Here is a 61051-nt window from a genome sequence, read left to right as displayed (position 1 = left end):
GAGATCGCGTGCACCTAGTGCGCTCGGCTGGCTGCTCTGGCCACCGCCCCCGGTAGGTTTGTAGGCTCCGAATCGAGGGGTGCAGCTGCAACCCGCAGGCGGGACCGACAGCCGAGCCGCTTCCCGGCCCCACCCCCGGTCCCGCTCCGACACGCCCCACGGCGGCGCAGGGGCCGGGCTTGGGCGTCGGGGGGCGGCGGCCGCGGCCGTGACAGCTGCTCCCCGCCTCTTCGTGCCGCCACGTCCCTCACGTAGCGCCGGGCCGAGGCGACCTGGCGCCGGGGCTCCGGCTCCTCGGCGCGGGGCTCGCCATGGTGCGGCTGGTGCGGCTGGTGCGCGGGGCCGCCCGGGTCGGGTGCGGGGCCCGGCGCAGCCTCAGGTCGGTCTCCGGCTCCGGCTCCGGCTCCGGCCCCGCGCCCGGGAGCGGCGTTCCGGGCCAAGTGGACTTCTACGCTCGCTTCTCCCCGTCGCCGCTCTCCATGAAGCAGTTCCTAGACTTCGGTGAGTGAGTGCGCGAGGCGCGGGCCTCGGCTCCGGCCTTTGTGTGCGGCCCGGGGACCTGGACACGCGGCCCGCAGCCCCCCAGTCGCCCCCAGCCGCCTCCTGGTCTCCTAGCTCTGCGCCTAGGTGCCTCCTGCCTCCTTCTCGCGCCCAGATCTTCTTGCCCCCCACCCCCACCCCCGAGCTGGCGGGGTGTCAGGCCTTGCCCAGAATCCGGAACTTGAGCCGCCTTCGTGCTGCTGGTTGCAAAACAACCCGTGGAGGGCCAGGGGCGCGCACACCCCACTGGCAGGAACACGCTCCCGGCTGAGCACCTTCTGTCCTGCCTGGGGTATTATTGCAGGGCCTCCGTGGCGCATGTGTGTAAAATCATCCCAAGCACCGTATCCCCAAGCACAGCGAACTAGCTTGAATCAGGGTCGCAATAAGAAATAATCCAGACCCGGCAGAGGGTGAAACACGTGCAGTCTGGCAGTCTTCTACCTAGTATGGAGCTCAGCTGCCTGCCAGAACTACCGTTTTTCAATTGAGTACAGAGATCACCCCTGGGTGAGGCAGTAAACCCACCCCAGGTTTACAACTAAGACATTCTTTGTTTTGGGTGAAACCAAGTTGCAAACAAATTGATATAAAGAAACCAGGGATAAACTTGGTTTTAGGCCAAATAAGGTGTAACCCAATGCAGGTGGTGATTGCAGAAAATTGGCAGTGATCTGGGGAAGCGGGCTATAAAGGTGCTGATTGTTTTCTAGAAGGCATGGCCTTTCTTCCACCTATGCCCCTTAAGTTCCCTCCTAACCCCAGGACGTTTTCTTAAGCCGCTGGCTGCAGCGCCTCCCGAGAGGTGGCACATTTATTGCTTCTGCAGCGAATCCATTCTTGAGCACGTGTGAGTGAGTGTTCCTGGGCACAGCGTGTATGAGGCCACCACCGTTCTTTACCTTCAACTCCCCATAGAGGGTCAGTCGACTTTTCTTTGCTGCTCTGGGAAGAATGCAACAGATTGCAGAGAATTGTAATTGTGTGCATTTGATTTGACTAAAGGATATAGGAGATAAAGGATAAAGGAGAAGGGAGTGTTGGCAGAGGGGTGGCGGGGAGTGGAGGAAAAATTCTAATAATGTCGAACAAGATTTGAGTGTTAAAAGACATTATTATCATCTGTACTGAATGTTATACCATCACCAACGATTCATTTTGGGGCCTGAAAGATACTGCCTTGGCTCCTTTATCTTAAAATGTTGGTTCATAGTTTTCTTCCCCTTCCCCTTTCTCATCAGAATTCGCCCTTGGCTTTTGCTTTCACTTTAAAATTACTACCCTGCGATTAAGGGGTGAGTTTGGCTTTTTGAATATTTACAACAGGAAACTTTTAGCAAAATATTGGTTTTACCCTGATGGTTTATTTAATTCCTGCTGTCACAGTCTAGTTTTGCTAAAGCAGCAAGATTAAATGAATGAGTTAAAAGAATAGGATTTTCAGTTTCTGTTTGCCAAAGCTCACTATCACTATTCTCCCATCAGCCTGATACTTACACAGAGGGGGCGGCTTTCCAGAAATCAGACAAAAGGACTGACCAGGCAGTGGAGAAAGTTTGAAGTTGGATGCTGAAGGGGCATTTTTGGTGGCTTTCTTTGCTTTCTGCTGCTGCCTTTTTTAATTTTATGTTTCTTTTGGGTCACAACTGGCAGGGATTACTCCTGGAAACTTTGGGAGACTATATGAGATGCCAGGATGCAACCAGGTTGACGGGTGCTAGCCAAATGCTCTCTCTACCCACTGTACTATTCTCTAGCTCCTACTGCCTTATTTGTACTTAGGGTATGTAATGCTACCATATGGGATTTGTGAACCTTCCCATGAACTTGCCAGCATTGCTGCTTTCCAGACTTGTCTTTCCATTTGTATAAACTGAGTTAGGAAACAGATTTCCTAACTAATAGCAGCAACAGGTTATGTGGGCTTTTGCAGGTTCTACTGACTTGGGCAGCTTGCTCAGACTTGCCTGGGTTGCCTTATACACACCATGGGAGATCACATAAGGATGTAGGTATTGGAGAAAATAAGGAAAATAACTTCCGGGCTCTGTCAATAACTGCAGTGTTTGGATAGGTCCAGCGACCATGTTGGTTGCTTATCTCTTGCCTGCCTTGATGTTCCCTCCCATGATTTTATCAAAGAAGTCCCCGTTTATCCCCAATTCTTGGCTTCTGTGGCACTAACTGTTCTGTTCACCACCATGTTTGGTTTTAGGATCTATGAATGCTTGTGAGAAGACTTCATTTATGTTCTTGCGGCAAGAATTGCCTGTTAGATTGGCAAATATAATGAAAGAAATAAGTCTTCTTCCAGATAATCTTCTCAGGACTCCATCTGTTCAGCTGGTACAAAGCTGGTGAGATCCCCATTTTGCATTTGTAATTTCCATGGAGTTGTGGACTTTACTCAAGGTTAAAGCAAATGTTTTTTTGGAGGGAGTTTGGGTAGGTGTTCAACTACACACTACGATTCTGAGTTTTCTCCTGGCTATGCAATCAGGAATAACTTTTGGCAGGCTTAGGGGAACCATATGTGATGTGGGGATTGAAATTGAACTGGCTGTGTGCAGTGTATCCTACCTATTGAACTATGTCTCCAGCCCTAGCAAGTGCATTTTTTTTTCTTTTGGTCTATCGACTACACCTGGTTTTGTGCTCAGTAATCACTCCTTGTGGTCTTGGAAACATATAGGTTGGCTGTGTGCAAGGCATGCACCTTACCCACTATACTATCTCTCTGGTCCAACAAAAGCATCTTTACATTTTCATGGAATCTTTGCCCTCTTTTTTGTTGGGAGATAACTGTTTCTGGGCTTGTCTCCTAAACTACTTCTTGACTTTAAAAACAGGCAATCAGAACTACATAGCAATACAGACACTAAATTTAATCTGCTGGGATAGTATAATAAAAATGCCACCATTTGTTACTATCTAGTGATTTGTATGCATTGCCTTAACCCCTTAAGCAACCTCTCCTTTAGGCATCTTCATCTATGCTTTACAGGTGAGGAAGCTTAGGTAAGTCTACTAGCTAAGTCTTCACTTAAGGCAGCATCTTAAATAGAGCTTGGATTCCGGGCCGGGCGGTGGCGCTGGAGGTAAGGTGCCTGCCTTACCTGCGCTAGCCTAGGAGACGGACCGCGGTTCGATCCCCCGGCGTCCCATATGGTCCCCCAAGCCAGGAGCGACTTCTGAGCGCATAGCCAGGAGTAACCCCTGAGCGTTACCGGGTGTGGCCCAAAAACCAAAAAAAAAAAAAAAAAAAAAAAAATAGAGCTTGGATTCCAACCCAAATAGTTTTGTTTCTACTATAGCATACTGTAGTCAGAACAATTAAATATGTTAAGAAATCTGTTCATTGTTAATGGATTTCATTTATTTTATTGAAGTATATCTTTTTAAGTCCCAAAGTTCATGTTGTTACCATTTAAAAAGCAACTATTAATGAAATCATAAGGAAGCAATAATCCCTTAAAATTGGTAGTAAAGGGCTCAGGGAGATGGGCTTTACTCTGAGCCCTCCCTTGCGTTGCTACAAAGCCTCATATTATATATGGTCACCCTCCCATCCTAGCCTTTTCCTCCCACTGCCAGGAGTAATCCTAGAGCACAGCTGGGCGTGGCCTGAAACAAACAAGCAAAAAATGACAGTAGAAATGAGGTATACACATATGTGTGACCACCGTTGTATAGCTTGTTTGTTTGTTTTTTTCTTGGGGTGGGGTGGTTATACCCACAGGTGCTTAGGCCTTACTCCTGGCTTTGCTTTCAGGAAATTATTCCTGGAAACTCTTAGAGGACTGTATGTAGTTCTGGGGATCAAAACCAGGCCTGCTGCATGTAAGGCAAATGCCCTACTTGCTGTACTTCCCCCCCTGACACTTTAGAGCTATTTTTTGTTACTGTTATTTGGGGGCACACCTGCTAATGATCAGGAGGGCTCTGCTGTGCCAGGAATCAAACCTAAGACTTCCCATAGGCAAAGCATGTACTCCAATCTTTTAAACTAGCTCCCAGGCTCAGAGTTATTAATTTTAGTCTGTTATTTTCTTAAGCACTATACCTTTCAAACAAAAGAACTTGCCAAAGTCTTAAGTGGAAAGAATTTAGCTGCATGCACATTCAAAATTATTTATAGAAATTGTAGCTTTCCTTTTGTAGGCATAGCAGTGGAAGAAACTGATCCAATGTTAATTTTTGAAAGAAATTTCAAGTAAATGACTGCTGCATATATGATAATTAGATGCTGTCTAGCCCAAGTATAGAGCAGTTATGAATGTGGTTTAAATAAGAGGCATTTGTTTAGGAACTGTGGTAGAATAGAAGATAACATAGGCTTTTCTTTGGAAACTTATTTTTTGCCCCCACAATTCTTCATTAAAAATAATATCTGCCAGGGCCGGAGAGATAGCACAGCAGCGTTTGCCTTGCAAGCAGCCGACCCAGAACCTAAGGTGGTTGGTTCAAATTCCAGCATCCCATATGATCCCCCGTGCCTGCCAGGAGCTATTTCTGAGCAGATAGCCAGGAGTAACCCCTGAGCACTGCCTGGTGTGGCCCAAACCCCCCCCCCCAAAAAAAATATCTGCCAGAGACAGAGCAATAGTACAGCAGGTAAGGTGTTTGTCTTGCATAAGGCTGACACAGGTTCGACCTCCAGTATCCTTTAGAGCCCCCAAGCCCACCAGAAATTATTCCTGAGTACAGAACCAAGAGTAGCTCCTGAGCATTGCCAGGTATGGCTCAAAAACTTAAAAAAAAAAAAAAAGTGTCACATTTTGAAACCTTGTCTGTACCTGACACATTATAGGTGGGAAAAGACCTCTTCAATAAAGAGCATAGGGATTCTCTTGCCAATGAAGAGAAAACACAGGGTTAAAGCAGCATGATAGATGGTTTGACTTTGGAATGTACCAAGGTGAATTGCTGTCAGAAACAGCTTTCCAAATCAGTATAAAGGTTGACAGGTTTTTTCCCAGCACTTTTGTGGTCAGTAGGCAAGGTGTAAGCTCAGAGCTGGCAGAAGAGTCAGGCAGATCTGAGCCTTCAGAAGGCCAGCGGCGGGCTGAGGCATTCTTAACATTGTGGCATGCTTTGTGCCTGACCTTGAGAATGGCAGCTGGTTCGCCTCTCTTGCACTTTCTTTGACAGATGATTTGTTAACTTGAATTGTTTCACAAATTAAAATAAACCTACATTTAATGGGACCAGTCCGTTGGGGTGCTTACATGAGGCTGACTACTGTTCCATCCCTGGCACCTCATGTTGTTCCCTGAGTATGAGTACAAAGCCATGAGTGACTCCAGAGCAAAACCAGTTATGGTCAAAATCACACACACGCAAAAATTAAATACATTTTTAAAATATTGTGTAATTTTTTTCTTGTAATGTTTTGTACCCTTTGTAACGTTTGTGTTTTTGTTCCATGATGCTTAAAAAGAGTGAGGTGGCAGATTTTAGGTTTTGGCTATAGACATCTAAAATTAAGATTCTTTTCAAACCCCAGACCATTAAAGTACACTCATAGATCCGAACAGGTTGTTCTCTTCATTCCCCAAATCTAAGCTAAGTTCAGTTACTCATTATGTCCCATAGTCACTATTGTGAAATGAAATTCTCATAAAAAATGCTCATATTGCAGTATGCAGTGGTGAATCTGAGGAATTGTAAAGATATTTCTGGGTATAGAGCTTTTAGAAAAAGAAATCCTAATATTTTTATTTAAACTACATTATAGGAAAAAATAGGAATAATTATAAAATGTCTACTTTATCCTGTTCCCAGCATTAAAAAATTCTTTTTTGGGTCACACCCAGCACTGCTCAGGGGTTACTCCTGGCTCTACACTCAGAAATCGCTCCTGGCAGGCTCGGGGGACCATATGGGATGCCGGGATTCGAACCACCAACCTTCTGCCTGCAAGGCAAAAATGCCTTACTTCCATGCTATTTCTCCGGTCCCCATGCATTTAATTATTTTTAGAAATAACTATTGAAAATACCTTTTGAGAATTTTCTTGATAATGCAAAAACATTTATCTTATTATTTTGTTTGCATTTTAGGTATATTCAGAGTCTTCAGGAGCTTCTTGATTTTAAGGATAAAAGTGCTGAAGATGCTAAAATTATATATGAGTAAGTACATTTATTTGATCCTTTTCTAAACACAGCTTATGTGCCTTTCAGTCATCTGATTAATGTATTTAGCTTAAAACCACTATTGGACACTCTAGGGCAATTGGTTTCTGCTTCTCTGGAGAGTGAGAGTATGTGAGAGTTTCTTTCTAGAACAGCCTTTAGAGGCAAGGCAAGACGAGTCACATAAATCAGTAAAATGTGGAGACCTAAGAAATACTACCTGCTCCTCTAAATTTAGCTATAAGAAATCAAGTTCAAACATGACCATCAGTGGATGGAAATCTAGATGTGGTCCTATTGGCACTGAGGTACAGGGCTCATTGGGGAGCACTTGAACTTGGTTGAATACAGGCGTCTCAAACTTTTATCCGTTACAGCATTTTCATTTTCCGCTTTTATCTGTTATAGCAGTGCAGTGTCCAGACAGACTGTTTGGTCTGTGTGTCTTTCAAGAAAAGGTGTAAGTATAGATTTTTTTTCATGTAAAATCTTTCAATTTTTAAAGATTAGTAAATCATTTAAATAACACTGAAGGCTACAGAAATGTCATCTTGCATCTCTAGTTTGTGACAATAAAAACAGAAAGTAATATGACCAAGTTAATAACCAACATAGCAGAATTAATTAACTTTTTTTTCTTTTTTTATTTAAACAACTTTATTACATACAGGATTGTGTTTGGGTTTCAGTCATGTAAAGAACACATGTGCAACATTCCCATCCCCGCCTGTACTCTAGACAGGCTTTCTATTTCCCTCATACATTCTCATTATTAGAATAGTTCAAAATGTAGTTATTTCTCTAACTAAACTCATCCCTGTTTGTGGTGAGCTTCTTGAGGTGAGCTGTAACTTCCAGCTCTTTTCTCTTTCATGTCTGAAAGTTATTATTGCAAGAATGTCTTTCATTTTTCTTAAAACTCATAGATGAGTGAGACCATTCTGCATTTTTCTCTCTCTCTCTGACTTATTTCACTCAGCATAATAGATTCCATGTACATCCATGTATAGGAAAATTTCATGACTTCATCTCTCCTGACAGCTACATAATATTCCATTGTGTATATGTACCACAGTTTCTTTAGCCATTCATCTGTTGAAGGGTATCTTGGCTGTTTCCAAAGTCTTGCTATGGTAAATAGTGCTGCAATGAATATAGGTGTAAGGAAGGGATTTTTGTATTGTATTTTTGTGTTCCTAGGGTATATTCCTAGGAGTGGTATTGCTGGGTCATATGGGAGCTCGATTTCCAGTTTTTGGAGGAATCTCCATATTGCTTTCCATAAAGGTTGAACTAGACGGCATTCCCACCAGCAGTGGATAAGAGTTCCTTTCTCTCCACATCCCTGCCAACACTGCTTGTTCTCATTCTTTGTGATGTGTGCCAATCTCTGGGGTATGAGTTGTTTTGATTTGCATCTCCCTGATGATTAGTGATGTGGAGCATTTTTTCATGTGTCTTTTGGCCATTTGTATTTCTTCTTTGTCAAAGTGTCTGTCCATTTCTTCTCCCCATTTTTTTATGGGATTAGATGTTTTTTTCTTGTAAAGTTCTGTCAGTGCCTTGTATATTTTGGAGATTAGCCCCTTATCTGAATGGTATTGGGTGAATAGTTTCTCCCAATCAGTGGGGGGCTCCTGTATCCTGGGCGCTATTTCTTTTGAGGTGCAGAAGCTTCTCACCTTAATATATTCCCATCTGTTAATTTCTGCTTTCACTTGTTTGGAGAGTGCAGTTTCCTCCTTGAGAATGCCTTTAGTCTCAATGTCCTGGAGTGTTTTACCTAGTGTTGTTCTATATATCTTATGGTTTCGGGTCTGATATCAAGGTCTTTCATCCATTTGGATTTAACCTTTGTACATGATGTTAGCTGGGGGTCTAAGTTCAATTTTTTGCAAGTGGCTAGCCAGTTGTGCCAACACCACTTGTTGAAGAGGCTTTCTTTGCTCCATTTAGGGTTTCTTGCTTCTTTATCAAAAATTAGATGATTGTATGTCTGGGGAACATTCTCTGAGTATTCAAGCCTATTCCACTGATCGGAGGGCCTGTCCTGATTCCAATACCATGCTGTTTTGATAACTATTGCTTTGTAGTACAGTTTAAAGTTGGGGAAAGTAATTCCTCCCATATTCTTTTTACCAATGATTGCTTTAGCTATTCTAGGGTGTTTATTGTTCCAAATGAATTTCAAAAGTGCCTGATCCACTTCTTTGAAGAATGTCATGGGTATCTTTAGAGGGGTCGCATTAAATCTGTGCAATGCTTTGGGGAGTATTGCCATTTTGATGATGTTAATCCTGCCAATCCATGAGCAGGGTATGTGCTTCCATTTCCGCGTGTCGTCTCTTATTTCTTGGAGCAGAGTTTTATAGTTTTCTTTGTATAGGTCCTTCACATTTTTAGTCAAGTTGATTCCAAGATATTTGAGTTTGTGTGGCACTATTGTGAATGGGGTTGTTTTCTTAATGTTCATTTCTTCCTTATTACTATTGGTGTATAGAAAGGCCATTGATTTCTGTGTGTTAATTTTGTAGCCTGCCACCTTGCTATATGAGTCTAAATAACTCCATTAACAACTAGCATGACAATGTTAATGAATGAGAGAAGTAGAATGCCTGTCTAGATACAGATGGGTGTGGGAGCAGGGGGGCATTGGTGGTGGGAATGTTGCACTGGTGAAGGGGGAGGGTATTCTTTTTATGACTGAAACCCAACTATGAGCATGCTTGTAATCATGATACATAAATAAAGATCTATATAAATATTTTGAACTCATTTTGGAGCCAGAGATAAAAGTACAGAAGGTAAGGTGTTTGCCTTACTTGTGTCCTCGCCAACTCAAATCCCTGGCACCACATTTGGTTCCCTGATTATTGCCAAGAGTCATTGAGCCAAGAAAGGACCTTGAGCAACTCTAGGTGTAACACAGCCCTTCCCCCCCAAAAAAACAACCGAAAACTAAACAAACAAACAAAAAACCAGGGCCAGAACATAATACAGCAGGTAGAGCATTTCCCTTGCACACTGCTGATGTGGATTTGATCTCTGGCATCCCAGATGGTCTCCAGAGCACTTCTAGGAGTAATTCCTGCATGCAAAACAAAAACAAAACAAAACATAATTTAGTCTGAAAATAACATTAAGAATTTATATTTGTTGGGGCCAGAGAGAGAAAACAAAGGATCTTACTCTGCATGTGGCCAACTTGGGACCAGGTGTGGGTATGATGAACCACACAGCGCCCCCCCACCAAGAAAATTTATTACTGCATTTGTTTTGGGTCTTTTTGTTTTTTCTTTAGTTTTGTTTTTGGGTCATATCCAGCAGTGCTCAGGGCTTACTCCTGGCTCATGGATCACTCAGGGATTACTTTTGGCAGGCTCAGGGAACCATATGAGGTGCCAGGGATTGAAGTCAAATCCACATAAGTGTGCAAGTTAACCCTGTGTGAGGCAAGCATCTTCCCTGCTGTACTGTCTCTTGGCTCCATCAGGTCTTTGTGTTTTCTGAATAGTTTAAATGAATCATTGACATATGACAAAAATTGGAAACAATTTATTATACAAATAATGCCATTTAGTTTTTAATAAACAGCTTTACCAATGCTATTAGTGTATAAAGAGGTTAAGACCATAAAACCAGCAATTGGTGGTACCAGTTTTTGAATCCATTGTTTTCTTTTAAAGCAGTAAAGCCAGAGCACAGTCAGCAGGGCACTTGTCTTCAATTCCAACACCCCATAATGAGGCCCTGAATGTAGCCAGGAGTGATCCTGAGGACTGCAAAGTCCTCAGAACTATGAGGTGTGATCCCAAACCAAACCAAACCAAGCCAAACCAAACCAAACCAAACCAAATAAACAACAAAACACTTTTAAGAGGCCCTTCTTGCTGCATGCTGTTAGTCCTGTAAAAGAATAAAAAAATAGGGGCCAGAGCCATAGCACAGCAGTAGGGTGATTGCCTTGCATGTGGCCAACACAGGACCCTGTTCAATCCCCGGTATTCCATATGGTCCCCTGAGCCTGCCAGGAGTGATTTCTGAGCAAGAGCCAGGAGTAACCCCCTCAGTGCCTCTAGGTATGACCCAAAAAATCCAAAAAAAATAAAATAAAAATAGAAGCCGCATGTGAGGACTGGGAGATGGAGATGTTCAGTGATAAAGTGCCTCTGTCTTACGAGTGTGAGCCATGAGTTTAGTTCCTGGTGCTGCCACATGCAACCAGCATGATCCTGAAGCTCTATTGTCTGTGATCCCCAGCACATCAAGCACTGCAGCTAGAAGTGTGCAAGTGCCCCTGCTAAAAGGGTATGACTTAACAACTCAGGCAAGTATCTCAGCTGAAAAAAAGTTTGAGCCCGATGACTGGAAGTGTAACACCCAGCACGCACATTGGCTAAGCAGATAGCCATATGTGACCCTTGACAAGCACTGCAGTTAAATATCTGAACACCATAAACCAGCTGTGTGTGTTTGTGTATATTTTACATGTGCATGCCTGCAATGCACACATGTATATATAATGGTCACATTTTATGTTTCTCTCTTTCTTTGCAAAAAAATAATTGGATATGCAACTAATATGAGAAGTTTCTTTTCTTTTCTTCTCTTTTTTTGACTAGCACATCCAGGAGTACCTAAGGTCCACACCTCTTCTATGCTTAGGACCTACCATGGGCTATCCCTGGAAGTATCTGATTCTATTGTCCTGGTCCATACCTGGCAGTACTACATGGTACCAGGATTTGGACCACTGTCAAGCTTTTAGCTGCAAGCAAGCAAGACCTTGAACTCTACTCTCCAGCCTCATTACATGAAACTTTTTACAAAATTATGACCCCAACTTTTGGCAGAAAAAATAAAGTGTGATAGTTGTTTATTGGCAATGATCCTGGTACTATATAGCACCTTCTGAAAAGTCAGGTGAACCTAAAAAATAAGGTGAACTGTTGAGAATAATACTGGTTTGGGTATTTTAGAAAAAGAGACGTAAATTAAGGTATAAATAGAAACGATGAGTTGTTTAAAACAAACACCAAAAACTCAGACCTGGAAGTCCCCTGCCAAGCGTCATATTGCTGGCTCAGGTCATCCTTGGCATGCAGACCTGAATCATTCCCTCTTCCTCAGATCCTAGCTTTGAATCCCAGCTATCTTGACTGCCTATCATTGCTGGGTGTGGGCCCAGACTCCAAGGGAGGTCTGTAAAGGGGGATATTTCCATTGGTTAAATATTTGACTGCTTAACTAACAGGTTTGTTTAGCTTTACAGATACTGTGATACGCATCAGGAACAGACACAACGATGTTATTCCCACGATGGCCCAAGGGATTATCGAATATAAGGAAAGCTTTGGGGTGGATCCAGTTACCAGCCAGAACGTTCAGTACTTCTTGGATCGTTTCTACATGAGCCGCATTTCCATTCGAATGTTACTCAATCAACACTGTAGGTGTTTGGGAACCATGAGAAGCATCCAAAACAAATGTATTGTTGTGTTTTAAATTTGTTTAGAGAACTTCTGTTTAGTTGTAGATTTCTTTTTTCATATTAAAAACATTTTGACTATCACTACAGAGGAGATTTTTTAATTGAATGTTTATAAGTTAGAATTATGCAAAATGCGAGTACGTGTATGTTTTAAGGAAAGTAGTTTGGTAGCATTTAAAGAATAGTAGTAACACCTGGAAGAGAATACTGGGTATTTTAGTTATTTTGTTTATTTTTTTTTTTTATTGATAGCCTTACTGTTTGGTGGCAAAGGTAGCCCATCTATTCGCAAACACATTGGAAGCATAAATCCAAACTGCAATGTCGTGGAAGTTATAAAAGGTAAGTACTTACATATCTCCTTCAGAAGGGAGGCAAAAGTCAAAATTGTTGTGTGTGGGTTGGAGAGAGAATACAGCAGATCAGATACTTTGCATATAGCCAATCCCTGTTTGATCCCTGCTATCACATATGATCCTCTGAGCACAGAGCCAAGAGTAAGTCCTGAGCACTACTGGGTGTAGCCTAAAAATTTTATTTAAATGCATTTCAAATTATGATAGCACCAGAATGGTACTATACAATGAATAACACTAACTATACACTGAATGACACATACCTCTATTTTCCAAGTCACTGTTTGAATATGTGATGTGAAAATTTTCTTCAGCTTGCTATCTTATTTTTACTGTTTATAGTCCCTCATTTTCCATGAAGATTTTCTGTATTTCAGTCATCGCTGTCAATTTTAACATGCCACTTCATGTTTTGCCCAAACTAAAAGTGTATTTTCTTCTAGAGAGCTTCACTTCTTATTTTTTAATGTTGTTGTTATCTTAATGCATGAAACAGATATAAATTAGTTAATGCTTTATTTTTTTTAACATTTCGATTCTTGCTAGATGGCTATGAAAATGCTATGCGTCTGTGTGATTTGTATTATGTTAACTCTCCTGAACTAGAACTTGAAGAATTAAATGGTAAGCCTGATGTTCTCTTTTTTTCAATAATTAGTGATATATGATTATTTGAGAAGAGAGGATAAGAATTTTGGTTTATTTGATTGAAAATTTGTTTCTTCTACTTCTTTATTAGATATGAAAGTTGAGGAAAAACAACTGTGCTAAAATGAGTGTGTGTGTATGAGAATTTATGGATAGACTGAAAAACATACGGACTTTTTGTCTTCCCCATATTTTTTATCTGTAATTGTTAATGTTTATCCTTTGCATACTTAATTTTTTCTGTGTAATCAAGAAAATAAGTGATGCCAGAAATATTGCATTTGATGTTTATATATACTTAAGTATCTAAGACAGTGTTTTCAACCACCAGCTCATGGACCAGTGCTGGTCCACAGGTATAGGAAGGTTGGAAACTATGGGTCTTGCTTATAACATCTGATCTGTGGTCTAGTACTAGAACTATAAATGTGAAAAAAACCAAAAATGCTGGTGTAAATTTTACTTTTTCAATGTTCTCTTCCTGGCTTTTAAATGATTTGTATTGCTGAGGAAATGAAAAGACTGTGGTGTTGAAGAGAAAAGAGATTGCTTTTTTATTTGGAAATCTGTTTATCTATGATATCCTTCTTTTACCCAGATTAGTGTGTTTGGGGGGGGTGAGATGTATGAGCTAGATTGATTTATCTCTCTTGTTTTCCTAGAGGTAAAGAGTAATTTTCTAAATTCAGGTGACAAATGAAAAGGAGTCAAGTTTCTCTGGACTTTGGAGAGAAAGGGCTGTGGGAAAAGTTGCCAACAGAAAATAGAATCCCTAGTTTTTTTCCTCTAAAGTCACATTAACTCGTTTATTGCATAATATCACAGTGTATAATAGTTTGGGAACCTGGAGTACAGTGGGCCGTTTCCAGGTACCCCATTTCTTCTCCCAAGGGAGAAAAAGCCAGTACATTGGCTGAACTAGAGTCTTGAAGGCTGTTCAATCTTACTCCTATGCTTCCTGAAGATTCTGTTTATACCGTTTGTCCCCTGTCCCCAGTAGGCTCTTAGTAAATACAGACAGTTGAATTAGCATCCCTGATGAACTGATGGGAACCTAAAATTTAAATCAGATGTGTACCTGGTGAAAAGTTTTCCTTAAATAAAATAAAAAACATGTCACCAAAATTTAAGAGGCATTGAAAAAATTGGTCTTAAATATAGTGGGATTATGGGATTTGTTGGATTTAACACTTCTTGGAAATGAAAAATGTTGTCCTTAAGGTTAAGTGACATCAGAAAGATTCAGTGTGAGAAGTAAAGTTTGAGGTGGGCAGGCCGGTGTTATGTGTAGGGTGCATGTTGTCATGGTCCCTAGAGGTCTGTGTGAGCATGGACTGGAGTTACAAATTGAATACATGGAACATCTAGTGTGGCATTTCCCCAACAAATGAACTGTCTTCTACAGTAAATGTTTCTCTTCTTATTGCTGCACAATTTATTCTTTAAGATTCCATAAGCACATCTCTCTATACTTTATTTTTATCTTTTTTCTCTTCTGCTCTTTAGCAAAATCACCAGGACATCCCATACAAGTGGTTTATGTACCGTCCCATCTCTATCACATGGTGTTTGAGCTTTTCAAGGTTTGTAAAATAGTATTGCATAACCTTTATCAATTTTTTCCCAAGGTCAGGAGTCTGCTCTGGAACTTTTCTACTGAAGTTTCTGCAGGTTTCAAAACTATTCAAGGGTATCATTTTGTGTATGAAATTAGATGACATCACAGGTGACCAAGCTTTTTTATCACTCTGCTGAGGCCCCTGAGTGTAGTGGTAGGCTCAGATTTTAGTATCTGAAAACCAGACATTTGAGTAACATTCCTGCCACTTCATGTACTGTCTATGTTATTAAGAAGATTGGGAATAGAAAAGTGTCTGGTAACTGAAAGCACCTTAGAAGTGCTTGGAAAGTCATATATCTGTTTTTAAGAAACAAAGTAGGGGCTGGACGATATAACAGTGGTAGGGCATTTGCCTTACATGTGGCCAATCCAAGACAGACCTGAGTTCGATCCCTGACACCCCATATGGTCCCTCGAGCAGAGTTTGACAGGGATGATTTCTGATTTCTGAGCACAGAGCCAGGAGTAACCCCTGAGCACCACTGGTGTGACCAAAAAACAAAACCAACCATCACTACCAACAACAACAACAAAGTAATTGGAAGAATGAAAGTCTCTTCTCAAGGTGGAGTGACTTGCATGTTGCCGACCTGGGATAGATCTCTGGCACCCCAGATAGTCTTTTGAGTACATAGATAGCCCTGAGCACTTCTGGGTATGGCCCAAAAATTGAACACAAAAATAACCAACCCCCCCCAAAGGATTCCTCCCCTCTTAGAAGGCTTCCATTGTCAAATTTGCCTTTTACTGCAATTATTTAAAATTCAAAACAATTAAGCGCAACAATTTCCCATTCATTGATACACATAAAAGACAGAAAGGTGAGTGAGGAGAATTAGAGGTGGTCACTGAGACTGAAAATGACAGCTCATAACCAGATTCTAGATTCTAACTGGTTATGTCATCCTGCTGCAAACAAATGTAAAAGGAGAGGCATCCTAGAGTGAAAAAGAAAAAAATTACTAAAGCTGAACAGTAAAAGAGAACAGTAAGGAATAATAAAATATAATAAAAATAATTTTAAAAATGAACAATATTAGGAATATTCTTTTGTCTGGGACACCACAAGCATATTAATATCTTTCTAAGCAGAATCTTACTAGATAGCCAAATGAATAAATAGTCGCAATTATTTATTTATTTGTGTTTGGGGCTACTCTGGGAATTACTTGGAGTTTATGCTTGCTTCTTTGCTCATGGAATTTATTTGACGAGTCTCTTGTGGGAGCATATGTGGTGCCAGGAATCTAATCAGGATTGATTGTATTAATCAGTCAAAGTAAGCAAGCACCTTACAATCTCTCCAACCTGTAGTGTCATTCAAAGATTGAAATTAATTTTTTCCTTGAAATTTCAGTCACCCAAAGACCTTGTGCCTCATGATACTTAGTAAAAATAAATAGAAGAAGGAATATTACTATGTTCTAATAGATTTTACATGGTATCACTAATAGCCTCCATCTGGAACAAGGTTCTAAGTGGCCTTTGGTAAAGATGATAGAATTTCTTCCTTTGGGGACACTTAATACTACTGATTGGGTTTCAAGGCCACACACTCTTATTTCCGGATTCAACCCATCCTTTTGCACTCTTAACTCTAGTCATTTTATCCTGTTCCGTTTTGAGTACACCTGTCAGTACTCAGGCTTCACACCTGGCTCTGTGCTTAGGGATCACTCCTGAAGGGAGTAGGGGACTATATTGGATATCAAAGATCGAACTGGGGTCAGCTGCATGCAAGGCAAATGCCCTACTTGCTATACTATCTCTCTGGCTCCTCTATCTAGTTCTTTATCATTTTTTTCCTCTAATATCACTTGTCAAGTTAGGGCTTACTACTTAGAATATGTTTCCTTTGGAAATTGATCAAAAACAGTTTTTCAATGTTAAATATCTGTTTCAAGCTAATTTACTGTTAGATTCAGTTCTATCACAATTTGACCATTGTTGTTATTACTATTTAATATACATATATATATATATATGCTCTGTGCTATACACACATACATATATATGCATATATGTATATACACATATATACATGACTGTGCTCAGGAATCATTCCCTATGGTTCCAGTAATCAAACCAGGGGTCAGCTGCATGCAAGGCAATTACCCTGTCCCTGTACTATTTTTCTGGTCCCTAAATTTTTTAAACATACATTTATTTATTTATTTGGGTTTTTGAGCCACATCCGGCAGTGCTCAGAGATTACTCCTGGCTCTGTGCTCAGAAATTGCACCTGGCAGGCTGGATCATGTGGGATGCTGGGAATAGAACTGGGTCTATCCTGGGTCTGCAGTGTGCAAGGCAAACACCCTACCCCGTGCTATCTCTCCAGCCCCTAATTTTTTTCTTAAAGCAATTTATGATAATTAGTAGTTTTTGAAAATAGAAACAACTATTTTCATAGTTCCCTCACTTACTAAAATTACAAAAATATTTAAATAGAATTATTTGCTTTTCTATAAACTAATGGAAGTGTCAAGAAGCCTGATTTTGGAAAGCATTCAGAATTTAATTTAATATAGAAACTTTTTTTTTGTTTGTTTGTTTTTTTGTTTTTGTTTTTGGGCCACACCCTGTAATGCTCAGGGGTTACTTCTGGCTATGTGCTCAGAAGTTGCTCCTGGCTTCTTGGGGGACCATATGGGACACCGGGGGATCGAACCGAGGTCCGTCCTAGGCTAGCGCAGGCAAGGCAGGCACCTTACCTCCAGCGCCACCGCCCGGCCCCCCCTTTTTTTTTTTTTGTTTAATATAGAAACTTTTAAGATGTTTCTCTTTCATATCCACAGTTACTAATTTAGCAATTGCTTCCAAAAAGTAATTCCTTAAATATATTTATAGTTCTCCTAGGCATGGCCCCAAACCTATTAAATAAAGTATTGACATTGATTAAGAAATTTATTTAGGGGCCGGGCGGTGGCGCTCGAGGTAAGGTGCCTGCCTTACCTGCGCTAGCCTAGGAGACGGACCGCGGTTCGATCCCCCGGCGTCCCATATGGTCCCCCAAGCCAGGAGCGACTTCTGAGCGCATAGCCAGGAGTAACCCCTGAGCGTCACCGGGTGTGGCCCCAAAAAAAAAAAAAAAAAAGAAATTTATTTAGGTCCAGAGGAATGACTTAAAGTCTGGAACACATGTTTTTAATGTGGAAACCCCAAGTTTTCTCCGTAAACCTACTGGGTTCCCCATACACCTCCAGGTGTGCCCCTCAAAAAGAGATACTTTAAACGTTAAGCAGTGCATATGTCCTTGAAATTACACTTTATTTCATTTGTCTTCAAGCTGCAGCTTTCATGTGGTCCATGCCCTCATGTATTTCAGAATGCCATGAGAGCAACCATGGAGCACCATGCTGACAAAGGGGTTTACCCGCCCATCCACGTCCATGTCACCTTGGGGAACGAAGACCTGACAGTGAAGGTACATGCTGGCTTTTCTCCTCTGCTTTTCTTTTCTTTCTTTTTTTTTTTTTTTGTTTTTGGGCCACACCCAGCAGTGCTCAGAGCTTACTCCTGACTCTGTGCCCAGAAATCACTCCTGGCAGGCTCAGGGAACCATATGGGGTGTTGAGAATTGAACCCAGGTCCATCCCAGGTTGGCTGCTTGTAAAGCAAACGCCCTACCTCTGTACTATCCCTCCAGCCCTCTCCTCTGCTTTTAAATATTGATGTACAGGAACTCACTGGTTTCTGGAAGAGGTGATCTACTTTTAGGAGAAATAAAATCCATCTTGAGTAGTTAGTAAAGACCATGTATGTTTGCTTCATGTATCTAATAGATTATAGATTTGATTCTTTCTAGTCTGGTAGCCAATCAGGCAATTCAAGTTAACATACTCCTGGTGACAGTTTAGCAGTTATTACTATCTCCTTTGATACCCACTTTTGGGGGCAGAGATAGGGAAATCAAACTGTTCAAGTGAGTGAGGGGCGTTCCCTGTTATGATCTGCCCAGCTATATGAGTCTGAAGGAACTTTTTTTGTCTTGTTTTGTTCTGTTTTTGTTTCTGGATCTGAGCTCACTCTCTCTGTGCTTAGGAATCACTCCTGACAGGTTTAAAACCCCAGTCTGAAAAATTCCAGGGCAGATGCCTTATCCTTATTCTCATGCTCTATTCCTGTCCAGTATACAGTATTTTTCTTTCCAGATTTAAAAAATTTTTTTTTCATTTGATTTCTTTGCTCTGAAAGTTTTCCTTTTGTCTGCATTTTTGTGTTCTTTTTAGCTTTTTTCTTGTGGTTGATTTCTAACTTCATAGTGATTGGAAAAGGTACTAGTTTTCCCAAATTTAAGAGATTTATCCCAATCTGGAATTCTTCAGGTGAATTTGAATAGAATGAACATTCTGCCTCTTTAAGATGGAATTATCTGTATATGTTTTTATATCCATGTAATCTAGTGGTTCATTAAGTACAAAATTTTATTATATTTTTTGTAGGAGAGGGGAACTGAGTGATTGGGCTACAGCCAGTGGTGCTTAGAGTTTTTACTCCTGGCTGTGTTTTTTTTTCTTTTTTTTTTTTGGGCCACACCCAGCAGTGCTCAGGGCTCACTCCTGGCTGTCTGCTCAGAAATAGCTCCTGGCAGGCACGGGTGACCATATGGGACACCGGGATTCGAACCAACCACCTTAGGTCCTGGATTGGCTGCTTGCAAGGCAAACGGCGTTGTGCTATCTCTCCAGCCCTGGTTATGTTCTTAAGGATCATTCCTGACAGTGTTTGGAGAACTAACTATATGTGGTGCTGGAATTAGAGTCAGCTGCATTCAAGGCAAGCAGATGCTTTACCCTCACTGCTAACTCTCTGGCTCCTGTTCCCATACTCTTTTCTGGAGGATCTATGCTTTGATGGAAATGGGTGGCAAGTCCCCTAATATTAACATGTTGCTGTCAGGTTTTCTCTTTAGGTTTATTAGTATTTGTTTTCTATATTTAGATGCTCCTGTGTTGGTGGTGTATATATATATATATGTTAATTGGAGGTAATATCTTGATGTTAGATTCCTATGTTATTTTATAATTCCATCTTTGTCTTATAGCCATTATTTATTTAAAGAAAGTGCATCACGGGGCCGGTGAGGTGGCACTAGAGGTAAGGTGTCTGCCTTGCAAGCGCTAGCCAAGGGAAGATCGCGACTGCGGTTCGATCCCCGGGGTCCCATATGGTTCCCCCAAGCCAGGGGCAATTTCTGAGCGCTTAGCCAGGAGTAACCCCTGAGCATCAAATGGGTGTGGCCCGAAAAACCAAAAACCAAAACAAAGAGAAAATGTATCACATAGTTGACATAGTTGATCATAGTTCATTTATTTCCAGATAAGTGAAAGCAAAGTTATTAAATAATTAAGGAAAGAAAATAAATGGAAGAGCAGAAAAAAATAAAAGAAAGAAAAATGGAGCCAGAATGATAGCACTGAAGTAGGGTATTTGTCTTGTACATGGCTGACCGAAACAGACCTGGTTTTGATCCCTGGCTTCACATATGGTCCCTGAGCCTGCCAAGGCTGATTTCTGAGTGCAGAGGATAGAAAGAAAAAGAAGGAAGGAAGGAAGAAAGGGAGGGAAAGAAGGAAAAGAAAAGAAAAGAAAAGAGAAAGATGGGGCCGGCTGGCACTAGCCTAGGACAAACTGCACTTTGATCACCTGGCATCCCATATGGTCCCCCAAGCCAGGAGGGATTTCTGAGTGCATATCCAGAAATAACCCCTGAACGACACTGGGTGTGACCCCCCCAAAAAAAAAGAAGATAGAGAAAAAAGAGAAGAAAAGGAAAGAGAGAAGAAAAGGAAAGAAAGAAAGAAAGAAAGAAGAGAAGGAAAGAAGAAATAGAGAAGAAAGAGGAGAAAGAAAGAGAGAAAAAAGTACAGTAGCAAGCTTCTTTGAGAAAATTATATCACCAATAAAGTCATTAATACAATGGTAGAAAGTTTAATAGGCTTTTGTTATTATATGTCCATTCTGTTAAATTAAGGTATTCCTTTAGAGATGACAGCAACAAACAAATGAGATTTTCAAGAAATTCAGAGCTACAATACTAAGAATTTTAGGGTCATACACTCAGCTGCAGGGCTTCTAGGAAGGACCTGGTTCGAACATGGTGACTGCTTTTGTGGGTGTGGTTACAGTTGCCAGGCTTTTCTGGAAGAAGGAGGATATAGGGTAAGGTGCCCATATTTGCTCTAAATAAAGCCGTAGTGATATCAGCCCAACACTGAGCATAGCTGAAGTGTGGTCAGACTGCAGGAAATCATAGAGGGTTGGTGATCAGGCAGACCATCAGGTAGACGTGATTCTGGGTGATGGAGGCAGCAAGTTTGGCTTTGGCAGGGTAGGGCTTGGTCCACCCTCTCCTCCTGAGATGGCCAGCTTTCTACTGTGTTGGCCTGTGTAGCCATAATCTTTCATGGCTCAGTTTACATCACTTTTTGAGAAAAGAGTGATTACAGCTTTTATTTTAAACACTTATTGGATATAAATGTAGCTGCAATAACTTTTCTTTCAGCTTCATTTGCAGAGAATACCTTTCCTTTCAGACTTTTACATGTTCTTATTCTGTTAGTCTCTAAAATAACTTATAATTAGGACTTGGGTTTTTCTCCCCCATGCCCATTTCCATTTAATGTATGGTGGCATTCATTGCTTTTTGTTTGTTTGTTTGTTTATTGATTTCAAGCTGTTTCCATCAGTCTTCTCTTTTTCCTCTCCAAATGAAGTTGATAGCTGTCTTTTCCAGTGCTGGGTCTTGAACCCAGGGCCACACAGGCCAAGACAAGTGCTCTACCTCTTTCTTTAGCTGTGCATTTAGCTGCCTTTTACATTTTTTTTTTTTTGTGATTTTTTTTTGCTTTGTGGTACCTATTGAGAACAAATATGATTATTCATATTTGGACACATTCTAAAACTACAGTTATATTCTACATCCCTCATTTATATGCTTGTTTTACCTCTATGTTACATATGCCCCTTGACTACTTACAGGTTCAGACACTATATTTTATTTATTTATTTATTTATTTTTAAAAGACTTACTATTTTGAACTAATGAGATAAATATACAGGGTAAGACACTTGTCTTGAATGCGGCCAGTTTGGATTCAATCTAGGACAACCCTGTTTTCGGAGCCTGCTAGAAACATAGAGCCAGGAGTAAGCCCTGAACATAGCTGGGTATGTCCTCTAAAAAAACAAAAAGAAATATTGTTTTTATTTAGGAGGATGTTTGAATCACACCTGGCAGCATTCGGGGCTTATTCCTGGTCTGTGCTCAGAGACATACCTGACAGATATTGGGGAGCATATAGGTTAACAGGGATTGAACCCGGATTGGATATGTGCAAGACCCATTATACTGTCTCACGAGCCTCATAAAGTGTATTTTTAAAAATATTAGTGGAGTTAAAGTGTATTTTTTGGCAACATATGTTTGGATCATGTTATTTTATCCATTCTGCCAATATCCATCTTCTAATTGGCATGTTCAAGCAAATTACATTTAACTTAATTAATGTTTATATTGAGCTTGTATTTGACATTCTGTGTTTTGTTTTCTGCAAACCATATGTCTTTTGATTCTTTATTTCTCAACACTGGTCTCTTTCTTCATTAAAGTGACACTTTGTAGCATGCCATTTAAACATTTCTTTTTACTATATATTTTTTGAATTATTATTGGGAGGAAGGGTTGTGGTTTGGACCTCACTCAGTGGTGCTCAGGGCTTACTCCTGGCTCTGTGCTCAGGGATCACTCCTGATAGTATTCAAGAGTGCCAGAGATCAAACTGGGGTCATCTGCCTGCAAGGCAAGCACCTAACTACTGTACTGTCTCTCCAACTCCAGTTTTTAAAAATGTTTTGTTATGGGGCCTGGAGAGATAGCACAGCGGCAGTTGCCTTGCAAGCAGCCGATACAGGACCAAAGGTGGTTGGTTTGAATCCCGGTGTCCCATATGGTCCCCCAGGCCTGCCAGGAGTGATTTCTGAGCACCGCCGGGTGTGGCCCAAAAACCAAAAAAAAAAAAAAAAAAAAAAAAGTTTCCTCAATGCCTTCTCATCTGGCTTTTCCCCCTCTTCTTTGAGGTGGGCCAGGAGTCTCAAACTCGAGGCCCGTGGGCCATTTGCAGCCCTCTGTACAACATTTTGTGGCCCTGCCCTAGAGGAATCTTTTTTTGTTTTGTTTTGTTTTAGTTGTTTGGGTCACACCCCCCAGTGTTCAAGGCTTACTACTGACTTTGCACTCAAGGATCACCCTGACTTTGCCTCCTGTGGCTTGCAGGTAAATTGAGTTTGAGACCCCTGTGGTGGGCTTTGTTTTTCCTCAATAAAGGCTACTCAGGTGGTCATGGATCCACATGGTAGAGTGACTGGCTTATGAGTGAACAGCTTGTGGGAACCAGTTGTTGAAGGGCACATTGTGTGTACCACAATTCCCAGAGAGGAAGAGGGATTCCCATGCCTCCTGTCCAGGTAGGACAAGAGACACAGGTCCGGCAGCAATACTGATGCAGGAAATAATTTACACACAGTTGGGACAGAAACTCACACCACAAGCTGTTTTTCTGTAGAAGACAAGGGAACACCTGAGCTGTGGTTCAGTTAAAGAATTTATTATTGGGGCCAGAAAGATAGCACAGTGGCATTTGCCTTGCAAGCAGCCAATCCAGTACCTAAGGTGGTTGGTTCGAATCCCAGTGTCCCATATGGTCCCCCAAGCATGCCAGGAGCAACTTCTGAGCATAGAACCAGGAGTACTCCCTGAGCGGGGTGGGGTATGACCCAAAAACAAAAACAAACAAACAAAAAGAATAATTTATTATTAAAAAAGCAGATCTGGGGGCCAGAGTGGTGGCACTAGAGGTAAGGCATTTGCCTTGCAAGCGCTAGCCTAGGATGGACCCTAGTTCAATCCCCTGGCAAACACCCCCCCCCCCCCCCCGCGTTCCATATGGTCTCCCCAAGCCAGGAGTGATTTCTGAGCCCATAGCCAGGAGTAACCCCAAGGGTCAATAGGTGTGGCTCCAAAACAAAAAATAGACAAAAGAGGGAGATCTGGGGCTGGAGCAATGTCACAGCCATAGGGCATGTGCCTTGCCCGTGACTGACCCAGGACAGACTGCAATTCCATACTCTGGCATCCCATATGGCGCCTCAAGCCAGGAGTGATTTATGAGCGCAGAGCCAAGAGGAACTCCTGAGCGTCACCAGGTGTGACCCCCACCAAAAAAATGCAGACTATGACTTCTGTTATGGAAAACATACCTGCATATTCCATAAAGATTTTCCAAAGACTATCTAGAAACTCAACTATAGCTCACCCAACACTTGACTTTTCCTGCTTTCTTCCCTTTGTCATGGGAGGACCACTATTTTTTGTGATTGTTCATATACTTTGTTGCGCTGTGTGCCAGGGATCAGATACTTTGTGTTTGTGGAGGGGGGATGGGGTGAGGAGGCCACTTCTGGCAATGCTCAGGAGATCGATCATAAGTGGTGCTGAGACTGGAACCAGTGTTGGCCCCATACAAGGCAAATGAGCTTAACCTCTGTGCTTTCTCTTGGCCCCAAGTCACATACTTTGTGGTTCTTCTATAGGGGTGGGAAGGCACACACCCAGTGATACTCAGGGATTACTCCTGGCTTTGTGCTCAGAAATTAATCTTGGTTGTGCTCAGGAACCATAAAAGATGCCTAGGGTCAAACCCAGATTGGCTGCATGCAAGGCATGCAGTGCCCTGCCCACTGTTCTATCTTTCCAGCACTGGGTTATGGTTCTTTCCTACACTTGGTCACTGTAATTACAGTAGCTGAGCTTCAGGGAGTGCCCTGGATGGTGTGTGTACTTCTGGGGCTGGATGCCAGGTAGACACTTTACCAACAAGCTATCCCAATTTTCCCCATAAATATATATGGTTTTTGGGTCATACCCGGCGACGCTCAGGGTTTACTCCTGGCTCTATGCTCAGAAATCGCTCCTGGCAGGCTTGGGAGACCATATGGGATCCCGGGATTCGAACCTCCATCCTTCTGCATGTAAGGCAAACGTCTTACCTCCATGTTATCTCTCTGGCCCCAACTTCCGCCATATTTTATCATTGTGCACGTGTGGGGTGTGTGTGTGTGTGTGTGTGTGTGTGTGTGTGTGTGTGTGTGTGTGGTGTGTATGGTACAGGGAGGCTTCCTGCTAGTACTCAAGTGACAGGAGCCTTACTGGTGATCCTTTGCCTATTGCGCCATTGGTTCAATGTAAACACTCAATGCTGCTTGGGCCCTTTGGTGCTGGAGGTACCTACAGCACCCTAGTGGAGCTTGAGGGTGTTCCCTTGTCCTCCAATATCACTGCAGCTAGTGATATTCAGGGCCATTTGGTGCTGGGAATTGAACCTGGTACATACCAGGCCTGTGCTCTAACCTCTGTCCTATCTTTTTCCCCCACTGACTACACCCGTCATTTTGTATTATTTTCATCTGTCATATATGTGTATGTTACAAGCAGATTGTTTGTATATAACAAATATGTTATTATGATTTTGTGACAGAAATGTCTGTGTAGCAGAGGATAAGCTGTGTGATAGCAGGGAAAATAAATAAAGTTAACCAGGAGGGAAAACAGAATGAAAATGATCTGTGAAATTGCTAGTTCATCTACTTTGAGATTTGAGTTGTGGGCTCAGAGAGCTGGAACACATGCTTAGCGCACAGGAACCCTAGAAGTCATTCCCAGTGTGTGTGGTCCAAGAACGAAAATAGCACAAAGATTTGACTTTGGACACAACAACGGGGTACTGGAAAAATCTGTGGGCTCTATAAACTCTCTAGAAAGTTATCCAGGACTCTCTTCATGGAACTGCTTATAAGTAAGATTCTGAAGAACAGTGAAATGATTTTTCTTTTCTCCGTAAAAATAAAAAAATTATGCTTGACCCTTCACCTAATCATGAAAAAAATTTAAAACCTAAAAATCAAAAGAAGAAAAACACCCAGAATTCCATAAGTGATACAATTTTAGGTGCCAGTTTAAGCAAGTGCACAGCTAAGATCTGCATTCTATCCTTGGCACCATTTAAGAAATCATTAAAGATATTAATAATAATTAATTTTTTAACCTTATGAGTGTTTCTTTATAAATTTCTGCCTCTTAACAGTATTTTCTGAACATCACTCATGACAGTTCCATTTTTAAAAAGTTTGTTAGTTGAGGGCTAGAACAAAAGTATAGGGGGATAGATTGGGTGTTTGCCTTGTGCATGGCCAATAGGGCTCGATCCCCAGAATCCCATAAGCTCCCCTGCTGGACTAATTCCTGAGTGCAGAGCCAGGAGTGAGCCCTGAGTACCACCCAGTGTGGCTCAAAAATTAACTCCCACCCTCAAGACTATTATAGTCACCTCCTTGTTTGGGATGCAATTTGTTATTCCCCGAAGAACTGTAGTGGATAGTATCATATTCTTTGCATACTTTTCTGATTAGGATATACAGTATTGGGCCATAGTGTAAATTTGTTTCTGGGTTTTTTGAGTTTTTTTTTTTTTTTTTTGGCCACACCTGGTGATATTCAGGGCTTATCTCTAGCTCTTCACTCAGGAATCACTCCAGGAGAGCTCAGGGAACTATATGGAATGCCACTGTTGAACCCAGGTCGGTCCTATGCAAGGCAAGTGCCTAACCCATTGAACTATCTCTCAGCCACCTAACTTAGTTTTTTTGTTTGTTTTGGGGGCACACCTGGAGGCACTCGGGTTACTCCTGGCTCAGAGAGTACAAATTACTCCTGGTGGTGCTAGAGGGACCATATGGGAGGTGCAAACTTGGGTCAGCTGTGTGCAAGACAAGCGCAATAACTGCTGTACTATTACTCCACCCTGCTAAGTTACCTTTTTTGTTTGTTTGTTTTTTGGCCATACCTGGTGATGCTCAGGGGTTGATCCTGGCTATGTGCTCAGAACTCGCTCCTGGCTTGGGAGACCATATGGGACGCCAGGGGATCGAATCCTGGTTCGTCCTAGGCTAGTGCATGCAAGGCAGACGCCTTACTGCTTGCTCCACAGCTCCAGCTTGGTTTTTGGGTCACACCAGTAGCGCTCAGGGGTTACTCCTGGCTCTACGCTCAGAAATCGCTCCTGGCAGGCTCGGGGGACCATATGGGATGCCAGGATTCAAACCACCGTCCTTCTGCATTAAGTTACTTTTTAATCCAAATGACAAATTGTCCCCTAGAAAGGAATAGCACATTCGTTGATGTATCTTTGAGCCTTTGTTTAGGTGTCACTCTGTTGGACTGCATTGTTTGTGTAATTTCGATGAATAAAGCCTTTATGCTGGGTTTATATTATGAAGGAGTTTGCTATGTGTGAAACTCCACCTCTAGAGGAGGAGTTGCCAACTTTCCCACCTGGGATTGGGTTGTAGGTGCAGAGAAGCGTCAAATTTCCAACCTGGAAAGCGTCAAAATTCCAACCTGCAGCTCTCTGATAGTGTTTTGCTGTTTATGGCAGCTCTCTGATAGTGTTTTGCTGTTTATGGCGCTGTTCATAGGACCTAATCTTTTTCTCATTATAGATTAGTGACCGAGGAGGTGGTGTTCCCTTGAGGAAGATCGACAGACTCTTCAACTACATGTATTCCACGGCACCCCGGCCTCGTGTCGAGACGTCCCGAGCAGCGCCCTTGGTGTGTATCATCAATAAATGAAGAGTGATTTTGTGGATTGCCAAAAAAAAAAAAATGTTGTTTATTAAATAAATAGCTCGTCCACTAGGTAGGCAACACCACAGGGGACAAAAGCTATTGGAGGAGATAGTTCATTTCTAAATTCTAAGTCTTGGGCTGGGTTCTTAATTTTGTGGCTTTTTGGCCATCTGGTGATGCTCAGGGAACTATGTAGCACTGGAAAGTGTGTTCCCTTGTGGAACACAGAAGCCTATGCTCCTGACCTCGGAGCTGTCTCTCTGGCTTGTTGGTTTTTTGTTTATTTTATTTTGGGGGGGGGCACATCTGGCAGTGTTCAGTGGTGACTCCTGGCAGGCTTGGGAGAACCATATGGGTTTGAACCCAGTTTGACTGCGTGCAAGGCAAATGCCCACCCAATCTCTGTACTATCTCTTTGGCCCTGTGTGTTTTATTTTGAATGGAAAGAATTTATGGCAAAGAGTATTTTGTTAACTGTCCTTTCACTTTGCTTGATAGTGACTTGTCAGGGGTTTTCCTGAAGTAAACTACATTTTGATAGATTTCTAATATAATGCTCATATAGCTGATTTTATCAGTATTTGGTAAACATTGGTTTTTATCTTCACTGTTGAGTCCCCACTCTTCAGTACTTTAATTAGAAAGAATTCAGAGTCTAGATTCAGAAAAATGATCTTTTAATCAGCTTACCAAATGAGAAATGGCTTCAATTATGATTGTTTGGTTATTGCTTTCAGTTAATCTTGTCCATCTGTTTTATTGGTTTTGGAGTAGGAGAGCCCTTGGTGCCAATCTAGATGATAATTTGGGCCTGATGATTTGGGGACCCACAACAGAAGTGCTAGAGACTGTCAAGGCTAGAGCCTGAAGGGGTTCAGATGGTGCAGGGGAATGGAACTTGGGACTTTGAGCAGGCAGGGCTTGTGCTCTGCTTCTTAGAGCTCTGTCCTGACACAACATATCCCAGAAAAATCATTATCACTGTCCTGCCAGTAATTCTGGAAGAGAGTCGTTCTTCCAGACTTTCAAACTTAATCAGACAAGTATATTGGATTATGTTTTAATAGGATAATAATTGTATCTTTAATATATTTATGATATTATTTATGATAATAGCATCTTTAACAGTATCATATATACATTTACACACACACACACACATACATACACATATATTTAGGGGCCAAGCCATAGTAAAGCAGGTAGAGCATTTGCCCTACATATGGCAAATGTAGGTTTGCTAGGTTCGATCCCTGGCATTCCTTATGATCCCCTGAGCCCAACAGGATTGATCCCTGAGTGTAGAGCCAGGAGTAACTTCTGAACTTGCTGGGTGTGGTCCTCATACAAAATCAATTTAGTTTTGCCTTTTTGGGAAATGGGGTGGGTTTTGTTTTGTTTGTTTGCTTTTGTTTTTTTGGAGTGGCATCCAGTGGTACTCAGGGGCTACACCTAGCTTGGTTCATGAGGTTACTCTTGGTATGTTGTGGGGATCATGTGGTGCTAGGGATCCAGCTCAGGCTTCCAGCATACAGGGCATAACTACTAGCCATTGAACTATCTCGCCACCCCATAAGGAATTTGTTTGTTTGTCTTTGTCTTTTGTCACACCTGGCTATGATTAGGTGTTGCTCTTGACTCTACACTCAGGAATCACTCTTAGCAGTGCTGGAGAATTATATAAGATGCCAGGATTAAACCCAGGTGCAAGGCAAATTATTCTACCCACTGTACTATCATTCCTACCCCAATATATATACATATGTAGATTTTGATTTTTGGTCCAGAACTGGTGTTGCTCAGGGTTTACTCCTGGCAGGCTCAAGGGACTATATAGGGTGCCAAGGATTGAACCCGGGTCAGCCATTTGCAAGACAAGCACCTTACCTGCTGTACTATCTCTCTAGCTCTTTAAAAATAACTGCTTTAGGGGGCCGGAGCAATAGCACAACAGTAGGGCGTCTGCCTTGCAAGCAGCCGATCCAGGACAGATGGTGGTTCGAATCCTGGCATCCCATATTGTCCCCCGAACCTGCCAGAAATGATTTCTGAGCACAGAGCCAGGAGTAACCCCTGAGCGTTGCCGGGTTTGACCCCCCCCCCCGCAAAAATCTTAAAAATAACTGGCTTAGTAATGTGCTTCTTAAATTAAAATTTGTGAATCTCCAAGTAAGCATTCGTGCCAAAGGAGCCGGATGAGGTCAGTTACTAAATATGAGCATCTTAGATGCCAGTGTTTCTCTAAGAAGTGAGCCAAGAGAGGGCTGCTGAGCAGGTTCTGTAGCTCTGTCTTTGTGGATGAGTGTGGCCGAGAGTACCAGCTCAGCCCCCCAGGCTCTCAGCTTTCTGCTTTCATTCCTGACTCCAGTCCATCCTAACTATGGAAACCGTGGGGAATCATTGAGTCTGTAATAGGTCCCAGTATCCCCCCTACTTAAAATCAAGCTGTTGGAGGATTGAATTATAATTCTCATGCAAAATGTTCTTGCTGGTCCCTGGTGCAGTGCAAGTGCCATGCCAGTGTTTGCTGCCAGGGCACAGAGCTCCCTTTATAGCTGCATGTGCCACAGGCGGAGGGTTGGCTGGTGACCAGGCCTTATGTGAGTCTTCTTACTGAGCTCTTTGTAAGTGGTCTTACTGTCAAGAGCAGGCAGCTACAGCAATGCTGCCCTGGATGGGGCCATCCAGTATTCCTCTTATCCCACCACCCCCCTCCTGGGTGCACTTGCTTTCCCTCACTCCCTGTCCCCCCCCCCCCCCCACACCACCCTGCACCTGGGATGCACCATTTCATGTTAGTGGCCTTTGCGTCTGTGCTTTGGTACTGTTCTTTTTACTGTCCACTTAGTTCACTGTCCAGGGTCTATATCCATGTGTCCACCTCAGGTGGACCTTTGGCAGGGTTTTCTTCCAACCCTGTCAGGCCACTCCTGAACTCATTGTAGTGAGAGCACATAACTCTGTCTGCCCAGCCATGGTCCAGCTCCCATGCTGACCTGACCACCTTCTCCATCCACTGTTTTATAGGGGAGCCGATGGAATACTGATGGGAGGGAGAGGTAGTGAGAAACCAGATCAGGTGCTCTGGGATTCAGAGTCCCCAACTCAGTTTTCCCAGAGCCATTTTCTGAACTAATGACCATTGGTCAGAATCCCAGCAGGAAAAGAGTGCACTGGAATTGAATCATTCAGGCATGGTTCATTCCAAGAGATACTAGAGATACCAGAGACCTACACAGAGGGGCAGTGGTATCCCAGGATTGGGAGCAATAGTGCTGTCCACAAAGTTGAAGTGGGGAGGGAGGAGGAGGAAGAAGAAAGGAAAGGAATTATAGTTTTTGTTGATACCAGTGCCACAACTCCATATAAATGGGAGCCATCGGTGGTATGCACTGACATTGTTTAAGCAGAACCAGGAGAGAGAGTTTCAGAGCAGCTGCCAACCTGTCCCCAGGGAAAAGCACCTTCAAGGATAAAGACCCCGATTATCTTCCCTTGCACTCCTCCTGCCTTTCCTGGGTCCCCAACCATTGGGTAGCAAGGAGACAATGGGAGTAGAGGACATGGGGATCCTATGTAAATTTGTCCATATCCTGTTATCCTCTCAAGAGCCAGGAAGAAATGGTGATTGGGAGTAGAGCAAGCAGACAGTTCGGTAGAGAAGGGTTGAGCTTTAAGTTGTGCTATCATTGGATAAAGCGGCTTGCTTGGCTCTCTGCTTCCTGAACCCACACATATGTTTAGCTGCTCTTGAGTGACATGGGCCCTCAGAGAGTTGGATCTTATACTTGTCTGAGTACCTCCCTTTAAATTAGAACATCCAGATGATGTATCCAGATGATGCAGGGTGGCAGCATCCCAGAAGTGAGAAATAGCACAACCAGGCCAAGGACCTTCCTTCTGCTGGACCAGAAAATGAACATGATGCACTATCTTGCTGGATCTTGAAAGTTCTTTTTAGAAGTCTAGATTTCTAGCTCTAAAGCAGTAGATTGGAGAGAAAGGAGTGTCGAATTGTTCTTTGGAGGGTTTGCAGGAGTGTGGCCTGCCTGAGATTCTGAAAGCAGAGCTTATATGATGTTGCAAATCAGCCCCTGATGAGGTTGACTGATGGAGGGATGGAGGATGAGACCTTTCTCCTCCAGCTCGGACCACGAGTCTGTTACCCTGTTCAGCCAGCAGTTCTGAGGTGAATGCGGCGGGAAGAAAGCCAACAGGCTTTCGAAGAAAACATTCTGTGAAGAGGCCGAAGCCAAAAGGCCTAAAAGTAGGCCCCAGGAAAAAAAACCCTCACCTTCCACAGACCCTCGTTTTTATGCCCCAGAATCAGGTACCACCCAATGGTGGGATTAGATACCACTCAATGGTGGGAGCAGAATCAGGTACCATCCTAGGGTGGGAGCAGAATGCCAGGTCACACCCTAGGGTAGGGCACAATCACCGATCAGGGTAGTGTCAGTAACATAATAATCCCATAAAAATGTTTACATACACAACATATGAAATGTCTGCATGAGCTCATGAAATTCATATTAGGTTGTCTCAGAGGAGGGATATTTTATTGGATGCTGCCCGAGGTAGTATTAGGTACTAGAGAGATCAGTGATGAAAAGTAACATTCCTTTTCTGAGTTCCCTCACAATATTTTATGGGTAAAAAGAGAATGAGGTAGGTTTTTTTTTTTTTTTTTTTTTTTTTAATATTTTGTTTTGGATTTTGGGCCACACCTGGCAGTGTTTAGGATTTACTCCTGACTCTGTACTTGGGAATTCCTTTGCAGTGGGATGCCAGGTTGGGCACATGAAAGCGAAGTGTATTATTGTAGTACTGCTATACTATTGCTCTGGCCCAGGAATAAGGACTTTGAAACAACTCAAGTGGAGTCATCTATTGAGGCCTTAATAACTAGTTGCAATATGATCATTATTAATATTTAGATATTAATGAATCTTAGATGCCTGTCCTGTCCAGAGATACTCAGTGGCCTTGGTTTTAACTAGAAAAGTGTTCTAGTATGTGGCTTTATTGATCGAACCCATGCTTCTCCTGCAGGCTGGTTTTGGCTATGGACTGCCCATTTCACGTCTTTATGCGCAGTACTTCCAAGGAGACCTAAAGCTGTATTCCCTGGAGGGTTACGGGACTGATGCCATCATCTACATTAAGGTAACAGTGGTCGCTGTCATCTTCCAGATTTTATGATACTTTTGATCATAAGCAAAGCCACCAACATTTAACTATAATGAAATTTTGCTCTACCTTACGCTGCTACACTTTAAGAATATTTCAGGGTTGTTTTGTTTTTATTTTGTTTTGGGGTGACACCAAGTAATCTTCAGAGCTTACTCCTGGCTCTGCACTCAGGAATCCCTTCCTGGTGGTACTCAGGGAACCATATAAGATACTGAGAATTAAACCAGTTTGACCATATACAAGGTACATACCCTTATCTGCTTATGGGTAATCTGGCCCACAGGTTTTTTGTTTTTTTTGTTTTTTTTTCATGTAGGATCTCATCTATTTTGACAAATGAGTTTCTTGATTAGGAGGAAATAAGTGGTCATATTTAAACAGCCAGGATTGAGGATTGGAGCACCCAGATAGGGTGCTTGCTTGCACAAGTCAGGCAAGTTCAATCCTTAGCATCCCATGTTGTCCCCTGATCCCTGCCAGGAGGGGTCTCAGAACATAGGCAGGTATGGACCCAAAACAAAACAAAAAAATTGATTAAAAAAAAAAAACTGAGAAGATGAAAAATACCTGATACTACTTCTAAATAAATAAATAACTATGATGGATAATAGAGAAAAAATTGGACCAAAGCAGGGAATCATAAAAGAGCTCTCATAAATTTTTATCATAACACAAAATACACTTATCCACTAAGCTCTTTTTTTTATTTGCTTTTTGGGCCACACTGGGTGTCGCTCAGAGATTATTCCTGGCTCTATGCTCAGAAATCACTCCTGGCAGGCTCAGGGGACCGTATGGGATGCCAGGAACCGAACCCGGGTCCATCCCAGGTCAGCTGTATGCAAGGCAAATAGCCTGCCACTGTGCTATTACTCTGCCCCCTCCACCAAGCTTATAAGGACAAGTATAAAGACAAGGACTTTATCTATCACATCTTTTCTTTGGATATGGACCTGCAGGCTGAAGTTTAGTTGTTTCTGTAAAAGCTACATATTATGACAAATTATTCTAGTCTCTAAACAAAGACACACCAAGTATATAGCCCTTTGGTATTTGTATGGAGTCCTTTAAAGATATCTTTTGACTCTGATTTGAGAACAGTTTTTACCTGACTTATCTTAAGAGTATCTAAAGCACTCACTCAATCTTTAAAGCTTCCAACACTTTAGGCTATGGCTTTGGTAAATATTAAGACATTAAGATAGACTTGGGGTGCCTGAGTGATAGCATAGCAGATAGGGCATTTGCCTTTCATGTGGCCAACCTGAGTTCAATACCCAGCATTCTATATAGTTACCTAAGCCTGTGAGGAGTTCTTTACGAGCACAGGAGTAATCCCTGGGCACAGCCAGTTGTGGCCCCAAAACAAAAACAAACAAAAAGACTTGGGAACAAGCCATCATGATTGTTAGCAGTCACAGAGCTTGCTTGATGAAAGAAATAGCACTTAGCCCACTGGCTGGAATAGTTCGTGTTTCTGTGGAGGGAATATTGAAAACTCACCAATGAGTCCCTAAATCAGCACATTTTACAGGAATGACCAGCACTGCCCATGAAGCCTCTGAGTGAGCTGTTGATCTCATTATTTAGTGATTTTAGTTTCTTTATGTCCACTAGATGGCGCCAATTTTATAGAAAATACTGACATTTATTTATTTATTACTAGGGAAATATCTAACCAAGTTAAATTTTTCAAAAAATAATTATTTTGTTTGTTTGTTTTTGTTTATTGTTTGGGGACCACACCCAGAACTTCTCAGAGCATACTCCTTATTCTGTGTTCAGAGTCATTCAGAGGTGCTTGGTAGACCATATGTGGTGGTGGGGAGTGAATCTTGATCAGCTATGTGCAAAGTAGGCATCTTACTACCTATACTGTCTTTCTCCAGCCCCTTTAATTTTTTAGTCATATAAACTGTTAGAAATTAAAAAGGTGGGCTGGAATCATAATACAGCAGGTAGGGGGCTTGCCTTGTACATGGCCAACCAGGTTCAATCCCTGGCATCCCACTTGGTCCTCCAAGCACGGCCAGAAGTGATCCCTGAATGCTCAGGAGTAAGTCCTGAGCACCATTGGGAGTGTCTCTCTCTCTCTCTCTCTCTCTCTCTCTCTCTCTCTCTCTCTCTCTCTCTCTCTCTCTCTCTCTCTCTCTCACACACACACACACACACACACACACAAAACAAAACAAACAAACAAACAAATCAAACAAAAATTACTAGCCAACACTTTAGCCACTGTTTTTTATTTGGTTGGATTTTTTGGTTTTGCTTTGTTTGGCTTTTTAGACCACACTGGAAGTATTCAGGGGCTATTCCTGTCTCTGTACTCAGGAGTCACTTCTGGCAGTGCTCATGGGAACCATACCAATGCCAGGTATTGAACCTGGGTTAGCCACTGGCAAGGCAAGTCCCCTACCTGCTGTACTATTGCTACAACATTGTGTGCTTTTATATTTAGCTGATCCTTTCACCAAGCCAACTCTATGGTCATGTTTCAGTAGAGTCTATTATACTATCTGTGTAAAATTTTATGCCAGTGACTTCTAGGCTGAATTGAAAATTAATGTAGGTCCTAAACTTGACATGCACACTAAATAGTGTCAAAGATGTCATAAATAACATATTTCAAAGATACCCAAGACTTAAAATATAAAAGAATGGTGTGGTAATTTATAAAATACAAATCCAAGGCAGTCTTGTGTAATTTGTAGTGACTAACCCTTTTTGCCATAATGTATTTCTCACATGCCGGGTTCTAAAAGTCTCCAGACTGAAGTGGTGTGCTTTCTCTCAGGCGCTGTCCACGGAGTCCATAGAGAGGCTCCCAGTGTACAACAAAGCAGCCTGGAAGCATTACAACGCCAACCACGAGGCGGATGACTGGTGCGTCCCCAGCAGAGAGCCAAAGGACATGACAACCTTCCGAAGCGCCTAGAAATCCCTCAGGAGATCCGAAAAGCCCCCAAGTGGCAGCTAGATTTAGTCTGGAAACAGTGTGCAGAACCACAGTAGACCAGGTTCTTCACAGCGTTTCTACAGTGAACTATTTGAGCAAGATAAATGGAAAGAGAATTCCTTTCCGACCTGCTTCCCCACTCCTCAAGGATGACTGTACTTGTATGAGTTACATGTTTGCAGCTAATTGAATGCAGTTTTAAACAACTATAGTATTGATCAGATTTCCTCTATCTGATGATAGTCTTCAGAAAAACGAAATTCAGTCTTTGGGTTTCAGCAAGAAATTGATATTTTCAAAATACTTTTTACTTATAGTCTGTCTTGTAGAAGCATTTTCTTTATAACACTGGTGAACCGCCCCTTCTCTGTTTTTTTGGATGAGATCTGCCATCTTTTATTTAGCAGCAGCAGCTATGAGAAGATGGTCTTCAACCCAGAAATAGGGCTCAGTGACAAGCAAAGGCCATGAGTTAAACTCCCAAGGCTGCCCACACATACTCACATGAACTTCATTGCCTCTGACCTGGGTCCTACCCAGTCCTGAAAAGAGGGTTTTCAGGTTTATCAGTGATGATAAACTAAAGCAAAGCAGAAAAAAGTTGCCCGATAGGTATAGAAAGTATAGAATTAACCCCCTTTCAGCTTCTCCTTGCAGTGTCTTAGCTCTGGAGACAGTATGTCATTTTAAAATTTTCATTGCTAGGGATTGTAGTGGTAAGTCCTATGGATTTGGGCAGTCTGCACTGGATGTGCTTATAATAAATAGAAGGGGAAATACTGAAAAAAAAATTAGCAGCTGTAAAATTTCAAAGGGGAGATTGAGGGCAAGGTAGTACATCTCCCAGTTGGAACCACTTATTGCTGGAGTTTCTCCAGAGGAACTTGACCAGGACTTCTCACCCCACGAGTTAGGCTTTCTCCAACTGAGCACAGGGATGAATATGTGAAGCCAGATAAGGAACCAGTCTTGAAAGTGAATGAAGATAGACCCACCTCTGTTAAAGTAACAAGGCTTAGTTTTCACGTATGGAAAGGTGGGGCAGACACTTGTTATCTAGAGAACTGACTGAAGCCCAGGCATAGTGCAATTAAAAACATCTTTAGAGGAGAGAGGTAAGGGAAATAGGGAACTGGAGAATCAAAACTAGAAATACATACGTCTAGTCAAAGAACATATATATATATATATATATATATATATATATATAATATATATATATATATATGTATGTATGTATGTATATTGCTTTGGGGCCATACCTGGCAGTGCTCAGGGTTTACTCCTGGCTATATGCTCAGGGATCACTCTTGGTGGGCTCAAGGAGCACCATATGCAGAGCCAAGAATTGAACCCAGGTCAGCCTCAAGAACGTTAATTTTATAAAAAGGTATCTCGACTTGGTTTTTAGGAAAAAGTCAGCATGGACTTAGTGTCATGATTCTTTTTGCATTCATATAAGAGCTTGTAATTTGTAGTACTTTGATCTATTTTTGATAATAATTGTGCTTTAATTCATAGAGATCCAGAGCAGGGAACCCCTCTTAGAGACACCATGTGGGGCTCGTGATGCCTACCCTACTCACAGTCAGAGTTGACTGGTATAGGAGAGCAGCCAGTGGGGAGACTGGGGAAATCATAGTTTAGCTGCTTTAGAGGTAACTGGGAAAAGCAGAGGAAAAAGTTTTCAATGATATAGACATGGTTCAAGAGCAATTTTTCTTAGATGGGGGAATTGTTTGTCTAATATAGGTTGAGTTGAGACATCTCATTCACCAAAGGCTGCCATAAACATAGCAAGTCTGTGTGTTTGTGTTTGTGTGTGGGGCAGTTGTCAGGGTTTCCCAGTCATGGTTGCCATCCTGAGATACAGGGTGTGCTGTACTCCAACCTTTCATGGGTATAACCAAAAGTTGGGAGGTCTTTCTTAATTCTGGATTTTCTGTAAACTAAGAGTCTTTGCTAATGGATGAGGGTATCTCTCTCGCTCTCTCTTTTTAGTTTTTAATGAACTACTCTTCTTAACTTGACACTAGATTTTTTTTTAATTATAATTTTCTCATGTTGAAATATTATGGAACCTTTGAATCAAACTATTTACTTCCTTAAGTGAGACATTTGTACAAGGGTCATATACTTGATGTTTTTACTTATAAAACACCCCCTTCTCTTCTACCCCAAATGTGAGTTCTTTCCTCTTTATTTAATGGCCATCTTCAAAGGAAGAGCTTTTTTTTTTAGCTTCTTTTTAAGGCTTTTTACTCTTCTCTTGTGGTAATGGACATAAAATTACATATGCAAATATTTAGGAGGAAAATTTTCCCTATTGGTTTTAAATCTTTGTGCAAACTAAGTTTGTAGATTCTTACATGATTTTGTTTACCAGTGTTTAATGTATTAACAGTATAAGTTCAAAAATACATGGAATAATAGCAAAGGAATACTTTGAATTTTTTATACAATTTTGGCATTTATTGACTGTACCAAAATATTTGAGAAGGAATGACAGAAATACTTTGTTCTTTATTTAAAAATATTAGCTGACTTTAAATCTTTTTATACTTAGTTGCAACCACTTTATTATACTGTGAAGATTTTACGTGAAGACTTTAAAGTGGAAGTCAACCATAATATTCTATAAAGTCTTTTGCACATGGCAATATATGGATCAATTTTTATTTGAAAATGAATTGAGCCAGCTTAGATTTTTTTTAAATAAAAGTACCTTTTAAGTAAAAGTTTCATCATCAAGGATCATATTCTATAAACATTCTAAAAGCACTTAGGGTTCCAGGTGACTTGCTCCAAATATCACCATCTTTATTTGTGAGTGTATTGGGAATGTTATTTCCAATGTGTGTATTCTAACAGATGAATCTGTTTCATTGTCCAACATTTTACAGCTGCCTGGCTTATTACATAGTGATATATCATATATATCATTATATAATTTTGTCAGAGAAAATAATATTTTTCTACTTACATAATGTAGTTGGAAAGTTTGTAGTTACTTTAAGAGTCTACAGCCTTCTGAACAAAGCCAATGAGCACAAAAGCATTCCTATTCCTTAGAGTCACCATTATCATTCCATTTGAGTGGATACATTCCTTATAGGACTGGGACAGCAATTTCCAGAACTAGTGCTAATGTGCTTCCTGGCTAAAGTTCAAACTCTTAAAAGCAATTAACTCATTCATAAGTTAATACTGTTAAGACCATCAGCTTCTCGAACCAAATGGAATAATGTATATAAAATGCATAGCACATTTTCTGCCATATAGTAAGGACAATAAATGATAGTATCAGCGGTGTAATTTAATGATGTCATGAGGGTTTTCTGCATTAATTACTACAGGGCATATATCTTTTTTTCATGTAAAGTATTTTGAAGCTATGAATCAATTTCTCAAATTCAATTTTCAATCCATATTCTCTATCATGGAAACATTTTCAAAGTCTCATAAATTCAATTATAACTTCCTTATTTGGGGGTGGGGGAGAGGGCACACCAATGGTGCTTAAGGCCTGACTCTGCACTTGGGGATAAAATTCTGTCAGGGCTCAGTGGACTATATGTGGTGCTGAAAATGAAACCAGGGTCAACCATGTGCAAGGCAAGTGCCTTCCCCTCTGTACTATCTAGCCCCAATTATGACTCATTCAAAATTCATTTATGAAATTAACTAATAGTTTTCCCTATAGTTCTGAACCATTAGTATGCTGTTTAGGCATGTTAGTAAAATCAAGCTTTACTTGGATAGTATTTTAATTCAAACTTTGACCACAGAAAAGTGGTGTCCATTTGGTATTCCGGAAGCTGAAAAAGAACAGGGCAAACTTTTTTGCAGGTAGCTGGAACACAATGAACAGGAAAAACAATATTTGACAGAGAGCTTCTCACACTATTAGAGAAGCTGAGTCATCACTCACAAAGGGAGGAACTCAGGAGCAAAGTTCGCTTCAAAAGACTCACCTGGATTAGTACTAGCCACTAGCCTCCAGCTTCTCCAAGCTCAATCATTGATTGGGAGGGAAATGCAAGAGAAAGGTGACCTTGGCTTGGAAACTGAAGCAGAACCCTAAAATGCCACCAGATGGCGCCCGTCAGCTAATTGAACTCAAACTTTTCACCTGCTCAGGGATTGTGGCACATACATTCCTTTTAGCCTTCCAAGAGCATCACAGCCTTGTATCCTGGTTAGTGCTTGCTAGGGTCACTGCAGTGCTCCACATGCTTTCTAGGAGTTATTTCCTGACCATAGTGTTTGAGGTTTAGTTATTGTTCTCTCTTATTCACTCAATTACTCTTACTCTCTCACACATATACACACCTACTGCCCTTCAATTGGACACCGCTTTCTAGGGTTCCAAAGTTCCAGGGCGACTTTTAGAGCCATGCTGAGCACATCTGGCAGTTCTGGTGATGGACTTAGTCTTACATTTGCAAAGCAGGCATTCAGAAGCACTGTGTTATTTCTGAGTTATCTTTGAAGGGACATTAAATAATCAATCTCCACGACTTCCTCCGAAAAAGTACCATAGAGATTACAATAGGGTGGTGGCCTACCTGGGTTCAGTATGCCATATAGTCTTTATGCCCACCAGGAAGGATTCCTGAGTGTAGAGCAAGGAGCAAGCATTGAGCACTGCTGCATGTGATTCAAAAACAAAACAAAATAATACAAAAAGGTAAGCTGGAAATGGTAGAATAATGCAACACAAACTTTGGGAGAATTTATATCCCAACCTAGAAAAGTTAAGTTTGAAGCTGAGTTATGAATTCTCAAGTGATAAATTCCGATAGTGTTTCAGATTGCCTAGACATTGGATAAATAGCACAATATTGTGTTGTATGTGAAATAGATTTTTGTTTAGTCAGTTGACTGAAACATATATACTTCTCATTTGGTTTTTATTCACTGTCTCCCTACCTAGTCCTGGAGTTTCTAAATGGAGTGCATAATAAAGACGTCTTGTTACGGTAATAAAGGTAAATTGGGAGAACTGGCTTCTGAGGAGAAGGGGCTGGAATTTGAGTTCAAATTGGCAATGGCCAACAATGAAGCCTCCACAGTATCTTAAAGATGGGGCTTTGAAAGTTTCCAGACGTGTGAGGACCTAGAGATTGGGGTGGACAAGCCACCCTGGAAAGCCCTGCACCAACTGTGCCTTTCCAGGCTTCGCCCCTGTACCTCAGACATTTGACTATTCTTTACTTACATGCTTCTTTCTTATAAATTAGTAACCTAGTAGTAAATGAATTTCCTGAGTGAACTCCTCTAGGAAAGTAGCCAAATCTGAGGAGGGGCTCATGAGAACTTCTCTAGTGCCCTTGGTTAGAAGACAGATAACCAGGTTCTGGGACCAGCATCTCAAGTGAAATATGTGATCTTGGGAAGCTGAGCCCAGCTCCTGTAGGTTAATTCTACAGCTATCACAGCCCAGTAGATCAGCATCAGAGAAGGTAAGACCTTTTCTATCGAGGTCTTGTGTGCATGCTCTCTCTCTTTCATTGTTTTAATTAATCATTTTTCTATTGAATCACCATGAGATACATAGGTACAAAGTTGTTCATGATTGAATTTCAGTTATACAATGTCTAATACCCTCTCTTCACCAGTGCACATTTCCTGCCACCAATGTCCCCAGTTTCCCCACCACCTTCCTCTGCCCCTGTCTCTAGAACATACATTTTTCTTCTCTCTCTCTTCCTTCTTTCCTTTTAGATGCTGTGGTTTGCAATATTATTACTGAAGGAGTATCATGCATATTATTTCCTTTCATAACCCAATCTTGTCCTGAGAGATTATTTCCAACTATTATGGTCTCTGTCTATTTGTCTGTCTGTCTGCAGAGGCCATCTGGGTAAAATGCCACAGTACCCACTCTAACAAGTAATGTAGCTTTTTTTTTTTTCTAGTGTAGCAAGTATGTATGTACGTGTGGTGGTGGTGGTCAGGGATCAGAATTAGGTCTTTATGCATAGAATCTACCACTAACTCCACCCCTGTCCCCATGAATTTTTTGTAAGCCCCCACTTTGTCCTGACTACCCACACATCTGTGCTACTCTTAGGCATACAGTAAATTATTTTGCCTTTCCCAGGACTCACTGGTGTCTTGGGGTGTCTAAGGCATGTAATTTACATGTGTCTGCTCTTTCTGGGCATAGAGAAAACCCCAGAGCTTGGCAGCTTTCCAGGGAAGTCCACATTCTCTTTTTTTTATGATTTTCCTGTAATAAAATTTATTATTATTATTTTTAATAATATTATCTTTATATAAGCACCATCATTACAAACATGTTTGTAGTTGGGTTTCAGTCATTAAAAAGAGCACCCCCCCCTTCACCAGTGCAACATTCCCATCACCAATCCCCTCCATCTCCCTCCACCCACACCCCCAGTCTGTATTCGAGACAGGCATTTTATTTCTCTCACTACCATTGTCATGATAGTTGTTAGTGTAATTATTTCTCTAACTGCACTCACTACTTCTTGTGCCCTTGACTTTCCAAGTGACTGAACTGTTGCACAATTCTGAGCAGGTTCTGAGCAGGTCCTGAGTAGCTTTGTGACCCTGGACAAAGAAAGGGGATGAGAGTATTCATCCCTTAGGAGCAGTAATGATTTGGTGGCTTGGTCGTTTGATGAGGTTCAGTTTGATGAAGACCATTTCTTGCAGAGAAGTTGATCAATAACCTTAATGTTCTACATAGGAAAAGTTCCAGACAAAACTCATTTCCTTTTCCTACCAACACCTCAGACTCCAATTGGCTGTCTTGGTCAGGCAAAGAGATAGAAATAAGGTATCTGGGTTTCAACAAATAGAAAAGTTTCACAACAAAGGACTACAGGGCGGAGCTCTGGTGTAACTTGAATGTTTGTAAAAGAATTTCAGGACTAGACAGTGAAGACTATAGATGATAATAGGTATATTAGAGTTCACTCAGGAAGTGGAAGAGTTAAGCATCAATTTAATGGCAAGATTTAGAAGACTGAGTAGATGAAGAGGACTGTACTTAAGGAGTTGGGCAGTGATAGAGACTGACTTTGCTTCAGCCTACTGAGGACACTATACTTGCTTCTCCATAGCAGCTAATTATGTAGCTGGGGCCATGTAAGTTCCTATGTGTTTGGGATCTTCAGGAGGAGTAAAATGAATTAGAGCATGCTCCACTATACCTCCAGGAACTGGTTCTCAAAGTACTCTTTACCAGGAAGTTGGGAACCACCAGAGAAAGTGTAAGAAAGATGGATCTGGTGGTGGGGCCTCTGGCCTGGAAGTAAGTCAGATCAATATGAGAACATGGTTCTTCCACAGAAGGTCTACACGCCACTTCTGTTCTGCTGCCATGTCTCTAATGATTCCCAAGAAGTTCCAGCACATTTTGCAAGTACTCAACACCAACATCTATGGGCGGGGGTGGGGGAGGATAGCCTTTGCCATCACTACTATTAAGGGTGTGGGCCAAAGATATGCTCATGTGGTGTTGAGGAAAGCTGACATTGACCTCATGAAGCAGGCAGAAGGGCTCACTGAAGATGAGGTGGAACGCGTGATCACCGTTATACAGAATCCATGCCAATACAAGATTTCTGATTGGTTCTTGAATATACAGAAGGATATGAAGGATGGGAAATATGGTCAGGTTCTGGCCTGGACAACAAGCTCTGTGAAGACTTGGAGTGACTGAAGATACGGGCCCAAAGGGGTCTGCTCCACTTCTGGGAACTTCATGATAGAGGCCAGTACACCAAGGCCACAGGACACTATGGCCGTACTGTAGGTGTGTCCAAGAGGAAAAAAGTCTATAGGTTTCATCTATAATAAATAGTTTATACACTAAAAAAATGAGAACATGAAGGGAGAAGAAGAGAAGCTCTTTGTTGTTGTTCTTGGGTCTCACCCGGTGGTGCTCAGGAGCTACTCCTAGATCTGTGCTCAGAAATAGCCCCTGGCAGGCTCAGGGGACCATATGGGATGCCAGGTATTAACCCTGGATCTGATACGAGTCATCTGCATGCAAGACAACCCCCACTGTGCTATCACTTTGGGCCCCTTTATTATTATTTTATTATTATTTTGGTTTTAAGAGACACTTTAAGAACTCTGCTTTCATGTGTGAGATGTAAGCAGATTCACAGGAAAGTAACACTTGGGCATATATCTGGTGAGTAGAATGTGTCTCAGAGCAATAAAAAATTCTGGAGTGTTGTGAGGAACTCAGTTTTCCAGGAGCTTGATCCTTTAGAAGAGACCCATTTATTCCCTAAAATAAGGGCTGGAGACCCTTGTTTCTTTCAAGGGCTATTCAGATCTTTCTTAGTCTCATTCAAGATTCATACAATAAAGGCAGATAAGCCATGGGCAACCTTCGAGAAGCTTTCCTGTATGCTTCACTGTGGACCAGGGCTGGACCCCATGATTTCATGGATAAAATCTTCAGCCTTGTCTTAATGTACAGAATGGCCACTGCTTGGAGAGAGGGAGAAGGAGATTGGTGGTTTCTATAAGTTTCTGCAGTCCTGGGTAGCAAGGAGTAGGTTTTTCTCATAAAGCATGCAAGTATGCCTTGGCTTAATCCTCCAGCCCTCAATGGGTCATGATCCTTTGTCCCTGACAGGCTCTTCTTCAAGCCCTCCCAAGAATTTGGAGCAAATTTCGCTTTTTCCAGGGCTCATGGCTTGCAGACTGCTATATGTAACTGTACTACCTGCCTATGCTCCTGTGGAATGCAAACCTGAGTCACTCTTTTTCTGGGTGCTTTCGGAGGGATTTCCCTCCCCTCAGCTTGACTCTATGTGTGTGATAGCCCTGGGATACATCACAAGTCAGGATATGAAAAAACGCCCCAAGCACATTGAGCCTGACATCAGCAGAAGGGCATAACTTCATGGGTCAGGTGGTGAGCAAGAGTGTCCTAGAATATTTCGAGCAGTTGCTTGGCTGCAGGCCCTGCAGCAGAGCAAGGGTGGCTCCAGAGACACCTGTGGTACCAGTAAATCATGAGGGGCAGGAGGAAGGCTGTGAAGCCATCAACTTCTTCCTGTCTCTCCTCCAAAGGGTGGTCCTGTTTGGCAGGAGCCACTGAGACAAATACCACATCAAGGAGAGATCTGAGGCCACGGGGAATCATCACTCAGAAAATGAAGAGATTGTGTTGCACATGCATTCAACCCAACACACCTGTTGATTAGTGGAAGCAAGAATTGGAATCTGGGCCTCACAGTGGGGGAAGACTCTGGCTATTTCCAGAAGGGAAATCATTGATGGTGCACATGGAGCCCATTTTTGACAGGCAGTTTCGTCTGGTCAAACCAGAGGACCCCACAGAAGTCCAGCCTTCCTGAACCACTAGATATGTTGTAGCAGGTTGGTATGGTCACTGGTGAAAGACCTAAGCCACAAGAACTCAGGAATTTAACTCAGAATTTATAATCTGCCCTAACTTTTGACTGTGTTTGAAAAGCTGCCACCTTATTAATTGTAGTAATAATAAATTATTCAGTTTCCTTTAAGCCTCCAGGGCTGGAACTTGCCTCCACTGCTCTCATTTTTCACATCCTTCTTGAATATTGTCCTTTGTGTTTTCTTGCCAAGACCATATTGATCTTTAGAGATTCTGCCAGTTAGACTCCTTGGCTAACCAGAAATATGCGCAGGGGATCTCTTTGGCCAATGGTTTAACTGATCATAGAGGCTCTCTAAAGCAAGAGCATAAAAGCATGAGTCAGGAAATGCATCTTGTTTGCCATTTATCTATGATTCCTGATATTAAAACAGGAAGTTTTAGAAGAAAGTATAGGTTTAAGCCATTTGTGTACTGCCTCCCATTTGACCCCCAAAACTACATATGGTTTTCCAGCACCACTAGGAGTGATCCTGGAGTACAAAGATAGGAGTAAACCTTGAGCATCACTGGTTTTGACTAATAAACAAAACAAAAAGAAAAAAATGGTATTTTTTTTATTTTCATACATTACAGAGAGATACCAGTGTAGCTTTAAAAATAGGAAACAGAAATTTGTATCATCAAACAGTTGTTTTCTCTGTTTTATTTTGCCACACTCAGTGGTGCTCAGGGGTTCCTCTTGGCTCTGTATTCAACAATCAGTCCTGGTGGAGTTAAGGGACCATATGTCATGCCAGGGTCGAACCCTGAGCCAGATGCAAGACAAAGATCCTACCCATTGTAGTATTGCTGTGGCCCTCCAAATGTCTTTTATCTAGGACTTTGCAGGAGGTTTTGGAGAATTATAATAATCTGGTAACAACATTATCTCAGGAAAGGGCTCCTGTCACAGTCACTGATTTACATTGTTCAATGGGGTGGATGCCAGTTTTTCCTGGTCTTCCACATCGATTTTTCTGCCTCTGACTCATCTTGCTGAAAATAGAACTTGCTGATCAAAGATGACACCCACCATTATATTGTTTTAACTCCATGCTTGGAGAACTATTCCCCAGAGGTGAAATTAGACATGAATTATTTTGGTTGCTTTATTAAATTGAAATTTCAATTTAAGTCAAAAAGGATTAAAAATCTACCTAGTGTTTACAATCAACCACCTCTAAATCTCATTTCAAAAAAATCAGGTTTATCTATGTATATGAAAGATATAGCATTATGAACAGGGGAGAGGGTATTAAGTTAAAAATGTGACTGTTTAAAATTTAAAAAAATTTTTCTTTTTAATAGAATCATCGTTCTTTTAGAAAATGGCAATACAAAACAAAAAGATCAAAATTATCTAAAAATTAGCATGCTGGATTTTTCTGCTCAGGGATCACTTCTGGCAGTACTCAGGAGACTGAGACAGAGTGCTGGAGATTGAATCTGGGGCCAGTCACGGACAAGGAAAGTATCCTGCTTATTGTGCTATCTTTTTTGTTTTGTTTTGTTTTGGGGCCACGCCCAGTGATGATCAGGGGTTACTCCTGGCTATGCGCTCAGAAATCGCTCCTGGCTTGGGGTACCATATGGGACTCTGGGGAACGAACCGAGGTCTGTCCTAGATCAGCTGCATGCAAAGCAAATGCCCTATCGCTGTGCCACCGCTCCGGCTCCTTATTGTGCTATCTTTTAAAAAAGAAAATGTAGATCAAACAAAACCAAACTCTGAGGGAGAAAATAATGTGAATGAGAATTAGGGTATAAGTAGTAAGGCATGTGCCCATCTTTTGTCAAGTACCGAGTTTGATCCCTGATACCACACAGCCCCTCACCCCCCCAGCACCATTGCTGAGAGTGACCCAGGATTTCCTGATCTGCTCCTTTGGCTCCTTTATGAATTTCTAATGTTGAGGCCGGAGTGATAACACAGCAGTAGAGCATTTGCCTTGCATGTGCCAATCTAGGATAGCCTGGATTTGGTTCCCAGCATCCCATATGGTCCCCTGAGTTTGCCAGGAGTGGTTTCTGAGTGAAGAGCCAGGAGTAACCCTGGAGAACCACTGGAGAACCACTAGGTGTGGGCCCCCCCCCAAAAAAAAATTCTAATGTAAAACTAAATCTAAGTGAATCACCACTTTCCTTGCCCCAAAAATGTTTTATATGATTTATAGAAAAACTAGTGACTCAGAAAGAACTTTACAAAAGCCTGTAGATACACTCAGAGTCTGTTTTATGACTCGTGAATGGCAATGTTAATGGAGGCACTAATCAATGTTATGCTTTGTAGCAATAAAACACCTAAACGTGGACTCATAAATCACATTTCAACAGGATCATGCAGCTTCTTTTTCCTCTATGATTTAATGCAGAGCAGGTTTTCTACTAAACTAAGCTTTCCACAGGAGACCTATAAACTTACTAAGTGTTGAGGACTAAGATTCTACTATGCTATTTTAAAAATAAAATGTTAAAACCCAGAGCGATGACAAAAGTGACATAATAAATGGACACAGCAGACATCAGTACCCCCATCCTTTAACAACAGTGAACCCCTGAGTTTACTCATTGGTGCTCCGAACTTAAGGTTCAGGGGACTGATGGCAGCACTTACCCAGTACCATCAGTCTAAGCAAAGGCAAAGTGTGATAAGAACTTATAACTTAAAGAGCCCTGGTGACAACTGCTGTTTTTGCAGCTCTGTTACTCTCCTACCTCTGCTCCTCCTGATGCATCTGTCAATCAGGAGGCCAATAAAAAGACCAATCAGGTCTCCTGCTGCAGAGAGCAGTTCAGGCAGGCCTATTCCCCACCCACCTGTGACTTATTTCATAAGCCAACTTGATTGAGCTAAGGGATGCCCATTATAACTAGTTAAGCATTACATCTGGCTGTGTCTGTGAAGGGGTTTTGTTTTTAGTGAGGGATACTTTCTAGCTGTGCTTAGGGACCTGGGGACTACTGCCAGTTATATTTGACCTGCATCTTTGTACTTGGGCCCAGTGACACTGAGGCCACTAGGTTACAGTGGGTGGTGGGACTGGACTGTGTGTGTGTGTGTGTGTGTGTGTGTGTGTGTCTGTCTGTCTGTCTGTCTCTGTCACAGGGATTTCTCAAGTCCTCACACATGCTAGGTATGAACTCTTAGCCCCATTTTTATTATTTTAAATGTTCAACTTTGCTTGAAGAAAAAAGGTGTCCCCGCCCAGGGAAATAATAAATTAATTTAAGAGAAATTAGAAAGCCAAAGAGTGACAAGCATAGTGTTTGCTTGCATGTGACTGGCGTGAGTTCATCTCTAGCAGTCCAGGTGGTCCCCCAAGTACTGTCAGGAGTGATTCCTGAGCACTGCTGAGTATGGCTCACAAACAATCTCTCACAAAAGCAAAGAAGGAAACTAAATACAAAGAGATGAAGATAATAGTCAGGGAAAGTGTGGTCCAGGGCGGCAGCCTGTAATCACTGTTTTCGTAGCTTTAAATACTTTTTGAATTTATGGAAGATTGCCAAGATCAGTTTCCTCTTAAAGAGAGCAACGCCACCATTACAAATCCTTTCCTGCAATGTAATTCCTCAAAGAATTATAATAAGTGTTAAAGTTGCTAGAAGGAGCAAATCCTGGCTGTTGCCACTTGGTTATGCAGAGGATTAGCTCAGCATTGGCTGAGAATCTCAGAGAATCTGAACCCATGCCCAGGGTAGCTGGGAGCGCTTTCTTCTTCTTGGTTCTTTTGCTTTTTAATTCTTACAATTTATGTTCAGTATTCAGGTGTTTTCTGCCAGACATGATTCATAACACATTGTGTTCTTTAGATAAATACTGGAGGGGAACATAAACTAGTTTGTTGTACATAAAGCAACCACAGCTTCTGAAATTCCTAGAAAGTGGTGGAGTTCTGTGCAATGCACCGTAAACCTGCTTGTATTTAAAGCAAGTCAAGCTATAAAGAGGCAACAGAATACAAAGAGTGCTCTATTTCGCTCATAATGGGCTCTATTTCAAGAAAAGTAGAGAGAGGGAGTGAGTGATCCTGGATAATCCAGGTACATAGCTTTATTTCCTCCTCCCTCCTTTGAACGTTAAGAAGCAGAGGTCAGGTGAAGCTGCTTTCTTTCTTTGCTTTGTGCCATATTATCACCATCTTCTTTGAAACTGCCCTTCCTTTCTTTCCCCCTAACTTTTGCTCCCTGTTTCTCTCTCACTACTTTCCACCATAACCACTCCCATGATATTCAGAATCATAAGCTTGGTCAAATTTGCCCTTGGCTATGTAAACAGTTTTGAAAAATATTGTTTCAGTGTGAGTTGATGTTGAAAATATACAATAATAGGATTTTGTTACGCACCTCAATCTTTGTTGAGAGGCAAAAGTTTCTTCTCCTTTTTACCAAACACTGGGTGGTAAACTCTGGGTACATGTTTGGGTGTGGTTCTGGTTTTCCTTTTTTTTTTTTTTTTTTTTTGGTTTTTGGTTTTTGGGTCACACCAGCAACGCTGAGGGGTTACTCTTGGCTCTATACTCAGAAATCGCTCCTGGCAGGCTCGGGGAACCACATGGGATGCCAGGATTCGAACCAACCACCTTTGGTCTTGGATCAGCTGCTTGCAAGGCAAATGCCGCTGTGCTATCTCTCCGGGTCCCTGGTTTTCAATTTCTAACTCAAACACAGCTTTTCTTCCATAGCCTGTCTCGTTGTATCTTGACTTCATTTCTTTATGCTGCCTTGAAACCTTCACTATCATCAGGACCATGCTGAGCATCTGAGCACACCCCTCCTTGACAGTCTACCTGTCAGTTGTTTAGGGAGGTAGATTGATAAATTATTTGATTCTCATGTACTGTATCTCAGCAGAGTTTTTCCAGAATGAGGGGACTAGTCTCTCCTCAACCTTCAGGAGTAAATAAGCCTTGTTTTACCCATAGCCTCACAAAATTTGGTATTATGTCACTGTTCTTTAAACTTCTAGTGTGATTTGAATTTGCAATCCCCCTCTCTCATAGCTTGCTATTTGAGATCTAGTTACGTGACATTGCTAGCTATTGGGGCTTCTAATCCAGTTAAACCCAATTATATATATATATTTTTTCACCCCGTAATCTGTCTTATGCTGTTTATTTCTTTTCAGACTATTTTTTTTTAATTTTTTTTTTATTTAAACACCTTGATTACATACATGATTGTGTTTGGGTTTCAGTCATAAAAGGAACACCACCCATCACCAGTGCAACATTCCCATCACCCAAGTCCCAAATCACCCTCCTCCCCACCCAACCCCCGCCTGTACCCTAAACAGGCTCTACATTTCCCTCATACATTCTCAATATTAGGACAGTTCAAAATGTAGTTATTTCTTTAACTAAACTCATCACTCTTTGTGGTGAGCTTCCTGAGGTGAGCTGGAACTTCCAGCTCTTTTCTCTTTTGTGTCTGAAAATTATTATTACAAGGGTGTCTTTCATTTTTCTTAAAACCCATAGATGAGTGAGACCATTCTGCGTTTTTCTCTCTCTCTCTGACTTATTTCACTCAGCATAATAGATTCCATGTACATCCATGTATAGGAAAATTTCATGACTTCATCTCTCCTGACAGCTGCATAATATTCCATTGTGTATATGTACCACAGTTTCTTTAGCCATTCATCTGTTGAAGGGCATCTTGGTTGTTTCCAGAGTCTTGCTATGGTAAATAGAGCTGCAATGAATATAGGTGTAAGGAAGGGGTTTTTGTATTGTATTTTTGTGTTCCTAGGGTATATTCCTAGGAGTGGTATAGCTGGATCGTATGGGAGCTCGATTTCCAGTTTTTGGAGGAATCTCCATATCGCTTTCCATAAAGGTTGAACTAGACAGCATTCCCACCAGCAGTGGATAAGAGTTCCTTTCTCTCCACATCCCCGCCAACACTGTTTATTCTCATTCTTTGTGATGTGTGCCATTCTCTGGGGTGTGAGGTGGTATCTCATCGTTGTTTTGATTTGCATCTCCCTGATGATTAGTGATGTGGAACATTTTTTCATGTGTCTTTTGGCCATGCGTATTTCTTCTTTGTCAAAGTGTCTGTTCATTTCTTCTCCCCATTTTTTGATGGGGTTAGATGTTTTTTTCTTGTAAAGTTCTGTCAGTGCCTTGTATATTTTGGAGATTAGCCCCTTATCTGATGGGTATTGGGTGAATAGTTTCTCCCACTCAGTGGGTGGCTCTTGTATCCTGGGCACTATTTCCTTTGAGGTGCAGAAGCTTCTCAGCTTAATATATTCCCATCTGTTAATCTCTGCTTTCACTTGCTTGGAGAGTGCAGTTTCCTCCTTGAAGATGCCTGTAATGTCCTGTAGTGTTTTGCCTATGTGCTGTTCTATATATCTTATGGTTTTGGGGCTGATATCGAGGTCTTTAATCCATTTGGATTTTACCTTTGTACATGATGTTAGCTGGGGGTCCTAAGTTTAATTTTTTGCAAGTGGCTATCCAATTGTGCCAACACCACTTGTTGAAGAGGCTTTCCCTGCTCCATTTAGGATTTCCTGCTCCTTTATCAAAAATTAGATGGTTGTATCTCTGGGGAACATTTTCTGAGTATTCAAGCCTATTCCACTGATCTGAGGACCTATCCTTATTCCAATACCATGCTGTTTTGATAACTGTTGCTTTGTAGTACAGTTTAAAGTTGGGAAAAGTAATTCCTCCCATATTCTTTTTCCCAATGATTGCTTTAGCTATTCGAGGGTGTTTATTGTTCCAAATGAATTTCAAAAGTGTCTGATCCACTTCTTTGAAGAATGTCATGGGTATCTTTAGAGGGATGGCATTAAATCTGTATAATGCCTTGGGGAGTATTGACATTTTGATGATGTTAATCCTGCCAATCCATGAGCAGGGTATGTGTTTCCATTTCCGTGTGTCCTCTCTTATTTCTTGGAGCAGAGTTTTATAGTTTTCTTTGTATAGGTCCTTCACATATTTAGTCAAGTTGATTCCAGGATATTTGAGTTTGTGTGGTACTATTGTGAATGGGGTTGTTTTCTTAATGTCCATTTCTTCTTTATTACTGTTGGTGTATAGAAAGGCCATTGATTTTTGTGTGTTAATTTTGTAGCCTGCCACCTTGCTATATGAGTCTATTGTTTCTAGAAGCTTTTTGATAGAGTCTTTAGGGTTTTCTAAGTAGAGTATCATGTCATCTGCAAACAGTGAGAGCTTGACTTCTTCCTTTCCTATCTGGATTCCCTTGATATCCTTTTCTTGCCTAATCGCTATAGCAAGTACTTCCAGTGCTATGTTGAATAGGAGTGGTGAGAGAGGACAGCCTTGTCTTGTGCCAGAATTTAGAGGGAAGGCTTTCAGTTTTTCTCCATTGAGGATAATATTTGCCACTGGCTTGTGGTAGATGGCCTTCACTACATTGAGAAAGGTTCCCTCCATTCCCATCTTGCTGAGAGTTTTGATCAAGAATGGGTGTTGGACCTTATCAAATGCTTTCTCTGCATCTATTGATATGATCATGTGGTTTTTATTTTTCTTGTTATTGATGTTGTGTATTATGTTGATAGATTTACGGATGTTAAACCAGCCTTGCATTCCTGGGATGAAACCTACTTGATCGTAGTGGATGATCTTCTTAATGAGGCATTGAATCCTATTTGCCAGGATTTTGTTGAGGATCTTTGCATCTGCATTCATCAGTGATATTGGTCTGTAATTTTCTTTTTTGGTAGCGTCTCTGTCTGGTTTAGGTATCAAGGTGATGTTGGCTTCATAAAAGCTATTTGGAAGTGTTTCTGTTTGTTCAATTTCATGAAAGAGTCTTGCCAAGATTGGCAGTAGTTCCTCTTGGAAAGTTTGATAGAATTCATTAGTGAATCCATCTGGACCTGGGCTTTTGTTTTTCGGCAGACATTTGATTACTGTTTTAATTTCATCAATGGTGATGGGGGTGTTTAGATATGCTACATCCTCTTCCTTCAACCGTGGAAGATTATAAGAGTCCAAGAATTTATCCATTTCTTCCAGGTTCTCATTTTTAGTGGCGTAGAGTTTTTCAAAGTAGTTTCTGATTACCCTTTGAATCTCTGTCATATCAGTAGTGATCTCTCCTTTTTCATTCCTGATACGAGTTATCAAGTTTCTCTCTCTCTCTTTCTTTGTTAGGTTTGCCAGTGGTCTATCAATCTTGTTTATTTTTTCAAAGAACCAACTTCTGCTTTCGTTGATCTTTCGGATTGTTTTTTGAGTTTCCACTTCGTTGATTTCTGCTCTCAGCTTTGTTATTTCCTTCTGTCTTCCTGTTCTTGGGTCCTTTTGTTGAGCATTTTCTAGTTCTATTAGCTGTGTCATTAAGCTACTCAGGTAAGCTCCTTCTTCCTTCCTGATGTGTGCTTGCAAAGCTATAAATTTTCCTCTCAGTACTGCTTTTGCTGTGTCCCATAAGTTCTGAGAGTTTGTGTCTTTATTGTCATTTGTTTCCAGGAACCTTTTTATTTCCTCCTTGATTTCATCTCGGACCCACTGGTTATTGAGCATGAGGCTGTTTAACTTCCAGGTGTTAAAGTGTTTCTTCTGAGTCCCTTTGGAGTTCACAAATAATTTCAGAGCCTTGTGGTCAGCGAAGGTAGTCTGCAAAATTTCTATCCTCTTGATCTTATGGAGGTATGTTTTATGTGCCAGCATGTAGTCTATCCTGGAGAATGTCCCATGTACATTGGAGAAGAATGTGTATCCAGGTTTCTGGGGATGGAGTGTCCTATATATATCCACTAGGCCTCTTTCTTCCATTTCTCTCCTCAGGTCTAGTATATTCTTGTTGGGTTTCAGTCTGGTTGACCTGTCCAGTGTTGACAAAGCCGTGTTTAGGTCCCCCACAATTATTGTGTTGTTGTTGATATTATTTTTCAGATTTGTCAGCAGTTGTATTAAATATTTTGCTGGCCCCTCATTCGGTGCATATATGTTTAGGAGAGTGAATTCTTCCTGCTCTACGTACCCCTTGATTAATATAAAATGTCCGTCTTTGTCCCTTACAACCTTCCTGAGTATAAAGTTTGCATTATCTGATATTAGTATGGCGACTCCAGCTTTTTTATGGGTGTTGTTTGCTTGGATAACTTTTCTCCAGCCTTTTATTTTGAGTCTATGTTTGTTCTGACTATTCAGGTGCGTTTCTTGTAGGCAGCAGAAGGTTGGATTGAGTTTTTTGATCCATTTAGCCACTCTGTGTCTCTTAACTGGTGCATTTAGTCCATTGACGTTGAGAGAAAGAATTGTCCTGGGATTTAACGCCATCTTTATTTCAAAATTTGGTGTGTCTTTTGGGTAGTCTTGTCTTAGATTAGGTCTTTCAGTTTTTCTCTTAAGACTGGTTTTGTGTCTGTGAAGTTTCTGAGCTGTTTTTTGTCTGTGAAACCATGTATTCTTCCATCAAACCGGAAAGTGAGTTTTGCTGGGTATAGTATTCTGGGTGAAGCATTCATTTCATTCAGTCTTGTCACAATATCCCACCACTGCTTTCTGGCATTGAGCGTTTCTGGTGACAGGTCTGCTGTAAATCTCAGGGAAGCTTGCTTGAACATGATTTCCCCTTTTGATCTTGCTGTTTTCAGAATTCTGTCTCTATCTGTGGGATTTGTCATTGTGACTAGGATGTGTCTTGGGGTGGTTTTTCTGGGGTCTCTTTTGGTTGGTACTCTTCGGGCATGCAGGATTTGATCACATATATTCTTTAGCTCTGGAAGTTTCTCTTTAATGATGTTCTTGACCATTGATTCTTCCTGGAAATTTTCTTCCTGGGTCTCTGGGACTCCAATGATTCTTAAGTTGTTTCTGTTGATCTTATCATAGACTTCTATTTTCGTCTGTTCCCATTCTTTGACTAATTTTTCCATTGTCTGCTCATTTGCTTTAAGTTTTTTGTCCAATCTCTCCTGCTGTATGGAATTGTTATGTATCTCATCTTCCACAGCACCAAGTCTATTCTCAGCTTCTGATACCCTGTCCCAGAGCTTATCCATTTTGTCATTCACTTCGTTTACTGAGTTTTTCAGGCCTGTTAGTTGACATGTTATTTCAGTTTGGAGTTTTGTCATTTCTGCCTTCATATTTTCTTGGTTCTTATTAGTGTTCTGTTCAACTCGATCCATGGTTTCTTGGAGTCTGTTGAGCACCTTCCATATTGCTAGTCTAAAGTCCTTATCTGAGAGGTTGATTAGTTGTTCAGTCATTATCTGGTCCTCAGAATTGTCATCTTCATTCTCTATGTCTGATGCTGGCCTGCGCTGTTTCCCCATTGTCACATTTGTATTGTGGGTTTTTCTACGTGTTGTAGTGGTATTCATTGTCTATATGATGTAGGCAGCACACTCCTCTGGCTCCTCCCTTTCTGGATGGGCTGACTTGCCTCTAAGGGAGGGGAGTCCTCCGTGGATGAAGCCTCACACTGGGTCAAATCTTAGGCCCGAGCATGTAACAGAGAAGACAGTCCAGAGAGAAATGTTTGCTTCTGTGATATAGCGCCGTTCTTAGTGTGATTTTTCCTTCTTGTTGCAATGGAGTTCTTTCCTTAGAAAGAGTGCACGGCCGCGTAGCGAAGCGGAGCGGCCGTGCTTCACGCAAGAGGACAATAGACAGACATAGACAGGTCACACTCACAGTCTTTCACAGCTGAGCCCCACTGGGCCGGTGTACTTTCGCGGATTTTCCCCGCCTGGTGTCACACACAGGGAGCCAGCTTTTGCCACCCAATTATATTTTTTCTGTTAGAAAACCTCACATTATTCCTATTGATTGACTCTAATTCTTTAAATACTCGTGTTCTGCAGCGTCTAATAAAATATACACTAGTCACATGTGTCTACTTAAAGTTTCAATTAAAAATCCAGTTCTCAGTTGCATGAGCCCTAATTTGGGGGGGTGCAGTTTGGGCCACACCCAGTGACGCCCAAAGGTTATTTCTGGCAATGTGCTCAGAAATCGCTCCTGGCTTGGAGGACCATATGGGACACAGGAGATTGAACCAAGATTCATCCTAGGCTAGCGCATGCAAGGCAGATGCCCTACTGCTTGTGCCACTACTCCGGCCCAACATTAGCCCTATTTCTAAGTTTTCAAAAGCCTAATTCATGTAAGTGTCTATTATATTTTAGGACACAGACTTTATGCATGACATCAAGTTGTGGCAAAGAAGAAAACTTGAGAAAGACACTTAAATACACATGATAGAGGCTCAAAGCTAGAGCCAGTAAATGTGTTTATCTTTAAAATGAACTGATTTTTTTTATGTTTTCTGCCTTGAAGGATAGAATTTTCTGGAGAATTGACGCACAATAGTATAGATTAAATTATATCTAAATTTAAATAGATAAAAATTAGATGATATCTAGCTGATGAACAGTAGACAAAATTGAGAAAAACTGAGGAAGATGTCTCTGATTTTCTGTGTGTTTTTGTGGAGGTATAAAGGCTAGTTTTATGTCAGTCTTGCCTCTTTGACCTGCTCTGAGAACCAGGCCCTCTGAGGGTAGGTGTGGTTCAGATATAAGGGGGAATTACAGAGACTTCAGGGAGCTGAGCTGGATAGGGGAAATTCAGTTCTATTGGTAGTGCAGTTCCAGAGATTTCTGTGACTGCCAGCTGGCTGCTCTCTGATCCCCTGGATTAGTTTACAGTGCTGGCTTCAACTCTGGGGGTTCGGCTTTGCTCACAGCTAATCTCATCAGCACTAGTCTTTTACGGGCAGAGGTAACCTGGTTTGTTGTTGTTAGAGATGAAAAAAGTGCTGAGAACAGAAACAGGAAGTGTTTCCTCCTGAGGAAAGACCCCTCCAGGGGGCTTTAGGCTAATCTTGAAAGCCAGCTTCCCCCACCCCCCAAATGAGCTTCCGCTGAAGCATTTCTCAGTGGCTCTGCACAAGGATCAACTGTTCTAACATTGAGCTATTAGTTACAGGGACTTCTCCCAACTTGTTCCTGGCAGCTTGGGAGATCATGTGGGTCTGGGCTGAAACCGAGACCTCCTGTATGCAAAGTTGTAGGGAGCTTCTTAGAACAGGCAGAATACTTAGTTAAAAGAGCTTCTTAGAACAGGCAGAATACTTAATTAAAATGAAGGACCTTGTGACTTTGCTCAAAGCAGGTAACCTCAAGAATTAAATGTGGGGCCCGGAGAGATAGCACAGCGGTGTTTGCCTTGCAAGCAGCCGGATCAAAGGTGGTTGGTTCGAATCCCGGTGTCCCATATGGTCCCCCGTGCCTGCCAGTAGCTATTTCTGAGCAGACAGCCAGGAGTAACCACTGAGCATCACCGGGTGTGGCCCAAAAACAACAACAACAACAAAAACAAAAACAAAACAAAACAAAACAAAAAAGAATTAAATGTAAAACATTTAAGATCACCTTATTTGTATATCCCACCTACAGGCAGCCTTGAGAATTGAATGTTAACCATTTAAGACTTAAGGGCACCAAACAGAGAGCCATAATCAAAGCAGACAGCCTCGAGAATTAAACATTTAAGGTCACTTTACTTGTATACCCCACCTGCTGGAGATAAGTTCCATTATCAGTTCATCCTGACCTAATAGAGACAGATCTCATTATCCGCACATTCCATCTCATTTGCTAATGGATCCTGTTATGCCTGTTCTTAGGTACCAGCAGAACTATGCCCACAAAAAATATATAAGCCGAGCCTTGAGTTTCAATAAATTGGAATTGGGTTCAGTCTTGGCTGGAATCCTTTTCCCACTTTTGTCTGTCTCCGTGTCTGTCTTTGTCTGTCTGTCATGTCTGTCTTTGTGTCTGCGTCTCCCTCCAAGAAAGAATAACCACATCTTAACTGGTGTCCCTGCAGGAAGGGAACCCACACAAAGTATGTGATCTAATCACTTGAGCACTTTCCCTCGACTTTCTTGTAGGAAGGTGTGAGGGAGCTGTGTAGTCCCAGGGAAAGAATTCGATAGCTTGAGGCACAGATTCAATCCCCAGCACCACGTGGTGACTCAGGTACCAAGCAGCGATCCAAGAGTAGCTCTTAAAACAACACAAAGAGAAAAAACAAGGGAACGGTGTCTAAAGAACATAACCCTAGACTCTGAGCACAGAACTGAGAGTATTGAGGTGAACAACAGAAGGGAAGTGGCTGAAAAGGAGCAATGAAGTGTGGTAAAGGGAGAGTGTATTTGAGGGTGGGAATGGTGGTAAAAGTGTATCGCTAAAGCACTCATTTGAAATGTAGTTTATTATTTATTTATAGTGAGGATGGGGATTGGGCCCAGGGCCTCACCCATGCCATTTGCACTCATTTAAACCAATGTTACCTCAACAGGGACCAAAAAATTCACAATAGAAAACCAGAGCAGTGTGCGCTTACAGGCCAGGCACCAGCCCTGGAAGCCTGTCATGCGTTAAAGACTCTCAGGCTCCATTCAGAGGTCAGAAATTCAAACACAGAGCCCAGAACTCTGCCAGACTAGCCCTGCTGGTGTGTAAGGCAGTAAGTTTGAGAACTCCTAAGCCAGAGGAGCATAAACTGGGCTTGGAGTGCTTGAGGCGACCATCTGGTGCAGCAGAGTCTCCATGTCACCTCACCTGCTCCATGGCCCTTGGGGCCTGTGCTGAGGAACTGTCTCTATTAAACTCTTCCTGCTGAGACTGTAAAAAAAATCAAAGTGCCTGGGCCAGAGTGATAGTACAGCAGGTAGGGTGTTTGCCTTGCATGCTGCAGACCCCAGTTCAATCCCCGGTATCCAATAAGGTCTCCCAAGCCTGCCAGGAGTGATTTATGAGCACAGAGCCAGGAGTAACTCATGAGTGCCACCTGAGGTGACCTAAAAGCAAAACAAAAATCTAAGTGTCAAATAAATTATTAAAAATTATCTAAGTGCCAAATATAAGCATTTGCTTATATACTTCAGTGAACTGAAATAAAGAAAATTATTCCAGTGAACTAAAATAAAAAAAAGTTATTACAATAGTTGTTATCATCAAGCCAAAGTTTTAGGAGAAACATCAGTAAACCAGGTCAGATGTGGGAAAGGCAAGTACAAAGTCCCTTTCATTGAAGATGAGGTGCCTCCGGCCAGAAAGATAGTGGAAAGGTAACACACTTTCTTTCAATATGGCCAACTCCAGTTTGAATCCCCAGAACCACCTTTGTTTGCCTGAGCAAACTGTTGCCTCTGTTTGCACTGTCAGGAGTGATCCCTGAGCACAGAGTCAGGAGCAATCCCAGAGCATAGCCAGGTATGACCCCCAAACAAAAAAAATAAATGAAAATAAATTGATGGGCTTTTTGCAAGATTATGTTTATTAAATGTAGTGAGCCAAATTGGAATAAACTTTAGGAGTTTTTACTTTTTAGTCTTGCTGCTGTCAGGGGTTGGAAAAGGGGGCTTTAAGGCCAAATAAATAGTTTTAGAGTTAAGTGGCTTGTCTTGCATGCAATAAACCCTGATTTGTTCCCCTATAGCATGTGTGATCCCTAAGCACTCTCTGAGCACAGAATCAAAAGTTGTCCCTGTGCACCACTGGAAATAGCCCCAAAACATATAATAAATAATACATTTATAATAAATAAAATTACATATGGCTAACATATAAATCAGGGAACACCTTGGCATTGCACATTTAGGGATTGAATAGAATAACATAGTGCATAAAATCTTGGGCTTATATCTGAGACAGAGAGACAGTGCAGGAGGTTAATGTGCTTGCTTCCTTTGCACACAGTAAACTTTGATTTGATCTCCAGCACTGCTATGGTCCCCAGAGTATAGAGTCAGGTGTGAGGCCTGAGCACTGCCAGATGTGGCAAAATAAAACAAAAGTAGTCCAGAAAACCAACCAAACAATAACCTGGTCTACCTCCCCATCTCAAATAATTTTGCACATCTATGTTTATAGATGTACAGTCTAAGTACAATAGTCAGGATATGGAAACAATCCAGATATCCAAAGAGAGATGTGTGGTACATCTACACATCAGAATACTACTCAATTAGAAGAAAAGATGAAATCTAGAGTTTGCTGCAATTTGGATATAACTGGAGGGTATTGAAATAAGTCAGAAGAAGTGCAAATATCATGTGATCTCACTCATCTTTGATCATAGAGAGGAATAAAGCAAAGGAATAGACAATATCAAATGATGACAAAACCTTCACATTAGATTACAAAGCTGAGGTTACCAAGCAGTGGGGATGGCAAGTGAGGGGGAAGAAGAAGCAGACTAGAAGAGACATAAAGACAGTGGTGGAGAAGGATCCCAGGCACTTTAGTAGTAGTGAGGATGTAACAAGTGAGCATCAAAATCATAAACATTAACACTAAGTTTTCATAAAACTTTAAAAAACTTCATAAAACCTTTAAAATAAAAAAGCATACATATGCCTGGGTTTTGAGTCCTGAATCCAATATTTATTAGCTATCTGACCTTTGGGTTTTTCAAAAAATGTCCTCTGTACCTTTGTTCTCCAATACTTAAAGGAGAATAATAGCACCTCTCTTAGCAAGTGGCTGTGAGGATGGCAGGAATTGAAATCTATAGAGTGTGGAGTGCATAGCATGTGGCAGACATTCAGTAAGCCACAATGGCTGCTGTTATGATCACAGGAAAAAACATTCTATCTAGATAACAGGCAAAGATTCAAGTGAAGAGCAAACTCTTCAATGGATGCATTCCGTGCTAAGCCACAAGATAAATAAAACCTGAAAGCAAGAAGGAAATGCATTTAGGTTTCACAGCCAACAGAGCACTGGCTTCACACTCCAGTGGGAAGTTAAATCAAAGCCAAGAATGCTTTTGGTTGTCTGGGGATTCCAATGAGAATGTGTATGACTTGTTACAATGCAAGCAAGTTGTTAAAGCACAGAAATGATAGGAAAGAGTGAGAGTGGCTGGGCTTCTGTGGATTATAGCCTGCCCTTCTTTGCCTAAACTTTTTTTTTTTTACAATGATTTTACAACGTGTATTAATGGATTATAACATCTTTTAGTTTTATGTTAGGTAACTAGAGCCTCAGAGAATGCCAGTTT

General features: G+C 41.5%; 1 protein-coding gene and 1 pseudogene across 1 annotated transcript; both read left to right on the top strand.

The window, feature by feature from the left end:
* Positions 1 to 318: 318 nt before the first annotated feature.
* On the top strand, positions 319 to 36817 carry PDK1 (pyruvate dehydrogenase kinase 1). The gene is made up of 11 exons (XM_049773473.1): positions 319 to 501; positions 2756 to 2897; positions 6603 to 6674; positions 11942 to 12126; positions 12421 to 12510; positions 13071 to 13148; positions 14679 to 14755; positions 18122 to 18220; positions 27352 to 27462; positions 32533 to 32646; positions 35471 to 36817. Exons 1-11 carry the CDS (start codon positions 480 to 482, stop codon positions 35609 to 35611), a joined length of 1131 nt encoding a protein of 376 aa, XP_049629430.1. The 5' UTR covers positions 319 to 479; the 3' UTR covers positions 35612 to 36817.
* A 6169-nt stretch (positions 36818 to 42986) lies between these two features.
* LOC126008630 (40S ribosomal protein S18-like) lies at positions 42987 to 43462 on the top strand (annotated as a pseudogene).
* Positions 43463 to 61051: the final 17589 nt, after the last annotated feature.

The sequence above is a fragment of the Suncus etruscus genome, chromosome 5 (assembly GCF_024139225.1).
Source record: "Suncus etruscus isolate mSunEtr1 chromosome 5, mSunEtr1.pri.cur, whole genome shotgun sequence".
NCBI lineage: Eukaryota > Metazoa > Chordata > Mammalia > Eulipotyphla > Soricidae > Suncus > Suncus etruscus.
This window is presented reverse-complemented; position numbering and strand designations above follow the sequence as displayed.

Bases quoted from the DNA above. Each gene is read 5' to 3' on its own strand.
- PDK1 (XM_049773473.1), top strand. From the start codon at position 480: ATGAAGCAGTTCCTAGACTTCG. The intron at 2,898-6,602 runs GTGAGATCCCCA...TTTGCATTTTAG, and splicing joins GTTCAGCTGGTACAAAGCTG to GTATATTCAGAGTCTTCAGG. The intron at 27,463-32,532 runs GTGTGTATCATC...CTTCTCCTGCAG, and splicing joins CGTCCCGAGCAGCGCCCTTG to GCTGGTTTTGGCTATGGACT.